Source organism: Varroa jacobsoni, unplaced genomic scaffold, assembly GCF_002532875.2.
Source record: "Varroa jacobsoni isolate VJ856 unplaced genomic scaffold, vjacob_1.0 contig01101, whole genome shotgun sequence".
NCBI classification, from domain to species: Eukaryota; Metazoa; Arthropoda; class Arachnida; order Mesostigmata; family Varroidae; genus Varroa; species Varroa jacobsoni.
The window spans coordinates 702-72,790 of NW_019214582.1; the positions used below are offsets into that span (position 1 = coordinate 702).

At 41.3% G+C, this 72,089-nt stretch overlaps 1 protein-coding gene across 1 annotated transcript; it reads left to right on the forward strand.

Moving 5' to 3' along the window:
• The first annotated feature begins 16,796 nt into the window (after window positions 1-16,796).
• Window positions 16,797-50,555, forward strand: LOC111271837 (plexin-B). The gene is made up of 26 exons (XM_086973068.1): window positions 16,797-17,586; window positions 30,850-31,533; window positions 33,380-33,724; window positions 35,983-36,199; window positions 36,472-36,712; window positions 36,975-37,198; window positions 37,379-37,479; window positions 37,937-38,066; window positions 38,671-38,830; window positions 39,633-39,729; window positions 39,931-40,039; window positions 40,165-40,296; window positions 40,696-40,873; window positions 40,977-41,149; window positions 41,271-41,522; window positions 42,590-42,726; window positions 42,949-43,234; window positions 43,391-43,777; window positions 43,934-44,138; window positions 44,263-44,573; window positions 45,001-45,137; window positions 45,271-45,330; window positions 45,652-45,726; window positions 45,963-46,366; window positions 46,521-47,278; window positions 47,610-50,555. The coding sequence occupies exons 2-26, from the start codon at window positions 30,947-30,949 to the stop codon at window positions 47,814-47,816; spliced, it is 5,913 nt and encodes a 1,970-aa protein (XP_086829194.1). The 5' UTR covers window positions 16,797-17,586; window positions 30,850-30,946; the 3' UTR covers window positions 47,817-50,555.
• Window positions 50,556-72,089: the final 21,534 nt, after the last annotated feature.

Here is a 72,089-nt window from a genome sequence, read left to right on the forward strand (position 1 = left end):
CACAAGAACACTCTGAGCAATAGCACCTCCAGTGACGAATGACGTAGAAGCAATGTTTTTCTAAAGCGAATGCCCTACGTGCGTGCAACCGAAAAACTAACGCCCTCAACAATATCTTCTTAACGTCATCGGCCAATTTATAGAGTTTAATCAGTTACACCTTATACGACCTTTTCTTATCCTCGGTAATCTACCGTAGTTTTACAACGTACGATCTTCACTGTTATTCATCTTCGACGTTTATGTTCAATCACGTTTCAAATGATCGCAACAACAAGCTGTCAAAGTTTGTTTTTTGTAAATGACTATGTGAAAATGATGTTGAAACCGTCTAGTCGGATGACAATGTTTAAATTAGCCACAGGTAAGCTACACCATCTTCCAAACATAGAAAGGAATGGTAAACCATTAACTATATATAAGATATAATTAAATGTCACTTTTGCTGTATACGCATCGAATTCACTACTTTTGTCCATGTACTATATACCTCTAATTGTATACATAAGAGCTACATCGCTACGAGACTTTTTTTGAGCAAGAAAAAAGCTAGAAACAACGACTTCCGCAAGCAGAACTCCTCTATAGAAAGTGGCGAAATTGTTGTCATTTTATCTCCGCGGTCTTACCTCAACGAGCTGTTTAAGTTCCAGTTTTTCTTGCTCAACTCGAAGCTATTAAGCTAATGAGGTGAACTGAGCTGACCTGTCTGGACCTACCTTAGCGTATATACCTGGGCCTACCTTATACAACGTCCTGCCAAGCCGCTGAAGTAAGATTATATTACTAATTTTGGAAACTGCTAATCACTAGAACCTAAAACATTTAGCTAAAACAAACGTAATAGAAACGCTTATGTAACGCCCAAATCAATTTACAGACAGAAATACGTATCACAAAAATTGTAAACACACAGATGCGACGGAATATCCCATGTGACTATCGTTGTTTTGCTTGTACATCTGCTGCTGCCGGAAATTTTGCCGCTATTGTATCGTCCCATAACGCCATTGGTGAAGTTAAGATAGGCTCAGCGTATCTTTGTTTAATTAAGTTTGTAATTTTACATATTGTGCTACTACCGTTCAGCATCGTTTCAAACGGCCGGTTCCCATATTCCGTTCGAAACCTAGACCACCTCACATGTCCCTACTTTTGGTGGGCAAACACACGATTACTACGCCATTATGGGACAGGTTCTGTTTGCATTGGTGCTTATGAGCGTACCAGCACCAGATAGCTCGAAGTAACACCAGAACGGGTCAATACGATTTAGTGACAAAAAGAAGTCGTACTTGAAACTTAACTGTAGCTGAAAGTGAGTCCCACATTAATAACTCTGCGTGTGCTTTGAAACATATGTTCTTTAAAAAAAAAACAGATTCTTTCGACCTTGTACGATCCCGGCATTTCTTAACACGACCCGGGATCTTTTTTCAGAACCTTTAGAAGGCCCGTTATTATAATGCTATAATAAGAACGTTTTATGTTTGTATAATGTAAACAGTAGACCTTCTAGCAAAAAAAAAGTCCAGCTTCATATCAACTCTGTGCAACTATGACGATTTAGAAGAATATAAATCGATTCCGTCCTATCACTAGGCTACGATGAAATCTTAGCTTGTGCTTCCAACCCGATTCGCCAGCGAGTGCTAATTGCTTAGGAAGTTTTCATCTACTTTTAATATATAGTTCAATTAGTCTAGCCTTTCGACGAAGGCTGCTCGAATTTCGAGACGCTTACCGCCGCTGAAGTTTAAAATGAAACCAGAAACTCGGTGACTTCGTCGTAATCGTTTTATCTTAGCATGCCCTCGCCAAAAACTTTGGCCTCCAAAAAAAATAAAGATTTTTCTTCATTAATTTAACGCTGCAACTGTATGGGCCCGTATCAAATGGACGTATGAAGTTTACCAACCGCTACCTCAAGTTACAATGGCAACATTGCCTATTTTACTATACATTGAATAGATGTGCTAAAGCAGAAGAGGTTAACTCATGCTTTTACGGTAAAGCCAATAGAACATCGTGCATCTCAAACGACTGCAAAATTACGATGTTACCATTTGGAAAATATAAAAACACAGGGTATAAAAGAAACATGCGGGGATATTATTAAAGCATGAACCGTTCATTAAGGTCCGACTGCCGACTGATATGACGTCGTTTTTCGGTTCTTCACGTGTACGTGTACGCCGTTTAATGCATACTAATATATACGACTCAATCTAAATCCGAGAAAATAGTCATTAGGTCTCTATTTATGACGACGTAATTACCGTACAAATATCACTATTAGTATTATTGTATGAAAAGAAGAAGGCCAGATACGGCTTTGTCATTCGCAGAGGGAAAACATTTTCGATCTTTTTTTAATTATGACTATAGGAGAAACGTACATAGAAAGGATTTTTTTTCATTTGCACTTTTGCATTTGAACTGGAAGCGACACTTGGTAATAAAGTATAAAGAAGTTCTAACTGAAATTTCATTGTGTGCCCGTTAGCTGTTCAGCGCCCCAAAGCTTCCAAGGATCGATCTGATAATGTACGCTACTAGGCCAGTTTGTTCTGTGGCCGCCATTTTGATAGGAGTTATTTGCAATATGCCGCTACGTACCCACAGTTTCCACAACATCGAAGAGGTTCGGATCATCAAAATAATTAGAGCGACCTTGTAGATGATAATGTTTGTCAGGCGCGGCGTGCGGTATATGACGGCTTGTACAATCTTGTATAGACAACACGAATTGGACTTTATATAGTGCATATTTGCCTCGAGCCGTAATTGATGCTGGTGCGTGTCGATAGTAATATGTGTCATGATAGCGCAATCGAGCTCGATTCACCAAAAGACATCACAATTAAATGGAAAGTCAGACACTGTTGGAACCTTGCCTCTGATATTCGCCAGAAAATCTGAATTTAGCTTAGAAGTAGACGAAGGTAGCTCTACGCTAGATCGGGTTGAATCAGCTAAAATTACTCCTACCTAGCTGACTCGGTGAATCGAATATTAGCCAACTAACTTACGAAGGACTTGCGCCAACAAGCATCGTAACGTGTGGAGGCCTTTTTTGCGACAGGACCGATCGAAGATGCTTGACGCCCTGTGCTCGCGTTGAAACGAGCGTATCAGAGTAACTAAATGTATGTACATACCAAAAGCTCTGTCATCTAGGTTTCCGATTCATTCTATGGATAGACCTCTAGTGCATCTGTGGACCAGCACACACATCTAAAAGGGTCTTCAGTCAAAAAAACCTATCCAGTAATTCTTTTCGAGACGGAATACGCATACCCATCACGAGCACGGTGCTTCAAAGATCTGCTACCATCTAGAGTGTCCCAAATATTGATTCTGCTAATCATTAGCAAATGATCTGGCTCTCGCTGAAGCCATTCATTCATATTTCCCTCTAATGTATTCCTAGACCATTATTACGATATGTCAAACTGAATATTTCTAGATATTTGTAGCACTTAAATCGTCTCTGTGGTAGAACGTGCGTCTAAATGCACTTTTTACGTGAACAACGTTACGCGCTCTGAAGAAGCTGAAGATGAGTAGACTTCAATATTCGTGCAGCCATACCTGTGATCTTAATCCAGTTGGCAAATATTCAAATGCTTTTACTATGTAGATATGAATCGGCCAAAGATCGCTGGCCATTTACGAATATGAACACTGCACAGATCCGGTGGGACGCACTTCTGGCTGTATCGACTTCACTATATTAGTTAATGGTTAGGCTACCGCGTAAGACGGTCGAATAAGGCGCTCCTAACGATACTGCCGTCTTTGCTACGAACGTCTGCCATCATTGTATATTATAATATGATATTTACCTCGAAGTGATCGATGCATCCCGAGGTGACTATACCCACGGCAAGCATCTGTACCATAATAAAATCAACGGCAGTGGACAACCGACAGTCAGGACGGGGGGAACTGGTTGATAGCGAGGATAAAGGATGTGCAAGCCACCCCTTCACGCCTCGGCTTGGCTGACGGCTAAAAACAGCGGTTCTGATGAGGTAGGCGAATCCCGAACTGGAGAGAGGACTTTGCGGAAGTATAATACCCTGCGTTAGCAGTGGCAGGTCGAGCGAGACAGTGAACCAAAGCAGAAATAAAAAAGAAAGTACCTTTACTTTTACATTGATAGAGCTTAAAAGAATAGTAATTGCAAGACGTGATTTTTTTCAGAGCCGCGCCGTGTCTCTGTGCGATCGATGAGTGCCTATGTCGGTCTCTGTGGCTCACATGATGTAAGTGCGCTCGATCCTTTCAGTGTTATTCTCTACTCCCGTAATGATACGAGTATGTCTTGGTATCCCCTCTGGATCTCCCAACTTTCGCGTCCGTTTCATACATGCGAGTGAACCAGATGATGGATCGGAGTGCGAGACACCCATCGGAGGGTGCGCGTCCATAGCAAAATGGGTCCCACAAGCGAATGTCGTTCTTTCTCGTTCCCACCGTCGCCCCTTTTTTGCCGCTTTGCCCCTGTCATCCTTCCTAGAGACGCAGATGATGAGGAAGCGATGAGGTAAAGGGGTAAACGGAACTGAGTGGTGGGGATGAGTTTTGGACAGCTAGCGTGTTCAGATAGGTCTAAACTACGGTGTCAGTAAGGATAGGCGCTGGAAGCCTAGGCCTAGAAGGAGACAAGGTAGTTGAGGACTAGGAGCACAGACGAATAGGCGAAGCAAATACGAACTCAGTGATGGGTAGTCAAGTATGGAGTCGTAAGGTGCAGGCTTAGGAGCCTATCGCGGAGGCTGGCTGGAGTGACTGGGGTGAGCAGCGTGGGGTAAGAGAAAGTGAGAGAGCGAGAGACGATATGTCAGCGATATGATGGGCAGCAGCCAAACGGGGATAAGTAGTATGGGCAATAGAAATAGCCGTGGTAGTAGAGTTAGAAGAACCTTAAAAGAGGGGTAGAAGAAGGGGTAGCGAAAAAGGAGGAAGGGATGAAAATAAGGAACTTTTGGGGAACTCAGGGTAACTGTCATATGGAGCGGAAATGCGTTTTAAAGGGAAGCAAATACGGGCACACTCAAGGATTTGAGGGGCACGGGTTTATTTCGGGGTCTCCATTCGTCCGTTCCTCGTCCGACCGAACTGCGACCGAAGGCGGCGAAAAGAAGACGCTTACGCACTGCTCATGATGATGATGCTTATGATGATAGAGCTGACTACGACGTTGATCATGAAAAGGTTTAACGGTGAGAGGGTCGTAGGTTTGACGACGAGAAACGACATGGGGAGCAGGAAGAAGGGTTTAAAGTTTGTTGTTCCCCCTTCGTTTCGATCTCTCTTGCTGTGGCAGCTTCCCTTCGGCGTTTCCCTCTGGCGCTCTCTTCGTTACCGCTGGGTTACGGCCGCTGACGGGCTTAGACCTCGAACGAGCTGTACGAGCCGCCTGCTGAGAAATTAGAACTCTGCTGTACACTACGAGTTAGCACTGATACTGCGACAACGAGGATGACTAGTAATAACACATTCTCACTACCTCAGCCGCTGTTACATGAGTAGATTTGACTAGACGAGAGTTGTTCTGAGGATGGCAGCCGTTCGGCCGGGGGAAGGGGCTCTCCAAATTGCAGGACCTAGCGACGGAAACTAATATAATGGGTAAGCTGTGGCTAGCCAACATGTCTGGGCACATCCCTTGCTATGTATGTACATTGTGTTTCGAGTTCGTACTACTATTTTCAAAGCTCTTCGTGGAAAATTCACACATGAAAGATGGAAAGCTAATCCCTGCCTACTACTAAGATATGTCGGGTAATTAACATTTTTGGCTGGAAGCTGATAGTAATAATTAACTTTTACGGTTTGATAGAATTGTGGAAGACGTTATGTAATACTGGCTTAAATAGGGTTTCGTTTGATGGGGGGCACCTACGGCGACTAAACAGCTTGTTATTCTTACGTCGTCTTCTTAAATATTCACTGAGCTAAAACGGACCTTAATCCTAATTATACGATCATATTTTAAATGCTTATTTTGCAAATAGAGGTTTAGAGTTCATTACATTTTGCTCAACACGAGCTAACTAACCGCGACGTAATCAAGGTAGCAAAACCATTGACGTATTAAATGAAACTGTAGGAATAGGCTGTTCTGATCGTCAAACGAATTTAGTTTACATCGTTTTACTAATCCATATTTTGAGCTTAATCTATTGAGTTAACGATGTTAGTAAAAGTCTGCAGGTTTTTATAACCCTCCATATGTAAATCGTATTAAGCTGCGGCTTATTTTATGTGCGCCTGCAGGACAAACCGCCAGTTCATACGAGTGATATCAATTTTCCATGGACTTTTATGCAGATTTGCTAACAACGATCTTTCTACAGTGTCTATGGTCCCATATCAACAAAATATTTATACGCTGATCTTGATTGTCTTTGATCACAACAAACTTCAAACGAGATCATAGTGATAATTAAATATTCCACGGTCATCTCGCTGACGTTTTGTATGTCCACACAGTAAAAGCTGCCTAGAATTAACTAAATAGCTAATAAAACACGAAATATCCTTTGTTGCCAAACATTCTATCGTTACACGTCGAGAAAATGAGCAAACTGAATTAGTTATTATTCTTAAGTTACCGGCGCCGTTTTTTTTCTAATATTCACTTTATCCAGGCTTGCCATAGTCTACCTACAATGGATCGATAAATGTCAGATGTTACTAACCTATAAAATCGTGTGGGGAAGGAAATTAAGGTTATAGGTATGTTCAAACACAATTGGAAATTCTGCGTAAATTTTATTCGGTGTATTTATAATAATAATGGCAAGCAGGTACTAAATACTTGCGTGTATACGTGTAATATTATCTTATTGAAAGCGCTTTTACATGAGTGTTCTAAGATGAGCAAACTATGGCTGTTAAGTATATGTGTATTGCGCCATGGTGGCCTTTACTATATCTAGGACGAAGCGTCATTTCACCATATGCTACACCACCACAGGTGTGTATTTTTCAATTAATGCGAAGCTATTTTATTACGATCGTCTTACAGTTTCGCCCGCAGTCGTTGCTAACGAAATTCATGTTATCTGCCTCCTGTTCAGTTGAAAATTGGGAATCCTTTTTCAATGGATGCGAGCTATCGGCTAGATAATTTTCAGGCTAGAATCAATCGGTCCAAATAAATCAGTATGTGTAGCAAACGGAAACCTAGAGCGCCCTTTCGCAAAGTCTCGCTAACAAAACCAGGTACATGGCTACCATGAACGGCAGGGGCCTTTTCGACAGAGAAACTGCTCTGTCAAGACGAATGCAGGCTGTTATTAGATATTTGTTTTTTTATTATTAATCGAACTGACTTCGCTCCACTCGTGATTATGTATTTTTCTCGAGCAGCAGCGAAAAGATGTTGAGCACTTCGAGCTGGAGATGGCTAGCTCATAACTTGAACGGCGAGCCTTAAAGAGGAACACGGCGCTGTCGCTGTCACCCTGCTGCCCTCCGAGAGACAGCTGGTAGATACTTAGCTAGGTCTGAGAGTTCGAGTAGCAGGTACCAAATTATATGGATCGCAACTTTTTCTTAAGTAATACCTATTTATCTTGAAGTTGACTTTTCAATTGAAGCTATTGCCTGGAATGATCGCATAAAGCAGCGGAACGAAGGTACGTTGATAGGGTGCCCACAAAGTAATACAGTTTCGTCTAGGGTTCAAACTTCTAAAATGATAAAATTACATTTTATTTTAGACATATATAGAATTTTTGCTTGGAAGTTTTGCTTGAGTTTGCGAAATACAGACGCCTTTTGTTCGTTAATATGATGAACAACCAATGTTTCCTTATGAGCCTGGACAAGGATTGGCTTGAAAGGTACACCTCGAACAAGTAGCCCTTAAACGTGAGCCCAGAGAATACAAAGCAAAGAAGAGATAATTGAATTCCTTTAACACACCATGCTTGTCTTGAACATTTCCGCTATTTGCTTGGGGCTAACTAAGTGTATCCTTATAGACACGCCACTCCTGAATTACAATTACCATTCATGAAGGCAATATTTAGAAACCCTTATTCGTACTCTTACTTGGAGTTACTGATTGTGTGCCGCTATGATGGAGGAACATACCATTCTAGGTAGAACTGCTTCAATACACAGACATTATCCGTCACACACTTAATATGAGGTATGCAGTATCTATCACAGTGGTTATAACGGCAACTCAATCATTGATCCTGCCTGGGAGTAATCTTCACGATTGCGTGTAGCAGTGTCCTGTCGACCGATACAGGGACACACGGCCGCATGTTACAACGGAATGGCAATATTAGAAGCGCAAAACGAAAAAAAAAATAATAATTATTAGAAAATCCATTAATGACGCAAGTCGTGTGTACCTGCGTGTGTAACAATTTTGTGTGTAGTACACGTTATAGGAACCGCAACAGCTCCAATAACTTGTTCTAATTATTGTTTGGTAACAGAGAAACTCGTAAAGTGTATGGAACGCGTATGCGCACCCTAAGTGAAGTGTGAAATCATATTTTTTATCTTTCTTAACTTCTGTTCGTGGATCAAATAAAGTTTGCAGCCTTAATAACATACATGAACTTATAATAGCCAAAGTAGCCTTGGTCCAGTATATAAATGAATAATAATTGTTTGCCTGCACTACAGGCAGACTCGACTACGTACGTACAATACATTACGTATACATCTTTTTGTTGCACATGTGCATTTATTCTTCTAGTGCTTTTAGTTTCTGTGGTGTCTACGACCCGGAATGTTTATTTTTGTTCGGCGCTCCGTTTGTCACAATTGTCGAGGTATATGAGTCAGGCCAAACCATCTGCTAGGATCTGTTTCCTGTCGAGGCTCCAGTATGTACGAATGTGCGTATATAACGTATTCAATGTACCTCCCAGTACCGTAAAAGGATACTAATTACAAGATTCGATGTTGCCATTATAAATGGGGGCAAAATGTTTCAACGAAACCAGTCCCGTCTCAAATAGATCAAACAAAATCAATGTCTGACGGCATATCTGGTTCCACTAGGTTTTGCTATAGGTCCAATAGGTTTGCTACTAGAGCTATTCAGACAAAAAGATCTATATTTCGTTTCATTTCTTAGATGTGACATTCACTTTGATCGAAGTTTGCGAACTTTAATGTCGATTCGTTACTATTTGTTGCGGTTTTATTCAACTAGAGTTCGTTATCTGTATTACACTTTAAATAACAAACAAGAGAAATCAGTGTAGGCATAACTGATTCCTGTTTATCAACACACCCCTGCCTTACTTATCATTCATATACGAATAAAGCTGGCACAAGCTGTATCAAAGATTAATACTTTTTCGGATTTTTGATATTAGGCCTTATGTTTTACACCGTTAGTCACCTATCAGACAGGCGGCTGGCTTCCAGCTGTCACGAAACAAAATCTGTCTAGGCCCAGGTCCGAACCTAGACCATTAGAGTAGACTAAGTATTGAGCCCACAGTACAGAACGGTATGCCATAAACTTCTATTGTTTTGGGTTGGTGTGTCGTAACGGGGAAGACCCTGCAGGTCGCCACATTCGAAAGTAGCTAAAGGAATTGGAAACTAAGATTGGCCTCTGTCGCGATCAGTTTACGGACCGCGTCGACGACAGGTCTGAAACTGAGCACGAAACTATTACTTCTTTTTTTTTTCTTTGTTACGTATAAGTTCCCTCAAGCCGCAATTACAGTGCATTACCAAACCGTTCATGTTAAATCGAATTCGAAACGCGAATTTTTGTCAAAATAAACATTCATTGACATAATATTCAGCCTTTGACAAATAGTCAGGGCTACACATTCGCAGATATAACATAATAGTAGCCATATCGGTACGGCAATGACAATGAGGGGGACAATACAAAGTTATAGCACCTTTCCTATATTTCAATTCCAGCCGCAAACGAGGTTCTAAACATTAAGATCTATCGAGGCCTTCAAGTGCTCCACAGCGCTGTGCCAATGTTAGACCCTGCTGTTTTTTTTTTTTATATGCATTATATAACCTATTTTGCTTATAGGAGTCGAGGAGCTTCAATTTTCTGCTATGTATATATTCAGTTATATAGGATAATCAAATGAAGCCACCTAGAAATTTTAGAAAAAATTAGAAAAATATTTGAAATTGATCGAAAACTTGTTTTTGAAGCCTGCCTCCTTCTGCTTTCTGATAATAGTGCTTTGTCACTAAAAAATTAACTTTAGAACCCTGTGGAAGGAAAAACGCTTACTGAGGCTAGTATTTGGTGCCCCCATTCCTCCTGCGATTCGGCACACTTCTAATGGACGATCTCCGTCACGCCGAGACCTCGGGTTTAAGTTTAGAGCGTCGCATTCTTAATTCATAAAACATTCGTAATCTGATGTCAGACCTTGTCTCGCCGTTTGACGTAATGCCACATATTCCCACCGGATTCAAGTTGGGTGAATTTCCAGACTATGACAGGAGCTTATCACTGTTAGCGAGACACACCTCGAAAATACACCTGGGATAGTGTTTTTCTTCCAAATTATTTTGCTGTAGTGTCGCTTCCGATAATACCGTTGACGAAACGTGGGGCTCTTGCAACGTGGACAAAACTCACGGCTCGCACCATTATCTGAATATTTAACCCACTGAACCTCACAGGAACCGTAGAACCTTTCACTGGAACGCTGATTGACCTGTTAAGCATTACTATTGAAAATCTCGAACGTGGTTCGGCTGGAAAACAGATTTCTTCTCTCGGTCGGCAAGTGTTCAATTTTGAAATTGATTAGCCCGCTTGAAGCGCGCATCTTCCTGCATGCAGTTCCGACAAGCTTTTTTGGCTCGTTCATGGCTGCTATAGTCACTCATTTCAATATGGCGTCATAGGATCCGCATCAAAGGAGTGACTCTGTGTTTTGCCATCTTTTGGAACTACAAATCAGTTTTTTGTTAAATCTGTTCTCCTTATTGCGCTTTGCACCGTTATCTGTCTCTCGTTTTCTATATGTCTTGATGACAACATTGCTGCTTATTTCGACGTTCCGACCCACTCGGCAATCTTCCATTGCGAGTGAATCTGGCTATCCCGTGAGCCTCCGTGGATTCTTTTCGCAATTCCATTACGGATTCATGAATACCAAATTCACTTCAAAGGAATCTGTAGTCATAATAACGTCATTGCCATTGAATAGATGAGAGTAACGATACCATCTGTATCACACGTCGAATTGTCTATGTTTGTCCATACATAGAACAAGACGAAATACCTGAGTTGGCCCGAATGTTCATACACGATGTGGTGAACAGTCGTTGCACACGTGCTGAGAAGTGTTTTTCCTTGCACAGTGGTTTAAAAATGCTTTTCTAGCGACAGGGTCGTCACATGTGCACACATGATTCTATTAGAAAGCAGAGGGAAGCAGCTTTCACATAAAAACAACGGATGCAGCTACTTAGTTCGATTACCGAGATGCTTTTAACCACCCTCGACAATGTGTAACATTGTTAGGTGGCCTTATTTGACTGGTCGATAACCGTACGAAAATTGCCGTTAGCAAACCGGCAAAATCTGTTGAAGAGACAATAGACACGGTGCTCCACATAAGCTTAGCTTATATGTAAAGTTGAACAAACTCGTATTACGATCGTGATTATTATGGCCTATTTTTAATTGGTTATTTACGTTAAAATATATAGAAAAATGCAAAACAATTGTAGTACCATATGGAGTTTTTCCCTTCAGTCGCAATGACAAGATTCCCAAGTACAAAACAACAGAACAGTTCAAACCCGTTATCACCTGTTAAGCCCGGTTCTAACCTGAGTAGGCTCGTTATCGCCAGAGGCTACATACGGACCGTATAACTGCAGCGCTCATCTGAGTACTCAAGAGTCTCATCAAGTCGACCTAGATATAATCATCTAGTGAGGACTTCATCGGATATTGCGTCATAGAGTCATCATTCACGATTCACTTTGCGGTAAGGAGTGTTAAACATCATGATAAAATCCCCCGTAGCTGGAGTTTCAGGAAAATATATAATAGCGCTCTATCGACCTGTTGTACTTTTATTATTCTCGATTGCACCAGAAGCCTCAATATGCAAAAGATATAAGTTTTCTAATAAAGGTGGAGAGAATTAATGTACATTATGGATAAATTTAGTGTGTGATTTAAATTTCCAACAGAAACTGGCAAATCGGAGAAAAAATTGTTCTAATGGTTTAAAAGGTATACCGAGCCTCTACACCTACTGAGGTCCTCCTGCTGTGTAACTCAGGCGTTCCTCACAGGAAAAGCCTCGAGAAACGAACAAACATATAGTAAAGTATATGTGTATATATATACATATAGTAAACTAATTAGCGTTTCGGTTGCTAATAACACCATTGCTATACGGTTTCGTTTGAGCCTTCAAGCCTACCATCGGCCTTTTTGATAGCTTGATACGTAGATGGTTTTTCATCTATTCGTACGAGAGATTACTTTTCAACCGCAGATCTATAGGATCCTTTCAATGCCAATAGCAAGTGCATGTTGATTACGAGAAAGTATTTACAGCAGTGACCCAAGCAAATTTAAGAGTTCCCGGTCGTCGGATCTGTAGTTAAACCCAGTACGCGTTAATAATTATCAAAAACATGATCACACTTTTATTGTATTGGCACATGTTGCAGAATCAATGCACGTCGTACCAACTTAGCAGCATATCCTAGATAGCTATGTAAGAGACAAAGTTGTTTTTGCTATTCGATACTATAATAAACACCATCGACATTGACAATTTTTGTTTAGTTTATTGAATAGTTAATTGGGTTTAGAAAATTTTCCTAACCCATATTTTTGTTAGCCTTCATGGCAAGACATTCTCATTTACTTGGTTAATCCTATGCATTGAGACAAATCTTACCCAGCTAGTCACTTTTATCCAGGCAATAACTTACCGTAGGATTTGTTAATCCTTCTTCAATCATTAACATTATTACCATACAAGATATAACTCCGTGTAAATAGCAACCCGGTGATGTTTTTCCAATTGTATAAGAGGGCACAGAAATTGATAAATGCGAGCGCGTGGTCGCGTAGGCAAAAGTTCGGAAGCTGGGTAAGACAAAAGGAGAATAATAATAATTTTTATTTATTCTTCAGTAATAATTCATGTATGGAATGTATGTATCAGCCAATACAATTGACATAAACGCCAACTATACTGTTATCAGTGATATTTTTTGATTTGTTTTAATTTTCTATCATGACCGCTGTGGGTCATCAGTGTTACCTTGACGTTTCCTCACTGAAGTGCCAGTGAGGTCATATGTCTAAGGGCAGCTGTAAGCAAGAATCCGCCGTAACTTTAAACAGGTTCCTCCTGTTAAAAATATATACATCAAACCGCAGAAGGCTTTTTTTTCCAGAGGATACGCACACTCTCATTCGCTTCATATATTATATGACGTTATTCGCATCCTAAAGCGTATGCGCTCGACCCAATGACGTCAAGCGAACGAACATCCAACCGTGCCGGTGTTTCTAAGGGAATGACAAGGGCTAACTTCGTCCGAGGAATACATACGAGCGGCTGAAATCTTATTGCTTGCTGTAGAAGGTAGTACATTTGCCAAACAATCTAGGCGCTGGTAGAATTAAAAAAGTCGCTGATCAAACAGAGGATTTTCGGAAACATTACGGCCGCTAGGAGGTCAAATGCACAGAAGTGACACGTGGTATGACAAAGATGGTTGAGCTTTTGCAGCACCGTATCATTGCATGAAAAGCACGCACTTTTAAGGGTTAAACTCCAGTCCATTTGAGACTCTCTACGTCAGTTATGCTAGTATCGCTGGTATAAAATACGCCACTTCCAAAATATTTGCCTTAGGCTGGAAGCATATTTTATATAGGCAGAATTTTATATCATCTCATAGAAAAATTCATTCGCAGTGAACCATATGTTGGTACAGCAGCTGTCACATCGTCAGACAAGGGTATTGCGATTGCGCTGCAGACCTTAAGAGCCACAAATATTTAGGTTCAGTACCTTTAAACACGGTTTTATCAGATAAGCCTGTTCCATTTGATATTTTCGGAGATAGTCAGTTGATCATGAATGCTGCGCTGGTTCTCGTTGACAGATAATACGTAGTTATATATAGATCTATACAACGCGAGTAAAATCTCTAGGGCCACCGTCAAAATGTACGTAACATGCATTTCGAGGATTAAAGCTTTATCTAGAAGGCTTGCGTTCAGATAACTTGAGTAGGCTTGATCGTCGAGCAAAAGATAAGAACTAAAAATAAGGCCAAATCGCCGTATTTACTCGATACGAGGGGAGTACACTAACGCTTAAGCCGAAGTACAATTTCCCTACTTGATTTTTTTACAAATTTAGTCAATTTTGTGAGGGGCGTCTTGTTGACTATCTCTATGTGCGATGTTTGTGGCGCATACTGTGCGTCAAAAGGATCGATACGCAACCGCCGTCTGCCAAACATTTTACTTTCGCGAGGGCTTCTAAATATGAGGTAGCTATTCATTTCGAAAAGGCGGATATTTTTGCCGGCGTAAAATAGAGTATTGCGTTTTTATGTAGATTTTCGAGTTTTACGTCCAGCGCTATTGCCTAACTCTTGATTCAGCCAGCTGATGGATCTTCCGGGGCAAATCGAACCGTGTGTCCAAGTTCCGCTCTGTCCCTGAGCAACTTGACAACACGGCGGCATTATGGAGGCACAAAATATACACTCGAAAAGAAAATCAATTTTTCACTATTTGTATCTATGAAGGGATAAATGCCACGCGAATGAGCTATCCCCGTAATACGTAAAAACGTAATGCATTTAAAAAAAATAGGTAACACATTTAGCAAGTAAAGCTATTCAGCGTTTCCTTTCCTTACGCAGTTGATGTCAGGTGCCGTGAAAATGAGAATCGTTTCAGAAGTAGCTTTAGCCTATGTTAAGAAGGCCACACCTAAATGGATTCTATATTGAATAGCCCATTTAGTATAATTCTCATATGACGATCCTTATTTAATAACGAATATCGGGTTTGTGGACAGGAGCTCTGCTGACCTACGCTTTTGTCTATGCTGCGATGAGATTTTGACTACACTGACGCTCAAGTACGACTTATCACGCGTGTTCGGATCTTTATCGTCGCACTGCGGCACGTTAACTTAGGAACGGCGAGTTTTATTATCAGTTTGGTCATATAGTTGATGCAGAGTAAAAAATCTAAACGAAGCCACTTTGCAGAACTTTTCGGCTCTTTTCTATGGCATGACCGTAGATTGATTTAACCAAAGATTCGAAAATATTTCGCATAAACGCGCATCCATTTTATCCGTTCACCTTATTGTAGGTTTCGAATGATGCGACACGTCCAACACATTTTACACTATACGATTTTAACACGTTTTACATTATACCTGTATGGTACTTGCTATCGTGTGATAATCTGTTAACTCGCTGAAATGGTATATTACTTTTATTTCGAAGGCGATTAGACATTTACTGTATCTCATTGTGAAGAATAGTTATATTATGTCCTAATAATGAAGAATAATTACATCTCAAACTCTTCTTGCCAATATATACATATATATATATATATATAACTGCTACAACCTGAGCTAATCTGTTCTGTCTGTCTAGGATGTTATACAGTCCGGTTCGCTGTGTAGTCGCGGGTTGCGCTGGATATTCCATGAAGATCAAGTAGTATAAAACGAGGAAATGACAATATTTGAAACATGAAGTAAGACTCGACTTCAGCAAGGTGACACAGAGGTACACAAGTAACGTTTCGCAGGACATGTAGATTCGAGAGAGGATTATGTAGGGGTGAGCTATTCAAATAAGAAGCCCGTTTAATCTCCAGAACTCGTATGCCAGGAAAATAAGTTCAGGCAAACAGTTACATCATACGGACGAAAAACGAACAGCACCGCACAGGTGATGGCATAAAATATCTCGTATCTACCAAAACAAACGATATGAACTCAATATTTCAAGCTTATTCGATGGGCCAGTAATGCCGTCGACAACATAACCTCAAAGCACAAGCCAAATAGCTAGGATATTAGATAAGAAAGTAGTTAGACGGGAACTATGCGACTAACGATTAAGTTATGTAACAGGCAACGGAGCATTAAGTTTGCCTGACAAGTAAAGGAATCTTATGCCTCGGTAAGCCACGAACAAAACATTTTTCAATCACCGTTTCGCTGGTTTGAAGTTAAAAATACATTCAAAAGTTCGTAGTCGTAGAGCTGTAATGGTATCGGAGCGTATATGTTAATACAATCAGCATAACACTTGACCAGATCAAATGCAAGGATGTATCCAGCACACCATAAAATATTATTATACAACAAAGATACCATGCAGTGTACACTTAATCGTGGGCCTAGGCTCGACCTACAGTTGCCCGTCAGTACTGGAGTGATATGCAGCTAAAGTTGCTTACCCATTTCGCTCGACTAATCTGCCTTCCCTATCCCTCAATCAATCAGGTGTGTCTTCAACAAACAAACGTGTGTCTCTTTCTGTTCCTTGTTCTAGCTAACTTCCTTGCTCGGCCAAAGTCCTTACAGAGTTGCCTTTACAACGCTCTCGTCAAGAGACACCCCGAAAAGTGAGGCTACAATCGCATCACACGCCCATTTAGTGCTCAAGGTGGCCACGACGAGGCGCCACGGTCGCTACGCCACCAAGTGGACACTGTGCGTTTCCAGACAGCGCCATGGAGGCAGCATGCCCTCTAGCGGTTAGGCAGACTCATTCGAGCCGTCACTCTGCAGCTGCTCACATCGTTCTAAGCTCTAGCCGAGGGTTCACGCAGCGCGACCCTGTGAAGTTAGGGAATCGAGGAACAAATTGAGTGTGGTTAGGTCCAGAGTGTATTTCTCGCGTTGCTCGAGCCGCTGGTGGCCAACAGATCAGCCCTGCCAATGATCATGGTCGTATGCTGTTGTGGCGTGAGTAGAATGAAAGGAACCCAACAGTTATGGAATTAATTTTCAATTAGTAGCGAACGGGTCATAGGATCGATCGTACGTACACAGTGTCAGAAGCCGTCAAAGCTATTGGTCACTGTCTAATTTATGTGAAATGTGCTAACTGTGATCAGACTCTGAGGAAGGATTAAACATATGTGTATAGTGAGTGTAAAGAGAAAAGTCTACAAGCAAAAATGTGATTATGGCGTTTGCGGATTGATAGAGCAATTGATAATAGTGAGCTAGCCGGATTATTTGCGATATTTACTAGAGAGAAGAAAACTAAGCAAAAAACCTAGAGAATCGCGGGGATTGACATTGAGCCAACACTAATCGAAAGTGACTTCATTAAATGGTGAGAAACTCTTTCGTTACGAAACGAAGATACTTTACGTTGTGGTGTTGTGGATAGTAAAGGTTTGCATTTGAGGATTTCTAAATACACTAGTTCGTGTGATCTGCGAAGGTACACGTACTTACACGCAATTCAAATTGGCTGAGTGTTGTTCCCTTTTTGAAAAAAACAGGAAAAGCAAGTCGCCAAAGTCGCTGGAATAAAGAGTAATATCCACAGTCTCAGGTAAGCTTGAACAATAATAGGGGTTTGATGAGACTCAAGAGAACTGGTAGGCCTGCATTGCCCGTAATAAATTCATTGTAGAAAATAATTTCAACGATGTGCCAAGTTTAACGTTTTCCTGTCTACCCAATAATAGAGAGTACCTATCTCATTGCCCCTGCACCTGTATACGAAGCACATGTTGGGATTACGTCAAAAAACCCTTTTTGTCTAAAGGAGTAGGAAAATGCAACTCTTGCCACCACCTGTACTTTAAGTGTTCTAGTGCCCACTCGCTAGTGAGCTGTTCTGAACTACTGTAAAACAACTACGTTGGTAGGCATTTTTCTCTGTGATAAAGTCGTGCACAACGTACCGCTAGTATCAAGTCGGCTGACGTTCATCCTCCCAAGGTCAAAAGTTTTCCCACAAAGTGCTTACAAATGGTGGTGTTATTCCAATTCGAAATTGAAGCTGTTCACTCCTTTTCCTTTCGAGTGATATGTAACTTCACTCGAAACTTTGCTAACGTATACTGCGGGTAACAGATTATTCTTAGAGAATAGTCTCTAGATAGTAAAACTTCACCCTCAATATCATCTGATCGTGTCAAATGATTCAATCAAGCCATAGCCTGCTTACATATTGCATTAGCTGATCGTCACATGTACTACGGTACAGTATATCACATCTGATGATGAGCCACATAGCAAAACATTGGAGTGAAACATAAACACCTCACTCAATACTGCAGGTAAAAATAACAGTGTTTAGTAATTTTTACGCTCGACAGGTACTGTTGTTAGAAGCCCATTGCGAGAAGACAATCTCGTAAAACACGTTGGCAACAGTCAAGGGTTTACTCTTACAAGCCGTGGCCATTATTGGTTTTGTGTGCTCTAAAGCTGGAGGTTGCTCAGTATATCCAGTTTTGCGACCAACGCAGATTATGGTATACATAATCTGCATACTTGGACCTTTTCAAAGTTAACTGCTCGGACTAGGGTGTACATTCTTTCGAATCTTCGAAAGCATCTAAGCGATGCCACGAAACATCAACAAGGTCTAAGCAACAGGGATCTAATCTAGAGATTCGTGAAATTAAAGTTCGCTAAGTTCGCTAATAAAAAAACGTTGCTTGCAGCCATATGTTGCTGTTTGAAACAGCCCGGCAGGTGTTTCATTGCTTTGTGCCGTTATGGCTATAACAGGATAAAAAACTATTAAAACTTGAAGAAGTCCCTAAACTTAATTAGTAGTAGAGTGTTGGCCAACCTGGATACATTCAAAAATCTTTGTAGTTTATAAACTAAGCTACTTTTTGTAAATATAAATAAATATTCTATGACACAAATGTCTATCAATGGCATACTGGAGCACTAGAGGCGATTTTCGCAACTCTGACGCATGGCACTGTCGAAGGCAATTTTTTTTTTAAAATAAATTAATCATGCTGAAGCAATTTCGTGGGTAATTAAAAACGCTACTCTTAGCGAATCTACTATTAACGATAGCTGTTAAAAAAGTATGGTGTCGAATCGCTGAATTTTTCAAAAGTGTCCAGTAACTACAAATTACCATCCAATATCACTAGACGTATTTTAATTGACTACCTAAATTATTATCGTTGGATGTCACACTGTAATACAACCTATTGTGTCAGATACGACAATCCCGATAGGTCTTTGGGCGTCGTTTCGTATTATCTCTGAAGATACGCACGTAAGTCGGCGAGTTTGCGAGCTTCTCCTGCTGCCCCTGTTGTTGACTTGAATGTAAAAACAATTGATAGAAGTCATTTTGCCGTGCACCGTCTGCGGACGCACCGAATCCAATGGTCGACACACTGAATTGCCGAACTGAGGCATCACACACCAACGAGGCCCGGCCTGCCAAACTTAGCACGTGTGGTAAATTACCCTCGAGCACGACGGAAGAGCACCTTGCCTCCATCGCACCCGCTGATACAACCACCAGCACCTTCGCCGCAGTCGCCGTCACCGCTATTCGCTGTCAACCGCCAAAACCTCCGGTACAAAAACGAAGCATTATCACCGGCGGCTCTGCGATCGACCGACCGACTCGACTCGGCTCGGCTACCTCCGATCCGCAGTGTCCCCCGTAATAAACAATTTTACCCCTACAGACCCCTCAGTTCAAAACCCGGCTCGCGCATCTCCGTACTCTTGTGTTATAAAACGTACTGAACGGTAACCCCTCGGCACCTATGCCCTGCTTAGCTGGGCTGTCGCTGTACGCTCCGTGCTCTTAGACGGAGCTCTCAGCTGGTTCCGTTGAATAGGATGGGTGGTGCTCATGACACGGATCTATTCGCTCATTGCCCCCCTGGTGACTTGCTTCGTTCGTCTGCTCCGTTTGCCCTTAAACCTATAGTACTACCTCTACTGCTATATCATAACTAGTTCACTTGATGAAGTTGGTATGATTGTGACTAGCATCGCAGCTGCTTGTTCTACTATGAAGTTCTCTTCGAAGAGGGAACAATATAGTCAATAGCTGCTGCTGTTGTTGTTGTTAGCAGTTGATTGGATTTTTTCTGATCCATATAAATTTTTCGTCAGCGTGGCCATCGGGAACGTGGAAAACTATTGTTACATAGGATCGGATCCCGATGACGCAATGGTAAGAGTGAACAAGTAGCTATTATTTGCTCACAACTTCAATTGTTACAGTTTGGAACAGCTGGCGTATTTAAAAGTAATAACCTGTCTATCTAGTCGCTACCGAGCTGCTAAAACTGTGTGTTTATTTGTTCGACCCATATGATCCTCGTGGTGATTGGTTTGAGCTGACTTTTTCTGCTTTCACCTTGAGCGGCTAACTGGGCGTAGGATTTCTAGTTTTACTAGCGTGTAAAATAGTGAATTTACGGAGGTAGTTCATAATTAATGAGTAAGTCCGTGTATATGTTGGAGGACGGATTAACTGAGGTTCCGAAAATACAAGAACGCTCTAACGGGAGAGCAAAAGTAATTATAATGTTGCAAATGAGTCCTAGTAGACTTTTGGCGTGACACCATATGCACGAAACATTGACGTTAGCTTGATATATACAGGTAGATTTGCTCGCGAAACTTGTTTTGGCTTAGATTGACTATTTTAAAAGCGAGCTGAGATAGATGCAGCGTTATTAGTGGGTAAAAGACATCATTAAGACAGAAAAAGTGAGGAGATCACTAGAATACCTTAGTAGGCTAACAGGACCACTGACGTACAGTCTGACGGAGCTACATGTTACACTGAGAACGTGACCAATCATTTGGACGGGTTAACTGCAACAGGATCACCGAGGCACGATAATAGATCGACTCAATAAGGAGAATATAGGATAGCTAGCTGCAGCGAGAATTTCCACAACAGGATTTTCGGAGAACTGAAATCGGCCAGATCACTGTAGTCGTGTTCCGGTATCGTCGTCGACTACATGTTATGAGGCTAGACGTAAAGCGAATAATGAAATAATTATAAAAAAGATCAAAGAATTGTAATTGGGGTAACTATTGGTGTGTGCCATAACTTAGCGTAGGTTGGGTGTAACGTGAACGAGTGAAATCAACCATGGAATGGAAAATCGTTTCTGGTTTGTGCTCGTTACGACTACAATTGCCTCGTCGCATTTTTTTTTTTTGTTTTTTTTTTTGCATTTTACATTTTAAATCGAAACGTTTATTCGAGTCCGTTCTATTTCGAGATTGCAAGGCACGAGTCGCACTTATGTAGTAAAGCACCACGCGTTTACTTCTTCGCTGATAGTAACATTAGATAAGTTTAACTCGAATATGAAGTATACCGTACGTCATGGAACGTACAAACAACTTGACCCAATATCATACATGCCTGACACAATATACATTAAAGTACACAACTGATGGTTGTATCGATCGACAAATATTGGCAATTTAGGAGTGATGTGGTACGTTGTTACGATGTGTTGTCGCTAAGGGTTATACGTTTCCGTATTTTATTGACGGCCGAAACCATTTTTTCCTAGTGTCTCAATCTTACATCGTTAACATCGATATTTTCATTTAATCTACGCTCGCACGTAACGTCCAAGCAGGTGAATACGGACTGGGATAAAAAAAATCGAACTCTTCAAACGTATATTTAAGACGTTGCCGGACAGAAGATCGTTGCTTCTAACTCTATGACACGACATTTTGTTAGACTAGTTGTGAGCAGCCTGGCATCCACAGAGCGGATAGGTAATACGCTTTAGAATTTTGCGGAGTGCGGCAATCCGTTAGGACCAACGGCACAACAACCATGACCACTGTGGAAACAAGTCAAAGCTATGGTGGGCCGTTTCTCAGGCCTGAAGCCTAAATAGAGCACCGGTGTGTGGCGCATCGCTAGCGCTGGCCGGTGCATGGACGGCAGGTGGGAGGGGGTAGAATTGAACTGCAAAACAGTTCTTCTTCCGCGTTCGACCCTGCCTTTTCATTCATCTTCCACCCGTCATGTATTGCTACCGCTAACTTCTTTACGACCCCTCTGTATGTTAGGTCTCTTGCTGCCTCGTCGTTTCCTCAGCCGACGACTGAGCATACCCGAGCCCCAATGCCAGCAGTGTTAAGGGGTTGCCGTTAACAGCGACGTTCACTGTTTTTCTACGCGTTTCTTGTTCAGTCCCCCCTGCACACGTTCATTTAAGTAATGCTTTCCCCGGCCGCCTCGATGCTAAAAGTAGGGTGCGTTGCACGAACGAGTTGTAATGGCTGCGGTAGCAGCTGATCGAAAAACCCTTGAATTATTCTACCCTTTTGCGACGTTTTTCTCGTTTTATTTTCACAGCATCGCTTGATTTGGCACAGTTTTGTCGCCATCTGGCCGTGAGGATGCGCGAGCCCGAGCAGGTGACGAGCGATCGAATGAAAACAAGGGAGCGTTGATAACACGAAAAGTGATGGCTTGTATATTCTTTCCCATGCATATACCTGTAAATGATGCCGTTTATTCCGCCGGACAAAAACGAGCAGATATGTGTAAATGTCTCTTTTCTCTGTGTTGTGACTGCCACTGCGTCTAGGCATATATTCTACATATTTGCTAATGCACAGTCATGCCAGTTTGTCGTTATATTAGAAAAATACGATACAGCATCGTACAGGTAACATAGAGGTATCATCTAAACTACTATACTTTCTGATTAATTAGTTCTCTACTTAGTTACAATCGATGAACTTCCGCCATAATGAATATGCGAAAATGTTGATGCAATAAGCTATTCTTCCGTTTAATGATTGAACTGAGTACCAGAGATATCGCTTTGGCAGAGTAGGTTGCGTCTCTATATTTCTGCATAGACGAATCATATATACCATGTACAAGCACTAAAGGTATCTCAAATGCCGTTCGAAGCAATATTCGTAGTCGTCTGCAAAAAGGGGTCGAACGAAATCAAGCAGTTGCATATATCTCGCATACATTCTGGTTAATGTTAAAGCACCCCCCTACACTACATCAGACCACGAAGTCATACGTGTGCATTCCCACGTCGTTTCGATTCAACCGAACTATGAAGATGAAAAAAAAACACATTTAGATTTTCATTACAGAATATATTTTTTAGCCTGTACATACACCATCTGATTTCCTCTGCTTTTTTGAGGTGAACGTGTTCAAATGGCCAGTGCAGGTTAGACGAACTTTATGATATGAGGTTCTTCTAAAATGCTATTCAGATTGTCTAAATCAGGCCAAAGGATTAGGTAATAATTATAACAATTGCAATGTATGATAGTGGCCTATTCGTTCTATATAATACACACAAAACTATGTACCTGTAAATGACATGTTTCAAAGTAAAAGCATGCTCACCGTAATCTTATCGGCTTACACTGTGCCTACGAAATAATGGCAATAGCTGTAAAAGTTTATATTCGTCAACCAAATTTAATTTAATTTGTGTACACTAGTTGCATGTATACGAGAACGTGCGTATACTCTCAAAGCAGACGTTCGAACAAAATCCCTAGATTATCTCCCCTATTATCGGTGCCGTTCGTCATCCATCGTTTTCATATGTCACACTGACGATATCACTACGACAGACTAAGCCATCATCATTCACGCCTGAATATCAGGCTCAGATAGAAAGAGGGTCATCGTGGCAGGGCGAATTTAGTTCAAGCTGGAACCAGATTTGAGCTTTACATTCGATTGTAGCATACATCCGCCGGCATGTTTCTAGCTGGCATGCATACGCTTCGCAGCACACGCGTCCAGGCGTTCACTATACAACTCGCTATATAGTTGAAGCGTAGAAGCACCAGAGATGTCGACTAGACTACACGCGCTTATTGCCCTGGTTCCCAGCCTACTATAACGTGTTCTCGAGCACGTGAGCTAGCTGGGTCGCGCACACTTCCCGCGCGCTTCTGCCCGAACAGAAGCTCAGAACGAGCTGTTACATAGGCGGCGGCGGCGGCCACTCTAGCCATATCCCTATTAGTATCTGTTGCCCCTATCGCCTGAGCGTAAACGAGAGATTTGCAATGTAGTCATTCAGGGTTGCGCCATCAGAAGTGTTATACCAGCGCCAAGTGAATGTAGGAGACTGGCACACAGAGATGACCTACAATTCTCGCTGTCGGTACGACGTCGTAGATGCATAGCCGAGATACGCCCTGTATCGCTTGGGGTCGCACAATCTCTATGCATGGCCTATGAGTCATCCGTGCTAGTAGTTTTTATTGGATGTTGGGGGGCATTGACGTCGATGTCTTCTTCGTCTTTGCGTTACGTGTGGCCCACAGCATGTGGGTCTTTGAAGGCTGCAACAGGCCCCTGATTCTTCCCCACGTGGAATTCGACTTGCTCAGCGGAATGTGGAATTTTCAAATACGTGATAGCTGGAAAGCAGCAAAACAGCTGCGATGGAGGTTACTTGCAGAACCCTCCCTTTCTCATCTTCCGGTCATGCCTTGACTTGGCCTGAGTTAAGTTGCGTTGCCTAGAAAGCTGAGCCATCGCAATAACTGTGCAGTGGCCTGATGCGTACCCACGAAAGGTCTGGCTGCACTATATCGGTCTCGAGCGTGTTGATTATCTCAGCGATTCACCACAACGAATCCGAACATCGATGGCCGGTGACGTGAAGAGTCGCAAGCAGCACTTCGTCGCCTGGATAAAACTTTTCACTTTCTATTGGAATTCCATTGAGGTAGGCGCTGTAGAAGACGTTTATAGAGAAATGTTAGTTGTACGGCGGCGAGTACGCCGATTGTGCTACGCCGGAAGAAACAGGTACAGAACTTGTGAGAGTAACGGAAACAGTGAAGTCTGCCGGAGGTAACGATTCATTTGCTTCCTTCGGTTGTTAATAAAACTGTCTTTTTGGTCGGAGTGGAGGACGCAATGTTTAAAATTACAGACGAATTCAATAGTATTACATCAGTGTTTCGGCACGTTATAATAAAAGAACATTAATTAATAACATACGATACTGTAGGTCTTTGTTTATAGAAATCAAAATATGCTTTCATAGTACAATTGTTTACATTGTAACGTTTTATAACAATATACATCCACAGATGTGGTAGATAGAAAAGAAGTATGTTAAATTACGACAGTTTTAAAAGGGGACATAACAACAAAGGGTATATATTATACAGTGTATAAGTCATGCCGAAAAGACCCATGTCAGAAGTAGAAACATGGTTCCAATATAAAATCTGCGACTTATAGAAGAATCTATAAAAGAAGACACATTTTTCTTACTTTCGCGCTTAACCACGCTCTAGAATATGGGCAAGTCGATTCTATGTATGCGATTGTTACGCACGTTACTAAGAATATATATATATATATATATATGGGTTCCGTATGGTAGTGTAGCTCGTACACGAACGCATATATGCGTCGTAGCAATGGTTCAAAAGTAACGTATCTGCCTGCTGAATATAGGGAAGCGCTTATAGACAGATACATTTTGTTTTATGCTATCTTACACAATATTTAGCAGCAGTACCTAGTGATTCAGCAAAGCTTTTTTTAAGTGTACATACCCATTTTTTACTGGAACGTTACCACCGACTTACTGCAAGAGAAATTTATAAGTGACCGAGTTGATAACAATTATTATACACACATTGGTTTCACACACACTTTTAACGACTGAATTAACGAAAAGTCTGTACACCTTTCCATATTCAATGCCCGCAAGTTGCCTTCCTATCGCTACGTATAAAATTCTTACATTTTGCAAAAACTTTTTTTTATATCCACTCGATTGTTATTTACTACTGATCAAGCCGCTCGTCGAAACTGCTCCACTAGCGTTCTGGTACAATTTTAACTAGAAATTTTTGACGTCTTCTGTATTATACATTTCGTCGAGGCAACTCGACCGAAACAGCTCAAAACACTTGCTCTGTATATAGAAATGAAGCTATTGCTAAAAGTACAGCCCAAGAATGATTTGTCAACTTTAAAATCACTGAGAAGATCCGAAGGCACCTTCAAAGAAAGGCAGCCGGCAAACAAACTAAAAATTGGCCGAAAGGATGAATCACAGTCATAGGACCGTCATTAGCCACTTCATGTCTCTTGGGTTTACAGGGAAACTTCGAGCTTGGGCTCTCTGAATTCAACAGGGAATTACTGCTCAGTGCTGCCTCTCAGTACTTTTCGTATTGACACAATGTCGAAATTTTGCACAGAATTGTCACCGGCGATGAAAGGTGGTTTTTGTACTCCAACATGAATTAGAGATCGGAAAAGCTAACTTCAGGAGAGAAGCCAAGTCGCAGGATATAACCGTACCGTTATTTATAAGATGTTTTGCTTTGCGTCTGTTGGGCCTGCAAGGGCTTGAATCAGTGGAGATTGCTCTCTACGTTTACTTGCTTCAGTTACGTCGAATCAACCAGACTATTCGGAAAAGATTTGATCGACGGGCTCATATAATCCTGTTACGTGATAACGCTTGGCAACATACGGCAAACATCGTGCAAAAGCTGCGCTCCCAGACTTCGAATGAGAGGTTTTGCTGCGCGCTCGATATTGTTCGGACTTCGCACCGTTTGCAGAGCATTCACCTTTGCACTTTTACCTTCGACCCAAGTGAACAACTCAAAGCATTGCTGGAAAACTTCTCCCAAACGAAACCCGCTCTTTTCTCACAAGTTGCCATATATCATTCAGTGCAAAGATGGTAGAAACTCGTAAACAATGACGAGGAATACATGGTATACCGACTTATTACCACACGAGTAAAGAGTGTGTGTTTTTCATTCCACCAACAGGTGTGGGAACTTTTTTCTAACCTACTATTTATATCCCAAGCCGAGTGAATCACTGTGTCAGACACTCCATCCAAACCATACAGATATGAAGAAGCACCGACGCGACATTATAAGGCATCTTCTACACTACGAAGTAAGCTGAAAACACAACCGGACCTCCTGTATCTACAACTTCCTTCTCCTTGTATAGCAAGATATTGTAAAGCGTTGTCAGTTAGCAATAAGCAATATTTATGACGCGAACTCTGAAAGCGCCTAGGGAGCTTTATAGCTGCTTTCTCTACATTAAAGCTGTCGCCCTAACCGATATACTAAAACCTCGAAGACCTAATCAAGAAAGAAAAATAGTATCAACAGTAAACAAGCTAATTAGTGTTCTAACTTCCTTTGAGTCTGCTTGGATCGCTACGTATTATGCGTTATTCCATTTGCCCCTAGATTTCCTTAGTGAATGATATGTCTAGTTCTGATGCCCTCAAGTGCTCGTTTACCGGACTGCTATACTATGTGCCGTAACAAGGACGACTTACCTATGTCCATGTATAGAGCAAAAAATTCTCGACTTGAATATTTTGTAAGTTACTATTCGAAAAAGCTATGTTACTTTAGTACCACTAAAATTCACATACACATTGAATACGATGGCATTAAAGACTGGCCAAGCCCGCGGATGCTGATATAAATATCCGAAATGGGTAGGGATTTCTATCCAGTGCTGAATAGGGCTAAATAGAAATACCTGCTGACCACGATTTACACGCTCACGCTATGCCGTACATTTAGATACACAACAAATGAAATGCTACAGGCGTGGCCCTAGCACCTTACTTACGCTCACTTAATAAAGACGTGACGATGAAGTGTTGTCCGCAGTATTACGCGGATCCATTTCTCTTATTGTGCTATATCCACGGACCGTATAACGCCAGGTCGTGATAAAGCTTCCAGTTTATATCTTTCTCAAAAATCTCATTTCTGCTTATACGCACGGCCGCACTTCATAAGTCATTAACCGGCCCTGGTCAGTCGGGCATGCTGTAGGTAAGGGCAAAAGTATCAAGCAGTGTCAAATTCCGCTTCACTTATAACTTTAGCAGTTTACTCATTTTACGAAAAACACGCCACTCATTTGCGCGAGGTAAAGATTAACTTCTGTCTTTTCACCTAACATGGAAACTTTTTAAAGTTCTTCAAATATCTGTAGAGAACAATCCACAAACATTCATATTCGAATAGTAGCCTATGAGCGTTAAATATCTATACTAAACAGTCTTCAGTAGTCGTAGTAGCTCTGTAATGATTAGTATTAGAAATTTGTTAATTAAGTGACCCGAACGTAAATGTTTCAGCGAATCTCCAGCGGGCTTCAGTGGATCATTCTTTAAAGAGCAAGACGTAATAGACTCACTTGGCTTAGGGTGCCGCCACCACTCGAGGGGTTCATGTTAATAGCATTTATGGAAATTACAGCGGTTCCCCTTCAGCTTTCCTCATCCGTTCATTCGATCCGTTCACGGAGGGGCTCCAGCTGCTGCGCAGCTATTCCTGCTACTATTAATTCTGCCAACTGCTGTTTCGACTACATATATATACATATATTCTATTAATAAAGTCCCCTGTTTTGTTGCTTTTTGGTGGTAGCAGTGATGGCGCTCATTATTTAGCGGAGCCTAACAAACTCCCCTACCCGCGACCGGTCCGAAGACGATGGGATACGAACGCACTACTCCACTTGGGCGTGAGTAGAGCCAATGAGAGGTTCCTAAGCTCTTGACCACTCCGTCAGCACCAATGGAAGTGTCGGTTGCCACCCACACACCACAGTGGGCCAAAGGCTCACTGCTTCGTCGTCTGTTCGGTGGATGGTTTTAGCACATGGGCCGCTGCTATCCGTCACTGGGTTTCGCGTTGGTCGCGTTCAATTCTCTCAAAGACGAAACTGTTTTTATCAGTTCTATTCCTCGGTCCCACGATGCCCCCCAAAGGGGCACAGGGCACACATTTTGCTCCTAAGCAAAGCATAGAGAGAGACGGCGAAGCGTTTTCCCACTTGGCAGTATTGAGCTAGCAGGTGAACCACTTAAGTGGATAGTTCTGGTGAATATGCATGAATGAAGAAGATTTCACCAGGGGTGGAACTGGGAGATATTTTGCGCTCGTCGATGTACCCCACAGCAGTAATATCAGCGCCTGATTAGTATTTCCCCCGCTGCCAGTAACTCTGTTTCTGTATTGTGTGGACATAATGTGCCTGACATATGGATATATTCATAAGGTATATATTTTCTAAGTATAATATAATACTGGTTTAATCGCAGGCTGGTATTATACGTAAGTCCACAGCCTGAAACTCTCTCTCTTCGTTGGTTTTAGAAACCTCATTATTGCAACCACCGAAGACTTCAACAAATAATTATCTCTTTCACGGCACCTTACAATCAATCTCCATTCTTTATGCCCTAATCACTTCTCCAATCTGAACAACTCAATAAATCATTCATCTTTTTTTCTTTTGCTTCTTTATCTGTTTATCCCTTTATTAGGCCATTGCACTATCATTAGTGTTGACAAACGATACGATACGTAGTATACTTGCTGTAGCATCGTATGTCAATAAAGTAAGTTCTGAATTCGACTGAGATTGTTGAACTTCAATATGACCAATTCTACTTACCTGCTGAAACCCAGTTTTGCAAATGCTTTAAATTGTTGTTTATTTTGGTTGCAAAATTTTGCACTGCATATATATAATAGCAAGCCATCAGAGGCCTAATTTAAGAGGCCAAAAAAGACGTTCCTTGGAAATGTTTCTATCTAATCTTGTGGAGGGTAGTTTTCTCTCTTTGTTTCGAACTGCGTGATATTCGTACTACTATACTGGTGCTACATAGGCACAAAAGAAAATCGTTATTTCGAGCTGAGCCGCTTGCGTGATAAGGCTACTACGACCTTATGGGCTGGCGTTTCAGGCGTAACCTACCGGAAGAGAAAAGTAACTCAAATATAGTTTAAAGTTTCTTTCTTTTATTTTTGCAAAAATCCACAAGTATATTCCGCATAAGCAGTATTCCGTATGCTATCTCTCTGGCGGTCTTAGACGAAATGCGATCAATAATAGCTATAAGCTTCTAGAAACAGCAAGCTCACGGCCAGGTTATGACAACACGAGTTTCCTTAGTTGTTGTTTTCCAAGGTTGGTCGGGCTTGCAGGTTACGACCCGGACCAGATACCTGGATCAATCTCGACAAGTAACGACTTTTGCGGCCAGCCGTTATGAACTAGGAAAGAGTATACATTGTAATGTAAACAGACGACGATCTTTTATATAGCTACAGGTGCAGAATAAACAGTCGTCAGTGAAACGCAGAGGTGCGATGTTAACGAAGAAAAGAGAGCTCGGTTACGAGATATTACCGTATTATTGTGTGTTGTCTTAGTCGTTAGTGGTTCAGTCCAATTAAGGGCAAATGTTAGATGAGCCTTTTTTCAATTAATAAAAAGCGTATTATTTTCTGTATATATGTAACATGTGATGAGTTAAATAGGCACGTCGTTATCGAGGACCCATGCTGAGCGAATGGGAATTAATTTCCGGTTGGGAAGCAGCAGTGTAACGCCATTGTGCAGCCATATAGTCAAGCCAATGCGCTTTCATTTGAACTCACCCTCCTTAGGTGTGTAGAATATAAACGTTAATTAATGACGAGGGTGATCTGGGCTCATTTAAGGAGGTTAACCGTCATTCAAGCAGTACACGAGACCACTATGTAGAAATCAGAGTTTTTCCACAACAGTTATAATCACTGTTGCATCGCGGAAAACTCTGTTTTTATAGCAAATCAAGCATGCGTTTGATTTATATATCTTTTATATATTCATTGTAATAGTAATTTACTGACTTACGTCCTTTCTGCGCAATGGGAGCCAAACAAATTATCTTACTAAGTGTATATAGTATTATTGTGTACTTAAGACTGGTAAACCAAACTGACTTTTCCGTTTTGTCTATTGCAGATATGCCATCGGCTGCTTCGTTTGAGAGCGGCGGAATATACGGCTCTCCTGAGTTCGAGTAGAACGAGACGCGGGCGGGAGGCCAGGGTGGGGCGTTATGGGGCTCTGGCCACTGCCATTGACGGCTGTGGCTGCCCCGGGGCTTCCGCCTGCCCTGTGGGTTACTGCGCTCTGGTTAACGACGGCCTGCGCTGTTCCCATGGAGCGGCTTGCGTCCTTCTCTCTCCATCACGACTATCGGCCAACTGTAGCAGCTCATAACGGCGAGAGTTCGGGCATACTGGGCATGTTTACCGTACATCAGCAGTCGGTGAACATCTCACATGTGGTTGTCGAACGTCACACCGGCCGAGTTTATGTTGGCGGTGTCAACTGGTTGTACCAGTTGAACGCTAGCTTATTCGTCGAAGCATCGGCTCAAACCGGTCCGGTCCACGACAGTCGATCGTGTTCAGCTGCCGAGACCGAATGCCAGGCCGCAGACGCCCGTCTTACGAATAACTTCAACAAGGTCCTACTCATCGATCATAGCGCGCACAAGCTCATCGCGTGCGGGAGTGTTCGCCAGGGATCATGTCGACGTCATGATCTCGCCGATATCACCCATCAAGAGCCGCTTGTAGAAACTCCGGTGGCGGCGAATGATCAAAACTCGTCGACAGTTGCATTCATTGGGCCATCGAAGTAAGTTGTTCTTCGAGATGATTAAAAAGCCTAGTGAGCCTTGTTATTCTTTGAAAAAAATGTTCAGAGGGGCAGATGCAACAACAACGTGCTGTTTTATCCGCATTTAGGCAGGAATGGTAAGCTAATGGTTGCGTGCAGTTAGTTATTTGGTGCATCGGAAAGAGAAGCACGAGAGAGGGAGCAAATGTTAGCTCAAGAAGTTATCAATCTATCTTTTGGCAGACCGGCTTTGATCCGTATTGATCATCACTTAATGATGTCTTATGCTCAAATCTATATCGTTCTGAAGACCTGATTCGCGCGAAATCTAAGAAAGTTTTACGTCCGGCACCGCCATTTAGCTCCCAACGCGAAACGGATTGTGCCTACGCCAGGATTCGAATCCCGATCACCACGCATCCCTAAGGCTCCGATCGTGGGGAAATTGCCTATCGTACTCGGAGGAGTCCCGAAGTAACTTCTAGAGCAAAATCCTCATTTTCTCGTAGTAAAACGCCCTGCACCTTGCCTTATCTTGTATCTCTAATTGTGTGTGCTATAAATTATCGTACGCATAGCTTAAAATATGCATTATATATGCAGATCTTGAAGTAGTTCAGGTTCAGGTTTGCTCAGTGCTGACGTTCAGCGTATTGCGCTTTGATCAATAAGTTCTATTAATTACGCATCCATATGGAAGTGGACACAGCACGGAAGCTTACCGTCGTATGCTATAACGCATTGCGCTATTCGTTGCATGGCGGTCAGATTTAATGAACCAACGCTCAGCGATAAGCCCGTCTAGCAATATTCCGCCGATTTTCAGAGACCTTATAAAGCAGCCTAATTACAGTAATAGTAGTGCGCCTAGTACTAGATATTTTACCACGGGCCTAGGCGATGCGCCTGTCTTCATTTAGCGTTCATCTGAGACTACTAGTTTATAGATGCGATCCATTTGTTAGTCCAAGCCCCAACTTAATTAGCAAACAAAAGGCTGCCGTTTGAGTAGAAAATCTTTATGTGCCTCACGCCAGTTGCGACTACGTTTTGACGTTTCTCTTTTTAAAAAATAGTGCTATATAGAATACTGCTCTTCAAAAGCGCTGCCCAGGAAACTTCTTCCAACAGTCTGTTTTTTCGCTCATTAGACGGTCTGTCCTTTAGATCCGTGATTGACATTCTGTAGACTAGCTGCCATATAATTTTAGAATAGCTTAGAATAAGCTATTAGCAGAGCTGGTTTCTGTGTTCTAATTACACAGGTGGCAGCCATGATGCCATATCTATGTTATGCAGATCTATTGCTAGTTAGCGCTCGGAAACACGCTAGTAAGGCACATAAACGAGTTATCTCTATCGTTTGAGACGGACAAATTTAGTCGTTAAAAAACAGATCGTCTCAAAGCAGCTGTAGAAAACATGACCCGTAAATTTCCAATATTTTCGTCGCCTGTATAAATCAGCGGGTAGATATGCTAGGCCGAAATTTGCACCTTGCACAGCTATCGGACCCCTTTATGTGTGGCTGCATGATGAACGCCTGGAGTTAAGCAAAAAAATATAATGGATAGGTTTCAGGAAGCGCCCAATGGCAACATGGGAAGGTACCATAATAAAGGGCCTTTTTATTCAATCAAACGGACGTAGCGACAGCAACCGTTTAGTTGAAGCCCAGACTTTTTACACCCTCACCCAACTCTGGTGCAAGGGAAAAAGTATGAATCTACAATTATTCGCATTTATATAGGCCTGTATTTTTGTTAGTCTAAAACAATCAATAATGCAATTTATAGTGGCTACATTTTGTTTTGCCCTCCAGTAAACTGACCCCGGATCCATTCATTATGACGTATTGTTTCAGATATGATCCAAACGGATTACCAGTGGATGTTCTGTACGTGGCGGCAACGAATACGAAAAGCGGCCCGTATCGGGATATGGTGCCAGCTATTGCATCCCGAACACTCCGATCGGAACAGGGCCGTGTAGGCGGAGCCATTGATGGAGTGTCCGACCTAGATGGCCTGTTCACGGTTGTCGAGAGTTCATTTTCCGAAACCGCTCGCGTCGATATCTCGTCAAATCTACGCGATGCATTCCTTGTGCATTACGTGTTCGGCTTCCACCACCGCGATTTCGCCCATTTCGCACTGATACAACGGCGAAGCTACCTCGTCGCACATCATGAATGGGGTTATGAATCCAGGTAAAAATTAAAAAAGAAAGAAAAGAGACTTAACCGTGGGGCTCATACCTATAGCACGTCTGGATCACTGAAATAGTACTTGGCAAATATGTATTTGACTGCAACAAGCTGTGTTTGAATAATTCAATAAAAGTAAGACAAAGAATTGTTGACCTTTATCTCGTAACTGATCGGCTAGTAGCGCGGCCGAATCTTGTTTAAAAGAAATTCTAAAGTTCGATCCTATGGTAAGGCTCTGAACGTCACAACAAAAGCATCCGCCATAGCCACTAACCAATTTCGAGAACTGACAAAACGATCGATCAGCGATTGCGTTAGTAAACCTATACTTGATGCCAGCAGTAACGACGAGTTCGAAGTCGTTCCATGACTTCATTCCGAAGCCATGGAAACAAAGCAAAACATTCATGTGAGAGAGCCCTAGCTTTATGTCGGCTTTGTTGTAGTGCAGGCACTCTAATTGTTGATGATTATCGATTATAAATAATTAAACAAGGGTAGACCGCTAAGGGTTTCAGTTGTTCCTAGTTATTTCTAGAAGGTTCAGAGAGGAGTTTAAGAGGACCCAGCGCAAGCAGAGATAGCGATTTTATTCGAGTCATTCGGGCTCAAGATGAATGTTAACAGCACAACGATAATGTATAGATACGAGTGTGAATGCTGGGGTCGATCATAAGAACCCATTTAGATATATGTATGTCGCAAAGTTTCTGACGACTATCCTTTTTCAATATAGGCTCGCAATTGGGCTTATATGTTTCATCGGTATTGCACACTCTCGAACGCCAAATACTAATCTCTATTGAGAAATCTTTACACTGTGAAGTGAGTATTCCCCTGGTTCCTTATGCACGACTCTAGCGACAGAGGAATAGCCAACACGAATATCGGCTAGGTACCATTCATATGAAATACATATACATTTAGGTTTTATTTATCTGGCGTTTATACGTCGAACTTCGTCGTTTTCGTAACTAGTAACGTTCTTAATGTTCTTATGCATAGCAATAAACATCAGAATTTTTTTTTAACCGTCAGTTAAAGTTAAGCAAACTTCGCCATTATTTGAACTTTTGGGGGGAACGGCATAGGGATGAAAGACGTTTCTGGCTGTCATCTAGTAATAAATTCAAGGAAAAATAAATTCAAATTAAAAACAATTCTTCAGAAGAATCAACCGAATCAGCTCAGGTGGCCGTTAGAGCCACTAAAGTAATAAGAGGGGAAAAAAACGGTGCCTCTCCTTAATGGATTTCCACATTCTGCAAGAGGTTTATATATCATCTAGCCGCATATATTATAGTGGAAACAGATATTATATTTGACATTTTAAGGAACGCAGCTCGACTTTAACTAATCATTGGGCCATCGTGGCACGCTAATGTGACTCTCCTTTTATTCGGTTACCAACCCTGGGGAGCTTCTCTGTCCTTCTAGTTTCTCTCGCGTTGCTAATGGTTAAAGCCACTCATGTCTTCATTTGACAATGAATGGCCCCCGAATCCATGTATATAATATGATGGACAAACTGGACCGATGTAAATGCATTTTGCCCCCTGCGACCACCCTGTCTTCGGTATGAGCCGAATGACCATCATCTGGCCGGCTAAATTTAACTGTTTGACGACGTTCTTCCCCGTCGCTCTTGTCGATAATAACGTACGCATGACACCGATGTAGTGCTAACGTGCCTTTACGTGCCACTTTTAATGCTGCAATGCTGAGGCTGAGTTAACTAAGATCCTGATTAGATGCAGGGATCATATTGAACGAAACTGGTATGCATACAAATCAATAGCGTTATTCAATGCCGGAAATAACGTCAATCTAGGTGGTTAGGTATCCAAAAAGTGGCTAATTCTTGCAGGGCCTTGCATAGACTGATGATGATCGGTGGAGTCAAATAGGATCGGATAGGTTTAATTGTGGCGTAACGGAAAAATATCTTAAACCTGAATAGGCTTAGTCGAACCCTTATGAGCTTAAAGTGATTTCATCCGATACTATTGTAGCACACTATTGTAAATATTCTAATTTTTTAATTCCATATCAATGTACTCATTCGTCAGAATATGACACCATTGAATTCGTTGATAATAACCGTATCCAGTCAACAAGCTGATGGGTGTATTCTTGCTAAGTAGTAGTAGTAGTATTAAACTGAGTGGGAGCGATATTTTGATTGTAATATCTTCTTTGCCGGTTTTGATGCATCCTTCCCCCTCATCATAAGAAGCTCTGTCTGTTTTTGCCTGCAGATTGGCTCGAGTTTGCGTTTCTGACCCAGCATACAACACCTATGTTGAAGTTAGCCTACAATGCGTTACCCCTGAGGGTACCAATTATAACCTGCTTACGGATGCTACGCTTGTCGATGCCGGTGTTACGTTACTCAGCGAGTACAAGCTTTCAACACATAGGGATTCCACGTTGTTTATCGGCGCGTTCGTTCAGTCTGAAGGGCCTCATTTCAAGGTAATAAGCAGTAGCATATTGTTTGCCTTTAAGAGATCTCCACAAGTTGACTTTGGCTTCCCCAAAAGGAAATTTAAGGGTTTCTTTTTTAGAGGCTTTTTTTTTTCTACTAGAAGCTTCGAAGCAGAGCATTGCATAAGTTATCTCAAGCCGTACTGCTAGTTACGTTAAACGGCCCGTGGAAAACACAACTGCTGAAGTCATCGATAACACAGTAGCTCTGTTTTCTTAATTGAATCGTAGGTGTGACAGTAATCCTGTTGTTATTTCAGGAGTCCCGTCGTTCAGCCGTATGCATCTTTCCTATGGTCGAGATCGAGCGTCGATTCCAACAGAATATTCACAGATGTTACAATGGATCGACACTCACAAGAAATATGCATTATATTGCGGGCAGTGTCAATGAGTGTCCAGAGCTGGGTGGCTCAGGAAATGTTGTAAACTTTTGCAAAGAGACTGTCAAACTTAACGGATCCATTCCAATTGTTGCCCGACCTGTTGCAACTTTCAGTGGTAAATATATTCACTATATCCGTTCCCACAAGTTGTTAGGTGACCAGTAGATCGATTCCGAAGAACGGCGTCTCTAACGTCCTGACATAATTACGGATTATTAAAATTCACATTTCGCTCTTCTAGGTTCGCTGATTAAGGAGATTCAACGGGTTTAGTAAGAAGAAACCTGTTACACAGGTATCTGTGATGTTCGAACGGATTTTTTACTATCGCAAGCACTACATAAACAATCGTATCCTCTATTTTCCTTCTACTTCAGATGAAACATTGACAGGCGTTGGGGCATCGTTAGTGGAAAAGCAGAACGTGATATTCGTAGGTACAGCGTCTGGCCGCCTACATGCCCTCCTTGTGGAGGAAAAACATTACTCGCGAACGTTCCATTCTGTTCTCCTCGAGCGAGGTGTTCGTATTCTGCCACAGATCTTTGTACATGACACGGCCACCACTGAGAAATATCTCATTGTTGCATCGTTATATAAGGTAGGACTCCTAACGAAAGCGGACCATAAACTGTCAAGAACAGACTAAATAGTCACGGAGAAGTGACTATTTTTGGATAGGATTGAGGTTTAGGAAAAAATCTCAATGAAATACTAGGTATATTTTCTGGAACGTGTTAGAAAATCATATTATTTGCATTTTGGCCATATTTACTTTCAGGTGTTCAAGCTAGCCCTTTCCGACTGTGCCAAGCATACAACGTGTGGAGACTGCATGGAAGCCAAGAACCCATATTGTGGGTGGTGCGCGCTAGAAAATAAGTAAGTTTATAAAACTTACTTGTTACTCTATAGAGAGCACGAAGCAATACTTTATTTGAGGCACGTCAATTTCACCACACTTCTCATCTACTAAAGTAGAACTTCTGTACTGTAATGCACATTTTTGCTACCAATAATCATCTTAATCATACCCGACACAGCCTCTATGTGAGCTTTACGTCCGTTCCATCAGACGGCTGGTTCCCAGCATCAAATGAACCATCTGTCTATGTGCGGGCTTGAACCTTGACCACAACTTGTCCCTAAGATTAGCTTCTAGCTTCTTCAACCTTCCAATCTAACGATATAGTATCAAATTTTTGTTCTAGAAACTATTAACACACCAGTCATCACGAAGGTACTCAACATAAACGTATATGAGTCGTAAATAGATCAATAGAGCCCTAGGCATTATAACTTACATGTTGCATTTGTAAACGATGGATCTCATTTATAGGTGTAATTCACGTTGGGAATGCGGTGCTATAACTGGAACCTCTCAATGGCTAAGTTCAGGAACAGATCGGTGTCCTTACTTTGAGGCCATTATACCCCCACACATCCCCATACAACAGAATCAAGTTACGGTGCGTATATACAGTTGATTTTTGGTTATCTTTTTAAGCAATTTTGTAAGGATTAATGTAAGTGAATGGCCAAAACAGGCTCGTCGAGACCCCGCCGTCGGTGAAATCAATCTATCTTGTCTACATGCTTGAGCGATTCCAACTAATTCATGTTGGTTGAGGAATCGCGGAGTTTTCTTACTTTGGCCTAATCGAAATGCTGCTTTGTTCTTAGCAAGACAACGATAACACTTTATTTGCGAATTTAAACACGCTTAGTTTGTGTCTGTGCATCAAATATTGGAGCCAATGGGGTAAACTCAATAGGATTCATACCAGCTGGGGTAAACTTCAAAATGAAAGCGAAAGCGAAAGCTGCAGACGCTAGTGATCCAGTTTGCAGCGGAAGGTGTTAAAATAATGCTACTTTATGTCTAATGCCTTGCCGTCGTAAATCATAAATGGTTTATCTCGAAAAGGCTTCAGAAGCAATGGTGACTATAAAAAAAATGTAGCACGATTTTATCTGATTCTGTCTTTTGTTCGACTCTAACGTTCCGGACGTTCTTTAGTCTTCATGTGTGATACGCTAAACTTGTTGTTGATCGTTGATACGATTTTCCAGCTAGAGCTGTTGGTGAGCGCTCTACCGCCGTTACCTTTCAAGACCCATTACGTATGCGTTTTCGGAGGGAGATCGAAGGTTCAAGCGCACACTACACACAGCGGACTTGCGTGCACCATTCCGGAGCCACCTTTAAGACCTCAAATACCAGCAGGAAAAGGTGCAAAACTTAAATGTATTATTCTAAAGTTTTCATTGTTTTTGTGGGGCTCGTCCACACACCTGTGACACGATAGATTCATTTATAAAAAATATTGAATATATACATATATATATATATATAGAGAGAACTTTTTTATGTAGGATGCGTCGTTGGCAGGACGTGAGCAGCTACCCTTATCCGCCAGAGCCTTGGCCTTATATATACATAACAACTCAATTGGATAGCTGAGCAATAAACAATGCAACAAAACACACGGCATAGCTGTTATCCGTGTAAACGGCGATATACTTAAGAGCCGATATCCTTAAGAAAAATAAAGCAAAGAAGTTATTGTAGAAGAAAATAACGCAGTATTTTTTATCTACACGGATTATAGAAGGTATGCAATAATTATATAACCTCTAAATATCCGTTATATAATTTTTGAAATACCGCTTGTATAGCTTAAATGAGTGTTAGTAAGGCTTAGGACAGTTCGATTACTTGTCAATATCGTTCTTAATAATTCTGGCAATATTTCGCCAATATATCGCTAACCTGTAAAAATTTTTCATGGACAGAAAATATTGTCTTGCAGAGAGTTTTTCTCACACCATCTTTTAGCATAATCTTATTATAGCATTATCCCTATTATTTTTCGTTTTGGATGCTCATCGACCAAATTGAGATAATTTATCCTTAATGGAAATGCCGATAGCTTAAAATAGGTAAGAGCTCAATCTATCCTTGTTGATTCAGTCTTCTGCGGCGGAATTGTCATAGTTCGCAGCTACTTATAGAAAATGTTGTCTGCTTTTAGATCATGTAATGCTGACCGTGTCGGTACGAACGCTTGAAAGTGAAGCAGATTTAGTTTCTAGAAACCTTACATTATTCCACTGCCATACGCATCGCACGTAAGTCTTCGCAGGAACTATTATTAATTAATATTATTTTTACTAAATGACTTGGATAAAGAACCATTCGAAGAGGGAATTTGATGAAATTGGGACAGATGCATCCAACAGATGGAGCTCCGCAAACTCTTATAAAATAATGTAAAATATCGTGTTGTGCAGCTAGGAACAGTCAGCTAACTTTGTTTTTTCTCCGTTTAGTTGTAAGAGTTGTGTGATGTCTCAATGGTCCTGCAGTTGGTGCTTGGTTGAAAACAGCTGCACGTCGAACACGTCGACGTGCTCACAGAGAAAAATTATCGGCGAAGCCGTAAGTTACTACACTAAACAGTGTCGACAACAACGATACCGTGTGTTTACTTAATAAATACTAAAATACTCGTCTACTGTAAGTGTTCGATCTTACAATGTTTTCTATTTTGTTATGTGTTTCAGAGCTCTGAGGTATCACTCATCAAGGGCCGGCAGCACTGCCCCTCTTTCCACTTAGAGGACAGACTATTGATTCCCCACGAAGCTAAACAAGAACTCGCCATCCAGGTTAAGAACCTTCTTGCACCTGTAACGGTGAGGAGATTAAAGTCGTCAAGAGATGGTTACTGAACGTTAAACAAATTATATCAGCACATAATTATGGTGGTCAATATTATCCTCTTAGTGTTACCTTGATATTCTTCGTGCAGATCTCAATCACTACCGACCCGATAGTTAGATCTGGGTAGTTCTAATATGATATCGGCTGATACAGATTAACAAGCATTAGAAAGAACAGATTGGCCTATTTTGTTTTTGTGAATAAGCCTAACTTTATTTGCGGCTTCCGCCTTTAACGAAAAGGTGTTCAGCCCTCGGAGATGAATAAAAATGTGGATAAATCCTTCAGTACGTCAAAAATCAAATGAAGCTGATCTATTAATACGAAATTTGAAATAGAGAATTGTCCGATTAAATGAAACCGATTTCTAGGAGAGTTTCCAATGCGTCATTGAGTTGGAGAACAGACGTTTGCAAGTGTTAGCACGCAAACGGGGCGACTTTATCGTTTGTTCGGAAAGCAGTCTCTCATATGAAGCTGATGAACCCGAAGTAGAAGCGCAGCTCACCGTCCTTTGGAACGGTGACATATTCGTCGACCAGACAAATCGTAAGTAAACCAACCACCCAATTTTTTTAGTTGGTTTTAATCTGGTAAATAATTCTACATGTAGAAGATACTAAATAAATACCTTGTCGTTTTGTCCTTTTAGTAACTGTATACAAGTGCGGCTTATTGGGTTCCCATAGTCGCCGTGCGGATTGTTCCTTATGCCTTACTCGCGATGCGCGATATCAATGCTCGTGGTGTGGGAGTCAATGCATGTTTGGACCATCCTGCTCGCAGCCGGTGACCACTTCATGTCCGCCACCACGTATCGATTGGGTCTGTCAAAAGCTGCACTCGAAATTCATTAGTGAAGTATACGAAAACACATGACATATTATGTTTTCAACAATAAATGTTATTTTGAATAAAACTTTGTCCCGCTTAAATTCATTACCAGATCCATCCGTTGTCCGGCCCCGTCGAAGGTGGGACGCTAGTGACGATTGAGGGCTCCAACCTTGGCACATCACAAGCCGAAGTCGAGGATAAGATCCGTATTGGTCAGTTACCGTGCGTACCTCGTGAATATAGTGTCAGCGTTCGAGTTGTGTGTGAAACGCAACCAAATCCGCATGGCCCACAAGAGGCGTTCATCTACGTTGGCAATAGTCAAGGTCTCAGGAAAGCACAGGAAAAGTTCCATTATAAGGTAGGACTTCTCATATAACATTTTGTCCGAAGCGATCGCTACATTGAAATTTACGTTTTTTCAGCACGTCGTCCCTCAAAGTGTGAGCACACGTTTCTTTATCACTACACTTCAGCGTAGCGAAGCATGATATCCATATTTCGTTCTAGCTTCTTATCTAGATCGTTTATTTTTTTCTGCCTTCAGCTAAACACCTAAGTAAGCTTCGTTAGCACGTCTTCTATTTCTGGCCGGAAACTTAGTGCAAAACTTTTACCCTCTAAACTGTCTACGCAGACGAGATAAATATCTTAACTTTATACATAAAAAATTGGGTACAAATTCTCAATATTTCTCTCAATGTATTGTGCTCTCCTATTGGCTACTTATCTATTCCAGAATAAAAACCTTAGTTTTGTGATTATTTGGATGGAAAAAGACAACGGACCTTGACCTATTTACTCAATTTATTTATGAAAAGAGACTAATGCAATCGCTTCCACTGTGCCATTGCGATTCAAAAATTGCAAATTTTTCTCCCGGACTTAGGTATACGTCCAAGGTCGAAATTTGTCTTTCTATATATATATATATATAAAAAAAAAAAACTTAGGGGTATGTTACAGGGGGAGATCCTTTACGATCGGTCATCTATTTCCGGTGTACGAAATACCTATGCTTCAACCTGCGCGTTGTTGACGTAGACGAAAGACGGCTCACTTAGCAGCATTCGAAAACTCTAGGACTACGGCTTGTACAATTGGGAGCTAAAAAAAGTGAATCTAACAAACAATTTCCGTAAAAATTTATCGTTGTAACGAGACTTTGAAGCCAACAGTGGCCAAGTGGCGTAATACTTAACCCGTAGCTGCAAATAAAGTTGTTTTTAGTATGATCTTTATATTGTTTATGTTCAATAAACAAATGTTGCTTATGGACACATCGGTAGCGTATATATATATATGTGTGTGTGTGTGTATGTGTAAGTATTTTCTACGTGTAATTCCGCACTAACTTTGATTACACTACGTGCAGCCTGCTAATCCATTGGCGGCACTATTACAGTTTTTTTGGCTAATGTGTTACAGGAGATTGAACTTACTGGCGTTTACCCCCGCGTAGGTCCCCAGTCTGGTGGTACTCGAATTTATCTCAACGGGACGAATTTGAACGTCGGAAGTAACGTCAGCGTTATGCTGGATGACATCCCCTGCATCGTCGAAAGGTATTATCTACATTGAGTTATGAGTGTGCACACTCCACACGCTCGGCCTCTGGTATTTAAGTACAAGAATAGTTGCTTGATTGCGTTGTTATTTATTTCAGTCGGTTCATCTTCATACAAAAGTATATTCAATAGCATATGTAGGTATATAATTTAATTATATTTAAAAGATTATATACACTAATATTCGGTCTCTTCTTTAACATTTTCATTGATTTGTAGGTCGTTGGCCAGCAGCGGGCAACTGTCCTGCCGGACATCGCGAGCCCCGCTATACAACTACAAGGTTGAACAACTCATACTACAGGTTGATGGAGCTCGTTTAATTCTACCGCATCCGTTCGTATTCGTCGAAGATCCAAACATTTTGGATATTAGACCTCTGAGGAGCTATCAGAGCGGAGGCCGCGAGATTCTCGTACGTGGAGAGTTTCTCGACTCCGTCCAGCAACCACGAATGGCTGTATTTGATCCAGGTGATAACGATAACAAGCCACTTAACGAAACGGTAAGTTCTACTATCTTTCATCGAATATAAACGGTCGAGGACAGACAACACACTTCTTAACGGTTAATCGAAGTTCAATTGAATCTCTTCATCAATACAAGCTAATATAGTGCATACCTGTTCCAATCCTTGTTGTGATTATCACAATGTTTCCAGACTTGTTCGGTCGTCAACTCTACTCTGATGATTTGTCCATCGCCATTCGTATTAGGAGTACACAAAACAGCCGGCCATCAAAGTGACCAAAGCTCCCAAAGTCAAGCGAGTATGGATCGACACACAAAAGCAAATCTCGAGGAAGGTGAGCAGATGAAGCTCGGCTTCATCATGGACCGCGTGGTACAACTAAAACAGCTCGATGTGTTCTTTCCTATGGTTGACTCAATGATAACATACCTCCGAGATCCTGTCCTCTTCACCTTCGGTGAGGCTGGAGCGGTTAAGGCATACAAAGGGGATACGCTCGTCATTGAAGGAGATCACTTGTTGGGCGCCAGCGAACAGAACGAGGTTCGAGTGTACATCGGCACTAGCCCATGCAATGTAAGAATCGCATCTCTTACTATTGATTTGTTTTACCTGTTTCCTTGTGTCTCTCATCGAATAGATTGGTAGGTTGATTCTGCACAACAGTGAGGCGAAATCGTTTCAAGTAATTCTAGAGAAAGCAGTATCACCGACTCTATCATATTCCTATAGGTTACCTCATTGACATCCTCGCAAATTGTGTGCCTGCCTCCCGCGGATTCCCCGGCGGCAACCGACCAGCTGGGAAGACGAACCGCACTGCCAAAGGTCACCGTGCAAATTGGATCAAACCTTCTTTATAGTATTGGCTATCTTCGATACGAGATGTCGAAACTGTACAATCTGCCTCCGGAAATCATGGGTATGGCAGCTACTGGTGAGTGGAGAATTTTTGTTGTGATTGCATGTATACGTCTACTAGCTACCCTTACGACGTCCATTTTATCTATTCCATTAACAATTGACGTCAAGTTGCGATGCTGTTTTTCTCCGATAAATAGGCGGAGCTATTCTAATCCTTGTCAGCGTTCTGGTTTTGGCGCTGCTACGGCATAAGAACTCGCAGGCCGAACGCGAGTACAAACGCATCCAACTTCAAATGGCCACGCTCGAAAATTCGGTTCGTTCCGAATGCAAGCAAGCCTTTGCGGAGCTGCAAACTGACCTAAAGCTCGAGCAAGATACCACAGACAATGAGCTCGGAAAAGGATTCGGTGGAAGCTTATCTCCTCCTGTCTTATCTCACACCAAATACCTTGAAAACATCTTCTTCCCTGGGGTACCCAATACCAACGTCTTTCACATAATTAAGGTAGCTTTTACGCGCATCATCATTGATTTCAAACGAGTTAGCCTATACAGCTAATTATAATTTCATGCTTTTGAAATCTATTAGTGTGCAAGCAGATTACAGCCCCTACTGTAAAATTCGCACTTGGATTCTCTTTCTACTTCCGCTATCCTTTTTTACGGAAATCCTTCTTAACCATGCTAAGGACGTTGTCGTCCTGGCGAAATCCTGCATGCGACACTTGTTTTTCACTTTGTAGATAAATGTTCGAAGTCTACTGAAGGAAAGAAGATCGCCGGTCATCTCTGGACTATTTGCCTAGCCCTCAAATTATTTAAGCTAACGGTAGCATGCGTTGAACGAACTGGGAAAAAAAAGGTCCTATCAGTTAGTTTGACAAAGAGAGCTATCGGTAATTACAGTTTTCAATTGGGTCGTCTTGTTTCAGCCGTTAAACAACGCTGGCTGTTCGAACCACTACGAAGTCGCTATGGCTAATTTTGAGCTTTTGGTCAATAACAAAACATTTCTGCTAACATTCATTGATACCTTGGAGCGGCAAAACACCTTCTCTATTCGGGACAAGTAAGTTCAGCGTTTTCACCTAAAAATTTATCGGCTGTTGTTGTCCGTCGCTAGTGTCTAACCGCTAGTGTCTAAGGGTATAGATTAATCCTATGACCAAAACAAATTTATTTTAACTATGTCTTTTTTCCAGAGTGAATGTAGCATCTCTTCTAATGGTGATCTTGCTCGACAAAATGGACTATGCCACAGAGTGAGTATGACCGACTCACATAAACGCCAACTTATGTTCCTGGTGAAGCCTACCCCTTTGTTCTGATGAACGAATAGTTTTAGTGAGCCTGCGCGGTGGTTTATCCGAACGTACTTAATAATCGAAATTGTAGGAAAATGGCCCTGCTATTTGTCGTGCAGTCTTGTACTGGCGTCAGGAACGAACACTATTTATATACTGGGTAGCATTAGAGATATGCCAATGAACAGAACGGGTCCGACGACGCAGAACTTACCATGTTTACTGTAGGTATATATGGTTATGCAACTTATTTCAGTCCTAATCAGAGTTCTATTTCAGGATTCTGAGAGACCTGCTCGTGAAGCTCATTGATAAATACGCAGAGACGAAACATCCTCAGCTGATGCTTCGCCGGTGAGTCCATAACATATACATAACCTAAAATTTCGAATATTAACTATTTCCGATCAAAGAAAACGATATACTTTCAAAGTATATCTTTGTCTAAGGCCTGAAGATGCGATTACAGACATGGTTTGTCGAAGTTTCCTTGAATATAGCCTGTTTTAAATATGTAAATGAGTTATTCTTTCTTCACGAAATACATATATTCCTAATCCTGAAAACATTGTAAACCTATTTAATTACAGGACCGAGTCGGTGGTTGAGAAAATGCTATCAAACTGGCTCTCGGTTTGCATGTACGAACGAATTGCGGCTTCGCAAGCAAGGCCAATGTTCCTTTTATTGCGTGCATTAAAGCAGCAGTTAGAAAAGGGGCCTGTAGATGCTGTCACCCATGACGCACGCTACTCGCTAGCCGAAGAGAGGCTTCTTCGTGAACAGATTAACTATAGCGCTGTTGTCTTGCATGTTCGACTCGATAAAATCCTCGACCTTAATAGCAAACAAGACGATCCGGACGACAGGAAGAGTCTCGTTGTACGAGTGAACGACTGCGATACGATATCACAAACCAAACGGAAAATACTCGACGTGCTGTTTGTCAATGTGCCTTTCTCGCAGCGACCCACCGTAAATTCAGTTGAACTGGGTGAGTTCTGTCGTGTAACGTTGCGAACGCAGTTACGTACATGGGTGCCTTCAACGACGTGGGCGAAATCGCAAAATGTGATATAGATGTTTCGTATATAACAGCTGTTTTTGCTTTAGTTCTAGTAATGGCTAACTTTGGTCTGCCTTTTCAGAGTGGCACCACGGTCAAGGCCCAATGCCCATGCTTCTGTCCGACATAGACGCCACCTCCGTAGTACAGGACGGCTTGAGGAGGCTAAATACGCTTATTCACTATGGAGTCGCGGACAGCGCTGTTGTGACGCTAATCCATCGAAACGCCAACTACGAGACGTTGAGCCGGTTAAATAAACAACAAACAGATCAGAGTGCTTGTTGGCACCTCGTACCGCCGGCGTACGTAAATGATGGGCACCTCGCCGAGCTACGACACAAGAATATCGCTGAAATCTACCTTACGCGCCTCCTTTCTACCAAGGGTACGATACAGAGCTTCATCGATGACTTCTTCGCGTCCATCCTGACGGCGACCGATGAACTGCCACTTGCCGTGAAGTGGCTATTTGACCTGTTTGATGAGAGTGCTTGCCAGCACGTCGTGCAAAATTCTGAGGAGGTGGCACAGGCTTGGAAGAGCAATTCTCTGCCGCTTCGGTTTTGGGTCAATATGTTGAAAAACCCAGACTTCGTGTTCGATATAGAAAAGAGCTCCCAGCTGGATGCGTCACTCTCCGTCATAGCCCAGTCATTCATGGACGCCTGTGCTCAGTCAGAACAGCAGCTTAGTAAAAACTCACCTTCATCGAAACTGTTATTCGCTAAAGACATCCCGCAATATCGAAAGCTCATCGATAATTTCTATCGAGACATCGCAAGTATGCCACCGGTGCCAGACCACCAGCTCGCATTGTACATGAGGCAACTTTCTGTGGTATGTAAAAAGCAGTTTTGACGATGTTTCAGGTGATTGATAGGCAATCAAGAGCAAGTTATAGATAGTATTTTAATAAGACCGAGTGTTACCGTTTCATATCGAAAGGTATTTCCAGTTGCTTGTCTTTGTTATCCTTCATCGCATTTAAATGCAAGATCAAAAAAAAAACACTACAGATAGCACTCAAAGTTATACAGTACGACCTTGCAGTTCAGCTTTTGCCGAACTAGACTTTCTTTTTTTCTCTCAATCTGCCCTTTAGGCAAAAAATAAATAAATATATAATCCGCATAATAATAATGAGTGCACGTGTCTGAATTACTCACAGCAATATGCCGGCCAAGTGGATACGACCAACGCCTTGAAGGATCTCTACATTTATGCTGCCAAGTATAACAGTCAAATATTGGCTGCGCTTGAGGATCGCGAAGGCGGAACATTGGGTGACTATCCGCCGTCGGGCAACAGCCTTGTGAATCGATTACGGGTCATCGAAGCCAGTTACCGAGCCGGCACCTTAAAACGTTTCACTTAGAGTTTCTTTACGATTCATCGCGGTCTCTCTGTGAGAAAGTCCGAACGGACACAGATAAACAATGAAACAAACATGAAAAAACAAAGCTAAGGGCCTGTCTAGTCATTAATCTGTATGGACAGCCGTTTACATATTCTTCTGTATTGTCTTTTTGAGGGAAGCCATATAAAAAGCAGAGAAGCATAGATGGTCGGACGTACCGTCAAGTGCATACACGTACACGGCTGTGAAGCGGTCAATCGTTGGAGTTGTGCAGAACTCGATTAGAAACCTAACAATGTCAAAAGGATGATTACATAAACGATAAGCAACAAGTATATATGTATGCATGTCATGACAACAGATACAGTGCCGTGTAGTGTTGCCGGATGTAGGAACGTGTCCTTGCTTTAAGAACACTCAGGTAATGTGAGACAAAGCGAAAGAGAATTTCTACCCCGTAGGTTCTGCAGACCTCAAATTCCCGGTGCAGATTGAGGAATAAGAACCGGAAGATTCGCAACCTAGCAGGGTTAAACAAAAATATGACGATGAACCCAATGATGATGAGGAATTTGTAAGAAGTCGTGGCCTTCAATTACATTTAGCATCCTATAGTGACAGGAATGGAAAAAAAAACAGGAGGGTGACGTACCGAATGAAATGGGTGATCATTCCTTGCAATGTGTGCCCTATGACCTAGTAGCACCCCTAATGTGTCTCTTAACTACCGAAGACGCGTTGAGCTTTATATAAGACACACGCAGGCTCTAAGTTTAATGGTAGCGGAACATTAAGGACGTTCAGTTTCATAATAGGTGAAGAATCGAACGCAGGTAAGGAGTGAGCGATTCGAAGATCCGTTGCATTACTTTGACCATGATGAAAGGCAAGGACTTTCTTAGAGACGCTGCAGTACTGTATAAACGTCTCGTTCTATTTATTTGTAGTAGAATTGGTAATGCAAAGCTCAATTAGCCTTGGCACCTTTTTGAACAACTGTAAATCTGTGGTGGGAAACTACGAATATGATTTGGCTCGTGCCGTACAACTATAAAAAGGAGCGTACTATATTTACCTTTGTACAGTTATTAGAAAGTCATCACGAGTATGGAGAAGTTCTGATGTTAGTAAACTATAATGTAACAAAATTGTCTCATTTAAATCACTGCGAGCAATGATAGTTTGCTGCTAAGTCAATGTTCGCAGAGAATCTTGAGAGTTATTTGGTACTACCGACATAACGATTACAGGCAGTCGCTAAATACCGCTGTCATCGAAGTCTACCTCTTCGCTACTCGTTTTTCTAGGCATTAGTTAACCTGTTTTACGTCTTTCCGACAATGCCTTGACCTGAATACGATCCAACTCATGGAGTAGATGTTTTGTCGGATATTGTAGGCCACATAGTGAAGTCTAAAAAAGCGAGAGATGATGAAACGTCCAATGTAGGTTCAATGTATATTTGTCCGAATCTGTGCTGACCTGTGTGACCGGGTGCTGAGAACGACAGCGGCATAAGGTGTTATTACTACAACCAGTATTGATAATAATAATAATAATAATAATAAAAATATTATTCATCTAAGCAGGGTAATGAAGTTAAAATTTCCGATATAAACAACAAGTTTATGTGACAATGAGACCCCTAGGCCTAACGATATGCTAGTTGCTTAGATTATTTGGCCGTCATAATGCATATTCGGCATTTTATTGTTGCACTTCCTGGTAGCCTGAGTCCGTTTATACGAACTTAACGAACGACAACATGAACAGAAGTCCTGTTCAGTCCTGATGGTCAACCAATGCCAGGATGATTAGCTTTTATAAGCATCGATAATAAACGTTAGGAACGTTCATTCATAGCAGATTCAGAAATTTCATCGTCCATATCTAAAACGCGTATGGATTACCGTTTGCCCTGATGAAGCATAAAGATTCGAAGGATTGCTTGAATCACACATCTTGGAAACATGCTTAAACAATCAACTGGTCCTAACGGTTATTTTATGCATTAGATTCCCCTACGCGTCTAAGCTTTCACACTGCCCATAATATCAATGTAACAATAAGTGCAATATTCTGGTGTGATCCGTGTTTTGGCTTATCGCGTTTATGTCTCGTGTTATTTATAAACCCATGCGAAGGTCTACTCAAGAGGTATCGGCACAGCTGGAGCTGTAGTGGACACTGCAGACATGATACGATACATCCAATTGTGCAGGCTACTACCCAAGCACACATTATGTACAGAGAACTTAACAGATCACTGTAGAGCTATGAATGAAACAGATGAAATTTAATATACCAAACAAAAAATACCACTATATATAGAAAGAATATAGAATTCTATGTACTCCAGTGGGAAAACGTGGCAGTGTGTCCAATGGGAGAAAAAAGTACTAGGGAGAAGCGAACATGAGAAATTAGCTGAGCTCGTGCATCTGAGTCAGTTCATAGAGCAATGTTTATAGAGGTTTGCACGAGGGGCAAATCTATTAGACGCGGTTATTAGATAACGGGGAAAAAATCAATAAGCTGAGAAATCTAGCAATGCAGAGCTAATGCAAATGAGAATTCAGGCAGGTGGGTGGATGGAATAAGAAAACTAAACCACTCAGCGTTTGTATTTTATTTTATAAAATTCTAAACTCATTCAAATGAAACATATGTAAGCAACAGTATATGCTAACGGTGATGTTTATAAGAGACAAGAAATAAAGTTGAAATAAACACAAACAGAGTGAATATATTTATTAACTATACTGTGTCTTTATTCGATTTTCGATTTATAGTTACTGATTGGTCTGTAACTTAAGCTAAGCTATGGTGTTTTTGTATTGCAGCAGGTACCGATACCTTCCCCAAATACGTTTTATCCTCTATCACAGCTGACTATCGGTTCGTCCCGTGTCGCAATTCAGTATAGTAAACTAAATTTTTTATGTAATCTAAAGTTTGATCAATAAAAACTTTACTACGCTTCAAAGAAAGGCTCAGCAGTATTTTATGATCTCCACTCTGCTTCTCCAGATTTTAACCGGAACGCTTCACTCGGCTTCTGCCAACAGCAGGTATTGCTCTCATCTAACGGAACCTTACGTGTGTAAAATTATTTTTTTTGAATTACAGTAAGAACGCTTATCTCCGCGCTTACTCTAGCCTCAGGGCACTCAAACTCACCACTGGGATTCCTATTGGCTACGTTATCCATACAGCAGTCGGAAGTACAATCTATGGTGTTATGTATTACGTAAACGCAAAAAAAAGAGCCTGTATTGGCGCTATTGCTGGCCGCATTAACAAAACTACATCGTGTCTCTTTTTCCTTACGGCCTTTGCGTGTCAACAATTGAGGAACGACTTCACTGCTAATCAGGTTGGCTGGAACGTGGAAGATAATGTTAATTCATGTATATATAGTTATGTATGTATACTTATCTTTTGGAGGTTAAGGGCAAATGCATTCTGCAGACCGGACATCACTGAATTATGATTTGTCCGGTACGGTGGGACTCTCACCCACTAAACCCTGGACCCCTTTATCATCTTGGCTCATGGTTTGGGATATGTTTGAGATTACTTCGAAAATGTATACTTATCTGGTTCAAACCCAACAGCCTGCATATTGTGCCGCAACTTATGGATCATGTCACTTCTTCAGGGTATGATAGAATTTTTAAGAGTGTAACAATTACTACAGTCTAAGAAGAGCCTGTGCTTTGAATCATGCGTGTCCTATTTAACTTACTCCTTACTTAGTTATCCAATGCCCTTCTCGCATACTGAGTTGCCAATAAAAAATGTCGAATGCGTTTTTGTTTGACCTAAATTATCTGTATGGGATAATATATTACAACGCTGTTTATTTGCCTGAACGAGCAGGTTCGCACGCAAATATTCAAGGATTAGCTAGACTGTTTCTGACTACGCTAAATATACTAAGCGGCGCTCTCACACTATTAGACATTTCTAGATCCCCAATGGCTTCACAGTCCTTAAAATGCCTTTAACAAAGATTTTAAAAACATAAACAATGTTGAACCACGTTAAACAGATAATGGCAATACTGACAGCAGTCTTGGTACCTCTATAGCACTGATTTGCCGAACATTACAATGTTATCCAGATCAGGCAATGGACCCTTCCCTATCTGTACCGACAAGCCTGTTTTTTTCACACGCTCGCTTCGTAAAGACCTATAAACTAAATACTGGATCTTGATTAATATCCGATGCATTAATTTAGCCAAGGCTCATTCATCCTGCCCGTTAGCCGCTAACTTCGAAGTGAAGGTTTTGGCTTGTGTAACTTATTGAAGCTTTATTATCAAGGTTATAAACGAACGCCCTGTCCACAGATATTACGAAGTAATTACATCAAGATATAGTTTTTTCATTGCATTTGGAAACTATTTGTTCCTGTTGTCCGTTGATGAAAAAATCAAGCAGACAGAAAGAGCAATATCTGCCAAGGGATCATCAAAAGCCTATCCCTTTTACCTTGAATGATATAGCTGTAAAAAAGCAAACCATTTTTGTGCATACTTACTAAGCAACTTGATGGAGTAGACGGATATGTTAGAGATAGAAGCATCGAAAAATCTATCCTATGTATACCCTAAAAATATATCCTAATAAATAATTCATCGTTTGACCTAGAAGACGTATTAAAAATACTACACTGTCGCATTGACTATTCAAAAAATAGCATTGGCTTCTCATTCGACTTCGGGCACCTTAATGGACCTTGGTTGCACGAATTTCCAAAGAAAATCCTTAGCAGACGGTGCGCGATGTGCGGCGAGTGTTTTCAGACAACTGGAAGGTGTTCACACCGAAGAAAAACGCAAACGAAAGAATACGGCCGAGCCAGCAGCTTGTTGCAGCCGACAAATTCTTAGGTCAAGTCCAGGAATTCCCAAAGATCTCCCATCGAATATCTGAGCGAGAGCGGGAAAATAAGCAAAAAGGGGCGTGACTCTGCCATCACGTTCCTATCGACATCAAACCCATCGGCTTCCCCAACGAACAGACAACCTCATTGCGAAATCGACTTTCTAGTCTTCCTGGACCCTGTCCACCCCCGTTTCTTCCCATGTACTTCGCTTCCCTTCCCTAGGACGCTGCACTACCACCGACTGACTCATGTTACTCGCGTGACTCTCAGAGGACATCCCAGCTACAACACTAGATTAGCATGTCCTCGCTGAATCAATGAAGAGGCCATGCCTGTAAAGGTACAGTAGGAGGAAAGCCATCGGGCTGTAAATAAGAGGGCGGTAAAAGGGGCCAGAAGCTACGCTTGTTTCTATCGAAAAGGAACCGATGTCTTTGCGCCTCGCCATACAACTCAGCCTGAACGAGAGGGACGGAGAATATACATATGTATATATAGTAGGCTCTAAGTCTTACCGTGGAAACTGAGGTAAGAATAGGCACGCTAATAGTTATTTATAGCGAAATATAATGCCTATTATCATTATTGTCTTTCAACGAGAATTTATGATTTAACAATGACAGCTTTAGCAAATTCTCATTTGCTATCCGCATCTCTTTGCCTATCCGTGTATTCTAGTAATCTGCCCATAGATAGACATAGTTCCAAGCTACCATTGATCCATTTACAACATTTCGGATGAACTCAATTACTGTGAGATCGGATAATAACGGCGGCTATTTTGTCGAGCCTTGTAGGCTAGTACAGCTACAGGCCAACTATTCATTAAGCAACGTACGTCATGGCAATTTACTGCTTGAAAAGCTTAAAATGCGTTTTATAGGATGACACGCTTTTATCAACGATCTCATTACATTGCCTTTGTTCGTTAATAATTACTTCGCATACATGTTCAATTAGGTCATGAAAAGTTTTTACCAATGCATCATTTAACTTAAAAATTTAGTTGTATGGCTTTACGGAACAATGTTTAAAGCATCTCAAAGCCAGCTTTGTGTCTTAAAGTATCACGAATCCCAATAGACGCTTGGAATGTTACGGTTTGATTTTCGTCGCCGGTGATTTTTGCGTTATGGCCATTCTTCGGAACAGTATAGATAGATTTTTTTTTAATTTCTAGTGTTTTCGATCGCTGTCAATGTTTGTCGAACTGTAAGGTTGGCTTCAAGTCCTTGCGGACGATTTTTCAACAACTTTTAATAAGTATTTCTGGTAAAGTTGTAAGGGTTGGACGACGCTACATTGTAGTATTTTTCAGACGCTACATTTTCAGGTTGAGATGGCATCTGAATTTTTACATGGCAGACTGTGTAGGGGGAGAAGCGTTCCTTGGCACCAGTAGAAAGCTTGTGATAAGCTAAGCGGAACAGCACTTCTAGATTCTATGCGTAAATTCAATACTTCGAACCGAAAATGACTGTTAAAAACTCAACATGGTACACGATGTCAGAGAAGCTACGGCTTTTACTACCAAATAAAAGGTTTTGACGAGGGAAATTCAATTCATATTTTTATATCTAGTTTAGGTAGTTTGGGGTGAACACAATGGAAAGCAACCGTCTGTTTGCTGACTTCTCAATTTTTTGACGATCACAACATCTCCTCACGGTATATGGCTTTCGTAGATTCCTACGCAACTCAAATCTACGCAGTTAGTTTTCTCGAAATTATTCCACGTTCGCAAGCCTGAACAAGTGCCTAAGTGTCCGTTTACGATTCTCAAGCAAAGGTATCTAGCCATTATAGGGTGTACAGCAGCTGCCTAGAAAAAGCTATTTTTTTTTTCTAACTGAGGAGAACATCATCGAGAAGACCTTGTAGCTTGTTAGCCCAGTTATTAGAGGAGACTAAGTAAAGGGACCGCCGAAGATAATATGAAAAAAAATACTTAATTTCAATCGACTCGTCCTGAACAAGACACTAGAATGAGTTATTTACCTATAGATTTAAGCTTGATATGGTATTATAGAGCTGACATTTGTCTTTCGTGCGACTAATCTGAACGCACACACATAAGTAGTAAAAATTAAGTCTTTCAACTCATTCCAATGTTTGGATGGGTTAGGACACGACATAAAGTAAACTAGAACAGAATATGATTTAGTACGATAATTCAATCACGAATTCAAACCAAGGGATCAGTTCGCGGCCGCACCTCTCTTTAGTTCTTTTTCATTGATAAAATACGCTGATTGGTGAGGTCATCTCCATTACGTATTGCGTATTTCCGGGTTTGTTCCATAACGCGATTAACAAACAACAATCACTGAGAATGCTAAAATGATATGTTGATAGCACTACAGCATGCCTATGACATGCAGATTTCAAATGGTAGTTTAGCACAATTTGTATCACGGATTTTAACGGCGAAGACACTGGCCCGACTCTAGTCTTTGAGAAAACGACGGCTACGATTTGTGATTCATTTATGACGTGGGCTACTATTCGAAATAACATTACAAAAACTCTAGTACGAGTGGATTATGACACATAAAAAAAGGTCGGATGGACCGTTTGGTCCAAGTGCCTAGTCATGCTTATCTCAACCCACCCTGTCATGTTTTAAACATTGTTTAATTTTCCAAAAAATACATTAACTAGATGAATCAGAATATGCTACCACTGCAGACTAGGGAAGCACGCGATTTGGCTAATATTAACCTAAATATACCAAAATCACGCTATGCTACCGGCTGACGGGTAAATGGCGATAAAAAATAATTTACAGCAAATAGGGAAAAATATATTTGCAGTGTTCTAACCCAAAACTGTTTCACCTCAGGCCACTATATATACATATAAATGTATATATATACTTTCTAATTACTACGATGCAGGTTGATCTTCGCTATTAAGTGCAGGTCCCGTGACTCCAGAAGGACTTCCTGCGATCAGGTTTTCCTCATGTTTGCCCTTTTTTAATACATCCTGATTCTGGACCTGCAGGCCTTTATGGATGTTGGATTGCTACTTGTTGTCCTTGACGCACCATATTCCTCTGTATGCGTTTTGCAAACAGCCAAATGCCGTAGTTTACATAATCTTGATTACATTTCAGTTTGATGACGCCTGGTGAAAGTAACCTGTTATAGCAATGGGGATGCATAGATAAATTAATGTTGCTAATCAACTAGAAGTCTCAGGCAAATCTTTATTTCGTATATCAAAATAAATTACAACTTAGGTACGCCATTAGGTCTATCCCGGCCCCTGATGCCGGCGCCTGTCCGCTACGCACTGCAAAGTGTGTGGCTCCTAGTGTCATCATGAGTAGCGTGCCCATTTTTTGTCTAGGCGGTATTGGTATGAAAGGCTATGAAGCTAGTTTGAGCTCCTGTAAGTAGCCTGTATTTATCACCATTCTTTGAATCATAAATCGATTAACCAGCGAGGTCCAGGTCTGTAGCTATATTTTTATATTCTGCCTATTTGTGCTTAACGTGTTCGATCTGAATAAGCTAAATCCAATCTAATTATATTTTAGAAAAGGATCCCTTGGCTAGCCTACAGGCCAGTGGTAACGAACCCTGTATAAGTAGTTTAACCGCTTGTAACAAACTTCATGTTAAAGGTACAAATCTGCAGATCATTTATTATTATTATTGCCAATGTTTATGAACATAAAGAAAAAAAAAACGGATTATAGGTTATGCCAGTCTCTAACCAGTAGGCAAGCAAATTTTACCTTTCAGTGCCTCGCCTACAAAACTGCATTACGCGACTTCAAATAACAATGCATGAACGAATATTTTTTGAACGCATGAGGGTCTGGTTTAAGAGTTACTTTCTTAACTTGGTTGAGGCATCTTGAAAGTAATAATCCTATTATGCGGAGCGACCACGAGGCTTCGGTACGCTAAGGACATCTTCCATCTCCTCCTGCCTGCTCAAGATAACGGGGTTGCCGTCACATCTTTTGAGGCTGCTCATGTGAGGGCATATACGTGCTTGCAATTATATGGTATGGACACCAACACGAATTTCAGGAGAACTCTCGATGGTCCCTGATCTTCTGGCTTTTTCTCATTCGTGGAAGTCTTGTCGATTTTTTGAGCAAAAGAAAAAGCACTAGCAACGTTTCAACCGGTCTTAAACCCGTTAATGGAAAATCGTTTGCAAGAAGAAACATTAAAACTCGATAGTATCTCGACTGTATCTCAGCTGAATGTCTAAAAATGTCTATACAATATATGACTCTGTAAAATCTAACGAGTCAATTGTTTATACGAGTTTATACCAAATATCTCACACAGAGTCACACAGCTGACTCATTAGAGAACTGCCTTAGCTTGACATTCCCTCTAGAGAACCCCGTAAGATTAAATTATAGCTTAGCCGAAGAATTGACTAAAGAATGGATGTGGTATGTATGTCATGAAAACTCACTATACAAAATGTGGGAGACAGTTTTCCCAGCTGTTTCTGTACCATTTGTAAGCTGACTTACAACAATAAAAGTAATGTTATTTGCAAATTTTGAAAAAATAACCCAAAATTCAATACAAAGAAAGTAGCTGGAATACCTCGAAAGGTCTATGCGCAAAAATACACGGGGACAACATAACATTAATAGCGATATTTAACCTTAAAAACTACGCTTCCCATATCGCAAATCAGCTGTTATACACACTAATATAGACTAGCAGGTTCTGACTTTTGAAGGTACATAACCGTACATATTAAGATCATTCTAAACAATGTTCCTTTGAACGGAACTAATTCGAAAAGGGGCCACTCTAATTATATTATTATCTCTAGTACTCTACTTTATCGGTAGTACGCCATTAATTCTCTATGGCAATGCCACCGTGGGGTGAGTGGATTTCAGGAGGCGTTACCTGTTCTCGATTCTAACGACAGCCGCAGCAGCAGCTGTGTCGCAAGAAAAGTACGCAGATAGCTACACGTTAGGCATCGATCTTAATTACAAGCTCAGAGTTCAAACTTCAATTAAACATTCGATGAGCGGGATACAGTCTCTTTTTGCATCTAGTGCATCTTCATAGCTTGAAACCCGCAATCCCAAATTAACATAAAACGGGAGCAGGTTTGGATCTACACACAGAGGTGGGTGAATTGCTCAGTTAAACCACGTCATCTCTATGACGGGTCGAGACGTTGTGAAAGTGTCACATCGTGAAAAGAGGTCATGAACCTGGGCAAACTTTGCCTTCGGATGCTTAACGGCAGGTGATCGATCAGCCATACGAAGATGGGTCGGCAACATTGTTTTAGCTCATCTGTAATTAAGGCTGCACGCTGTAGTGGTCCCATTTTTACAATGAACGGTGATTCTCCAAAACTAATATAGCTTTTGCCGTAATAAGCAGTTCCGGAAACCTTTTTGGTAATTACAGGCTCAATGGCAATAGGGTATTTTTAGCATTTATGGTTCAGTCAGTAATATTTGAAATCAGATATATATAGCAAATTCTATTCGCTACCTTAATGTAGCGGTGGTTTAAAAATATGCGTGACGTTATACTGTTAGTTTGTTTTTTAAAAGCCTTCCCTGACTCCCCTATATAAATAGAGAAGATGGATGCCTCAAAGCGTACAAGTGATGTTGTTCTATTTATTTGTTAAGTAATATCAACTAGTGGCAGCCGCCGTTAACTTTGGGCCCAGATTCTAGGATAAAATGTTATCGCGTCCATAAAAGTAGGTCGCTTGAACTCTTTTCCTAGCGTGCAGCTTTGCAGGTAAGTAAGCGGTCTCCAAGATAACAACGTTAGTTAGCTTGGTCCTCCAATATACTACCCTTTGGTAAGGTGGTTCGTCGAAGGTTGACGTCAGCGTCCAATAAATTGACTGCTGTTCTTATTCAGTTATGTATACTCGCTCGGATACCGTGTACAGCTTATTTAGGGTCGATTGATTCCCGTCATCTTTCGCTACGTGTGGACATATATGGCCTCGCCAACTTCTGTGTAGCTTCGTTTTGTACAATAGGCGGCTACGTGTAAAGATAGTGAAGCGCGTCAAACATACAAATACGATTGTGTAAAAGTTTTTAAAATCAGCCATTTGCTTGTTACGCTCATGGGCCAATTCCATTATAAACATTACGGACGCACCGTTCATTTAATTTCAATTCGTGTATAAACATAAACGTGTTAATTACGTTGGGTAACGATTATCAATACAAACCATATGCTGGCTAAGGCGTCTACAAGAAGTGTAGACCTGGAATAAAAAGGATTTCGTGTGGTCTATTCTGAAAGCGTTAGACATTTAAAGGACCCGCTTAAATATGTTGTCGACCTCCATAGAGGCTAAAATATTTATATTGTTCTTTGGTGTGCCATTTTCTTGTTTAAATACAAAAATACAGCAAAATTTAAATTAATTTCGAATTCGATTGCCCCAACCTAATAGCATTGAAACCGTTTTACGAGGTCCAGTGTGCCACGTTTTACTCACCGACTAGTGAAAAACGTAGATTATAAGATTATAACCTTCCACTAAGACACTTATCTCTATACAGAATAAGTTTTTGCGCGTCTTAACAGGAAGCACCTCGTTATTTACACTTTTGTTCTTCTTTTAAATATATATATATATACGTATATATGAGTCCGCATCTTCTTTAGGCATGTGGAGTACATGTGACGTGAGGGGGAGATAAAGGCAGGCCACGTTACGCTGATCCCTGGCGAGAGAATACACAAAAAACATGTCAAATTCAGCCACCTCTACTTCAACTAACTCCAGTGTTGCGTCCATTAGGTTAGAAACGTTGTGGGCTGCAGGCGTCCACATCGGTAGTGTATTTCCACCCAGACTTATAAATTGCGCCCTTCACAGGGTCAGAATTTGAGAATTATGCCTATCGCTACGAAAATTAGCTGCGTCTGTGTTTGCCCCTGGGCGAAACAGTTCACTTTCCTTTCGAGCATCGTGTGAGTAACGAATGCTACTGTGACAGAAACGACGGCCGGTAGCGTCAGTTTCTATTCCAATACAGCTGCTGCTGCTGCTGCTCGTTGCATATTGTGGTGTCATTTGCGAGAAATCGACTTCAAATAAATCACCGTTATTGCCATTTCGCTAAGGCACAAGTAAATAACTCCATAGATGTATCGGTATCTATTTGCGTATTCGACAAAATAGTCCTACTATAATATTAATATAAAGAGAGAGTCGAGAACGTCGGCCTGAATATTCAAAATCGCCCGCGCTCGCCGCATCTACCCAAACGTCGATAGGCTGAGCGCCTTGCCGAATGTAAATCATAGTAATTGAGAGTAAACGCCATCTGAAAACTTGGCAAGAGCTCTCACGCTGCGTCTGTCATGAAATTTAGCCATATGTACTTCAAACTCTTCCGTGGAATATTAATTTTGGTGCACTCTGCTTAAATTAACGGGAGAGTTTGTACGAACCCAAATTATGTATACAGTTATTGGCCAATAAGGCCACCTAACAATGTTACACATTGTCGAGAGTGGTTAAAAGCATCTCGGTATTCGAACTAAGTATCTGCATCCGTTGTTTTTATGTGAAAGCTGCTTCCCTCTGCTTTCTAATAGAATCATGTGTGCACATGTGACGACCCTGTCGCTAGAAAAGCATTTTTAAACCACTGTGCAAGGAAAAACACTTCTCAGCACGTGTGCAACGACTGTTCACCACATCGTGTATGAACATTCGGGCCAACTCAGGTATTTCGTCTTGTTCTATGTATGGACAAACATAGACGATTCAACGTGTGATACAGATGGTATCGTTACTCTCATCTATTCAATGGCAATGACGTTATTATGACTACAGATTCCTTTGAAGTGAATCTGGTATTCATGAATCCGTAATGGAATTGCGAAAGAGTCCACGGAGGCTCACGGAATAGCCGGATTCACTCGCAATGGAAGACCGCCGACTGGGTCGGAACGTCGAAATCAGCAGCAATGTTGTCATCAAGACATACAGAAAACGAGAGACAGATAACGGCCCAAAGCGCAATAAGGAGAACAGATCTAACAAAAAACTGATTTGTAGTTCCAAAAGATGGCAAAACACAGAGTCACTCCGTTGATGCGGATCCTATGACGCCATATTGAAATGAGTGATTATAGAAATTGTAAACAAAATTGTTTTTGTTTCAATTGGGCTAACTAGCTTCAATGTTAGATACTCGGTTTTAAGGGAATCTATGTTTTTAGATAAATCAGCTTTTGAGATTTCCGGTTATAACACTTAATACGCCTACAAACGTTACAGCGGATGATTCTGTGTAATTCAACAGGTCAAATATCTCAGCAAAAAAGTGGTCTGGGCCCTGATTTTCATCTAAGGTAGAGGAATCCTGCATCCCGCTAATGAAATCATGCAAAAACAATAATACAGCAAGGTGATCAACAAAAAGATCCACCTGCTGTGAGAATGGTGCTTGTATGGGAACTGTGTAGCCATGTGTGACAAGTTTCGGTGGTAGTCTCTGATGGTATCGAAGTTCTGCCATAACCTATCTTGAATTCGATCGAAAATGCGTGCCATTATATCAGAAAGTTTATCAAAGCCGCACAGGAGACTACGAACATCTCACAACTCAAAAGTACAGTGATCTAAATATGGATCCATAAGCCCGTTGTAACGGAAACAGCTTCGATCAATGGCAACGTGTTAAATTTCCAGGTATATCCATATATGTGTATATATATACGTACATGCCAGTTCGGATTAGACCCGATAGATATGTATGAAGTTGACCCGTAATCTACTTATCATTGTACATCGTATTGTTTATAAAATCGTTTGCGAAAAGTGTTTGATACCATCAACTCTGAAGTTCTTGAAAATCTAGCTGCAGGAAAACAAAAAGCGGAACAACTACGGCCATCCTATTATCATACAGCCGGTCGACCTACTCATGTCTACGTCTCTTGGCCTGGACAAGAATTTTTGCGACAAAAGTTGCGGCTGCACCCCGCAACAGGAACCGTATTGGCCTGCTACCATAGCGGCAATCAGGAAAACACCAATGTAATTCATGCTTCAACCGACGCCCTATATCGAAGCTTAACGAGACAGGAATATTTATTCTGGCATCGTACTTCTCTGATATGCGCTGGTCATTACTTTTAGAACAGCCGATATTGAGAACTGTTTGAGAGATTGCCAAATAATTTACCACGAACAAACTCTGGGCCGTGACCGGCAGGAAGTGGCTAATCATCCAGCTACCGGAAAGCCGGTTACTTCACTCTGTGACACCATATTAGGGAATGTCGGAAAGGTATGCAATCAGCAATTTTCTCGCAGCTTTAGGGTAATGAGTGAAGTCTATGCTTGTACACTACGTAGAGATCAACGCTCGTTTAATATATTGAACTTCTGCTATGTTGCTGGCCTCATAGATAACGTCTATTTCCCAATAGTGAGGTACTTAATTCTAGCCTTGGGGGACTATTGGCTGTCGCGGGCATACACATACTTGAACCTGTCACCATCGACATGTTTAGCTCAGCATAGATGTTTACGAGGCGTACCATTGCGGTAAGTCATGTATGCCTGGCTTATGTAATCATAGGCAATCACCAATACCTACGCATATCTTGAGAATTGCATCTTGCATCGAGGCTACAAATAGCGCCGTGTTCAAGCCAACCACTATATCCAGGTGATCCTATACGAAGTAGGCCTGTCTACCTTCACATAGTGCTCGCGGAACTTTAAGCGCTCTTTTTCATCATTTAGATAAGTTTCTCATTGCCCTTCGGTTATTTAGCTCCAGTTAGGTTACATATATGTATGCCTGAGTGATCTGCCCTCAAATAATATTCGCCACTTGTTCTCTGTGTCCTGTGAAATATACGCTTGTACTCGGTTGCTCGATTCGGTCTCTTACGCAATCCTTTCGTTCCATACGTCTCATCTGCTCTTAAAGCAAAAGCTGGCCGAAAAACAGGACCGATCGCTACGTCTAGCCATTTACTACATAGTAAGGGCCGAGTCAGTCTATGTTAAATACGATCTTCGCTGTCATCAACGTCGGCACGAGCGTTATTTCAGCGCGATTAATCGTCCCATGAGCACTGGTAGAAATCCTGGTAGTTAGAGGGCATGAATTGGGCCAAAGAGAAGCAGTCGAATATTACAGACATTTGCTATATTGATCGCGCTCACCGCCTCACAGACGACGCGGACTTGAGAGGGCACCATTGGGTTGAGTACAGCCAAACTTGCACATATATATATATGTGTGGACGTAGTATAGAAACGGTACATTGACGCATCGCTGAGGGCTCGTAGTCCGTCGTGGCCGTGGCTGCTGTTGTCGTCCCGCCTATGTAATGTCTATGTATCGTGTGCCGTTTTGTTACTCACTTGTCGTTCTGCGCGAGTCGTCGCTTTATTACAACAGGGTCGTACTGTAGCATTATATATAATACGATACGCTCTTGCCGAACCGATCGGGAATGCGTAAGGGCATCAGGTATCACAGATGTCTTTTGCACACCCATAGCTCCTTGTAGTAGAGAGATGTCGGTTAGGACTATTGGCGAGACATTTTACGATACGTTTATCATATAGTATATCGTCATTACAAAGACGTAGATGCCGATAGGCGAGGAGCAACAATGAGGATAAATGACCGTCTCTGGTGGAATATTCAACGGGACATGCTCTATATCGCCTGCGAGGAGAGTTCTTCATTGTGGCCGATTGAATGAACGGTTAGTTTTCCGAGTAACAAGTTTATGGCCTGATCAATGAACCTGACCCTGAGCTCAAACACGCCACTGAATGTACTGATATATGAAAATTACTCAGTATTTTCGGTTTAATATATTCTAAATAACAAGAATTCAAGAACAACAACAACAAGAAAAAATGGATCAATGATCTCTCGGGCTCGGATGTGGAGTTCTTTATTATCTAGATCGAAATGATTTTAGCTAGCTGGTTATGAAGCAACCTGTGAAACGTTTCAGCGTAGATATGCTCCTGTCCATACTGTTAAAGTCATACCATTTTCCGCACGAATTGTTTTGCTTGTGTGTACAAAAGCCAAAGAGTTCACCTAATGGTAAGGTTGTTCTATTAGGTATGTCGTTGTAGCATAAACTAGCTGAGGATGGCGCGTCGTTTAGAAAAAGCAGCGACTCGAGTTTATAAAAGCTATAGCATTACGCGTTAGTAAAAGCCCGTAATGTAAATATGAACCTGACACGCCTACATGTGCATATCCTTGGCTTTGTTCATTCCTTACTGATGCCAGGAAATAATTCCGAATACAGGACTTAGACGGCAATGCCCCAATCCGACTTAAACGCCTAACTAGATTCGTTTGGACTGCGCAAATCAACATTTTTCCTTTTACGTGTGATGTTTTGCCACAGGCAAAATTCATGTTCATCCTAACAATCAACCCACCCAGCATTCACCGTTATCTCGCTGAAGTTTTATCGCCAGTGTAGGTCGTGGAATTAGGTAATGCGTTCAGAAACATGGTTTGTTTTTCTCGGAAATGGTATTATAAAATGGTATCCGCAAGGGAGAACGGTAATTACAATAGCTTTTAGAGCCAGAACGTAAAAGATTGGGCATCTATTTTTATGTGGTTTTCCACGGGAAAACTCCACCCTTCGCTGAAAAAACTTCAAAAACATTGTGATGCAACTCTATACTCGAGCTATACGAAACTAAAATCTGCAGAGTTAATTACAGAGTGCTAGAAGAGTTAATGCTTAAATAGAAAAGTAAATTTTCAATTGAGCAATCGTCTCGTCGCCTGGACATGAGAGTTGAAAAGTGCCCAGCAAGATTATCGCATCTCGGCCTTCATCGATACTGCCGCTTCTTTTCCAGCAAACTCCCGTACGTAGGACAACAAGTATATATATATATATATATATATATATATATATATATATATATAGACACCTTTCCACAAAAGACAAAAAGACTATGGAACGGTAGTTATGTCTATCCGTATGGTTGAAGGAGACAGGAGATAGTCAGGCGGCTTACAATGTAAGGTAGCGCTGGGTAGATACAGCTCAGCGGAAAAATAACACACGTGGCAGATGATGTTCGGGATCATCCTCTCAGCGGGAGAAAAAAGGGCAAACGTGAAGGAACGCGATGGCGGGGTGACGGTGAGAGCGGTTATGGTAGAGTCAGCAGTGAACCATGACAATAGCGTAAATTGTTCCACCTCGCGATGTTACTTCACTGTCCAGTAAACCCGGCAGTGGGAGGTTGGCGCGTGCAATTTCGGTTTACTTCGTTTCCCTCTATTGCTACCACGGCAGCCATACTACAGCGCAAAGGATACTTGGCTGAACGCAGAGTGATGCTTTTGAGCCATCGTCAACATCATTATCAGTATCATCATCATGATCACATAAACATCGTTGCTGTCATACGGGAGCAGACCGTCACGGCGGCCCCCAAACAGAAATTGTACGAGATAGTGGAAGACACCAGGATCATCGCGTAGAATACACATATAACAATCGACCGAATGCAAAAGCAGGACCTGAGAGTAACTTTATAGCCATCGATCAAATGCTGCCGCCTCAGTGTTATTGAAGTAACTTGTATTCAAATAAAAATGTATACTATACAGTGTACCAGTCAGTTCGTCTGGACCCGTAATAATCGTAGCAATTGTGAAATCATGTAAAACTCCGCCTTGGTCGGTGGCGGGAGAATTTGAAAAGTGGCTGTCTCTGACGCCTATGAGAATTACGAACGTTAGATAGGTTTTTGTCATCAACAAAATATAGTGCTGTGTAGGCAGGAATCAGGGTATCTTCCGATCCACAAGCCGTATTAGACTGTCAAGCTCAGAACCGAGCAGTGGTCGCAAAGTCTGATTTATTGTCCCTTCCGTCAGGTGTTGTTCCCCCATTTATCTGCGACCTATACATGTGACACATGGGGGCATCTAGATACACGCACAAACATATCCAGTCGCAGAGCTCGCACTGTGTTTTAATATCTATCTCATATCCGGCCGACAACACCCCTATGAGTTTTCAGTTAATATCCATTGCATTTAGCCTTATATGTCTAGTTGTATAGACACGACGAGCGGTACCTGGGGGCAGTTGTAAGAACAATGCCACTCATGCACATATTATTAGAGATAGAAGAATACACAGAGACAAAAGTCTAATCCGGTGAGATTTTGCCCATTAGAAGTAGTCAGTTAACTGTACGGTGAGCATGTACATAAAATGAGGTATCTGTGTGGCATGCACGCAACTCGGATTCGGGAGCTTAGCTCAGATTAAATCTGTTTATATCAAACATGCTGTACATATATTTATAGATAACGTAAAAAAGACAATTGGCAATAACGAACAAGTATATACGAATGCCTGGAGCAGCTTGCAACGGACCGTGATAAGATGTGCCGTTTGGATTTGGGTGACTTAGTGATTTTTGAGTAATGGAAGGTCACTAGGTACCGAGAACAGCTTTTTTTTTTTTCGTTAACCTTATGGGCATCAAATCTCGGCCGCGACCGTAGTTGCTTAGCAAGAGATTGAGTTTGGGAAGATTCATTGAAAGTATAAATGAAATCCCATAGATTCGGACGCTCGGCTTGCTCACAATATGCTTCGAGGCACATAATAAGTTTGTCTCTCTCTTTCTCTCGCTCACTCTATCTAGACTGCGAAGCATAAACGTCGCAGTGAATGCGATGAAATTGCTCCATCTAACAGTGTGGCGCGTAGTATCGTTCCATGTGTGCTTCGACCCCGCGTGCAGTTATATTGGTCAGCGAATTTCAGCACTCGTGCAAAGCTAGCAACGATAACGACTTTCTGTCTAGTATGAATAAGCGTTTTGGAATATATTTTGTATGAATTTCTTAACTATATTGAGTCGTGTTTATGATTCTTCGTATTACGTAATTTTTCGGGTGGACAGGACGGCGCGACAGCGAAGCCATGCACATGGTCCCTTCCACATGGTGTGCGGACGCGCAAAATTTTGAAACTTCTAAAGATGCGCTGCAGTACCCAATATTGAACAAGTATACTTAACTTGGCAGCGGTAATCGGGTAGCCTGAGAAATTGAAATTCCCGCCATAGCTGTCTTGTTCAACTTTTAAACATGGATGGAAATAGGTTTTCTCGAACAGAGTGTGGTTTCATTCTTGTACTAGAGGAAGGTCTGGAGTATATTATGAGTGCAAAAAATCCTCCGTCAAGCTCATGCATAACGACTTTGGCAACCTTCGCCATATGTGGCCTGACATTTTTCTGAAGAAGGATGGCTTTACCTTTTTTATCGGACAGCCTTGTTTAGTCGCTGCAACGGAGCCACACACAAATTCTTATTGATCGTTTAGTTCTTCGCAAGCTTTTCGTAATGTATAAAATCTTTCCAGTCCTACCAAACGTAAATCATAGTCTGAAAATCTAGCTTATCTCTGGCCTTGGCTATAACTTAAGGTAGATCGAAACCACTCTTCTTTTTTCCGCGATCCGTCGATGGAAAACACAGCACTTCGCGTCATTGTAACAATTCTTTGTAGAGACCTGTGATAACCCAAGTATATGGTTAAGTCTAGCAGTACCTCTTGTACGCTTCGCTTAGTTTGGGGCGCAGCCAGGCTCTAAATGCTTAATAAATCTCCGTACACTTAAGCTGTGTGGTGATAGTTGGATGCTTGCAGCCGCCAATCTTCTTAGTCAATTGATGATTCGTTTGCCATTCCAGGACCCCACCGACATCGGGCGGCTGTTTGGGGTGTGATACATCCTCCAGACCCGAAATTCTACCTGTGAACCTAGCAAACCTTTTTGAGTTTCAAAGTCACAATATATTCAGGCTAGTTTGGTAGTTATTTACTGTACTTGTACACAAAAAGAATGTGGATGAGTTGGCATACCATTAGAATCAACGTTGGACTCATCTTCATCAGGTTGTTTTTTCCATTACTGAACATTGTATTAGCCAAAACTAACGTTCACACTGGCGCTCGGGCATAATGTATTGTTAGCTGTATGTTTCATTATATATTACATATATTTAAATATATTTTTTAGAACTTTTTCTGAAGCTAAGATTCTGCACCTCAATGCCCAAGATTTACGTTAGTTCCAGTTAACATACTTATACTTATACATCGACTAACTCCGTCCGACGTTGAATACTGCTTTTCCGGTTGAAGCACACGCCGAGGCCAAATTTCGTTGTATGCATTGCAATTAGGAACAGGTACTGTTACGTGTCGGACGTCCATTGGTTACCAGATGACTAACAAAAAACTCGTGTTCCAGCGTTGATATGTTCTATATGTACAATGTGTACGGCATATGGCTGATTGACCAACGTTACGTATATCATTTGACGTTTATCTCGTGGTATGTATATTATTATTATAGATAGGCAGCTTCGTTAAGCTTGGTTAAATATTAAGCCTGTGAAGTACATCGTACAGAGCACCCCGGCGCCGTCGTTTATTAGTCTGTCTCAATACCGCTCTCACCTACCTCATGCCTCTGAAAATCTCGATAAAGACTGCATTATTCAATTTTTGCATACTGAAGCTACGTGTCTTGGGTGTGGATTGAGCTTCGGCTGCTTCAATAAAACCCTAACCTAGGTTCGATATGGCATCTCGACCTTTAGAGCTACTATGTACGACAAACGGCCACCCAAAAAGGGAAGCTGAAATTAGAGTATAATCTAACTGAAAAAAGGGCATCTCTTTCCTGCAATACCTTTTCATTCACTCGATCGGTCAACGGCATAGTCAGTTAAGTTACCTTTTTTTTTTAAATTTCAACCGCACATAAAGATCTACGCGAATGGGTTTCTTTTCCATGGGTGTGGCATCGTCATTCAGCCAAATCGTTTTGTAGCAACTGAAGCCCGAGTAACCTATTTAAAGTGGATATTACAAAAGCACACATGCGATTTAAGGCAAAACCGTCTCACATCTGTGGATAGGTGGCCCTGGGTGGGGCCAAAATCAAGGATATAGGGGGCCGAGTAAAACCTGTGCCTAATCTCTGCTTTGCGGCGTGACCCACGCCAGATCCAATCGACTACCATTGCACTATTCTTGGTGGCAGGAATCAGAGCAATGCAAAAGCCTACCACAAAAAGTCTGATGTGACAGGGGCATCTTTGCCAGTCACATTCTACCAAGGCTAAAACGACTCGACATCGTCAGAGTTAGGTAAGCTGTGGCAGTATTACTACGCAGGGATAAGTATAAGTGCAACTAGCTATAACAATGCTGAACAATACGTTACTCCCATATATGAATATTATTCTAGTTCTACAAAGAGAAATGAATCATGCGCTAAATGTAGAGAATAGTCTGTTTGCCTATTCGACTAAAACCCAAGGTGCCCTGGAACAGTAGCGTAGCTCGTCGTTGTTTTTATATGTGTGTGTGTGAGCCAGTTTTTTTCTTTGATTTAACTGTGATACTTGAATTGAGTTGAATGAGTAAAATCTAAAATTTTAACCGTTTGGCGAGGCGGTCGAACGCACAAGATTTTGTACTTAAAGCTTGTGCGAGTTTGTCATTTTTGCTTGCCGAGCGTGATTGTTAAGATCAACTACAGCTAAAAAAGATAGCATAATTTTTTTATCCAATAATTTTATCCAATCTAACACCGCTTCGAGGAGATCCAGAATTTCTTTAACTCGTAATTCAACATATTACCCAAGGTATTTAGCATTGCAGACATATTTCGCCTTAAATCGAATATGGAAGTCGGGTTCAGCCTCTAAAATAAAATATTCTCAGCCAACACAATGGGTATTCCATTTTGCAACGACAACCCCTTCATTCCGCCCGTTCGTACCAGAGAAGTTCGACATAAACGTTTGATTCCGTTCTCCGTTACGGAATTCTTACAACTACAAGGTATCGATTGTGTACGACCCAAATAGCAAACGGATAAATGAACACTTGAGCGTAGCTGGCATAGTCTTATATCGACTATCTGATACCAGAGTTGAACTAATCGACAGACAATTACATCATTGGTATTACCGAAGATACAGATCATCAAGTTAATGAATCATATTTTATGGTTGTCAACTGAGATTGCTTTGACCATCCCTGTTTAACTAGCGACAAGTTGCATTCTGGGCCACGCGACAACCCAATGGTATTAAGGTCGATATTGTGGACTCAGCCAAAACCCAACTAGAAGTGTATCATCAACGTTAACGACTATTCAATTAATTCACTAAGTAAATTAGGCGCTAGAAAGGTCAGCTCTGCCTTTAACAATCCGTATAATGTTAGGGGAAAAATTCTTCTATTATGGACATCTATGTATTTAAGTGATCGATACTATGAGTAGAATTGTGTACATCAGCTTTTCGTCATCAAAGCTAGTAATGGCGATGCGCTATATATTTGGACTCTGCTGCCCAAAGTTAAACAAGTTCTCGCATTTCATTAGGGCTGGACGAAGTTGTACGGAAAACAGTTTTGTTGATAACTGACTCATACTGGTCATATTCATACGAAGCACCCAGGGTTATATAAACTGTTGTAGACTCAAATTCTTTTCGACGGAAGCTGAGGCAGTTTTAGATGGTCACGATACCTTTCAATCGACCAGCAAAAAGCCAAACTGATCTAACGGATTAGCAGGAACTAGTACGGAATGCTGAATATGATATGGCCCAAAAAGAAATTCGATGATGGTTTCGCTTCGTTTTGAACAACTTCGACCCGGGTAGCCTATAAACGATGTGGAGGCGTCGATCGTTCCGCTAAAGTTCCTTTTTTTTCATTTCAAAAATTCTTCGTATTTAAAGAACGAGAAATAAAATATCGAATAAAAGTCGGAAGGGCCAGACTTGCGGCCCCGTACTCAACGACGAAACCAATTTCCGTTTCCGCTTGTATAAATATCTTGGAAGCACGACGACGTTGCCTTCACTCAACTGCTGTTGATAGAACCGTTTCAATCTCCGTTTTCCAATTGTTAATTTTCTTGCATTTATTGCCGGATAATTACGATGATGATGACGACGGCGCCAGCCGCTCTTGTGTTGCCTATTTTAGACCTTGCGCCCAAACAGAAGCTGGTTTTATATTGATTATAAACGTTTTCCTCAATCTACTGCCATAGAAAAATAGGGTTCGAATACATCGAACGACATATTAGCGTTCTACATGTTTAGATCACGCGTCAAGATTATGCTATAAACTGATCATAAATAACTACAAGGAAAAAAACATCCAAGAATTCCCTCTATCGAAGGATGATTCAATGGTTGAAATGAAGAGCATACTATTGACGAATATGTTACGTAAGAAACGGTGCGAGTATATATATATATATATATATATATATATATATATATATATATACGTATCCATAGCTAATATATAGAGGAAGTTCGTGAATGGACAGAAGTGATGCATATGAAAGATTTTCGTGCAAAAGGGCCTAAATATATGGCTAAAATCAATAAAATAGATTTATTTTTTCTACAGGTTTTTCGTTGTACTAAAACTTCTAGTAGGCCCGTTCTGCATTGCCTTCTGCCATGTGGAGACTAATTATATCTATTATGACTGCTACTGAATGCTAAGTCAAACGTATAGAGAGAGAGATAATTTAACTGTATTTGCGTACGATTACGGCAGTTGGCGTTGGAAAAATTTTTCGAAGCATAAAGAAGAACTTCGAATGCAGAACGACCCAACAGCCTGGGTACTGCTAATCCTAAGGGAAAATATTGCATCTTCGCTACGAGATATTAGTCCTATCTATACTAGATACTATATATATATATATTAGCTGAAAATATCATTTAAAGGTAGAAAATGTATAATTTATGTATTTTGTTAAAAATGTTAGTACCTAGCCGTACTGCGTAGCGATGATAATGTGGAATAAAGCAAAAAATAATTTTCAGTGAACTGCTGAAATTTTCGCGGTATGAAATTTTGGCCGCCAAGGTTGATACAGTAACCACACATGAAGGCTCAATCACACATTTGTAATTTTTTCGTTAATAACGACAATGGACAAATATACAATGTTGACCGGCACATGGCATTGATGCTGGAAGTTATTTACACTTTCATGTAGTGAGGTCTGGCGATGGCAATTAGTCCATATAGCGAGCGGGATCAGATACTTATAGACGTACGCATATTGGTTTAGTTAATGCTGTTCAATGATTTCCATCGTCGAGCCCAGTTTTCAATTGCATATGCGAGCTCTTTCAAGGAGATAAGAACAAGTCAGTAACCTGAAAATATGCCACATATATGAAATGAAACAGCTACCCGTAAGCTCTGCCATCGGTCGTACAAAAAATGTCCGCTGTTTTCTCTAGCTACGGCGACGAGTGACGCTAAATCCATAGCGCATGACCTA

Bases quoted from the DNA above. Each gene is read 5' to 3' on its own strand.
- LOC111271837 (XM_086973068.1), top strand. From the start codon at position 30,947: ATGGGGCTCTGGCCACTGCCATTGACGGCTGTGGCTGCCCCGGGGCTT. The intron at 33,725-35,982 runs GTAAAAATTAAA...TTTTGCCTGCAG, and splicing joins GAATGGGGTTATGAATCCAG to ATTGGCTCGAGTTTGCGTTT. The intron at 45,727-45,962 runs GTGAGTCCATAA...ATTTAATTACAG, and splicing joins CCTCAGCTGATGCTTCGCCG to GACCGAGTCGGTGGTTGAGA.